Source organism: the organism of the source record quoted next, unplaced genomic scaffold (assembly GCF_019419815.1).
Source record: "Pyrus x bretschneideri cultivar Hongxiangsu unplaced genomic scaffold, Pyrus_bretschneideri_v1 Contig101, whole genome shotgun sequence".
Taxonomy (NCBI): domain Eukaryota; kingdom Viridiplantae; phylum Streptophyta; class Magnoliopsida; order Rosales; family Rosaceae; genus Pyrus; species Pyrus x bretschneideri.
The window spans coordinates 383029-455117 of record NW_025999393.1 but is presented as its reverse complement, the minus strand read 5'-3'; positions in this window follow the sequence as shown (position 1 = coordinate 455117).

The window sequence follows — 72089 nt, the reverse complement described above, 5'->3', positions numbered from 1 at the left end:
ATACTTGGCCAAACGCTGGATGACCCAGGAAAAAGGTGCCTCTGGAGGAAAGACGAAAACCTTTGACGGTCACTTTGAATCCGACCTTCAGACTCTTGCAGTTCATCAAGCTTCCTCTTCATGCCCGACGAATAGTTATTTGCAAGCACATGCAAACTTCTATTCTCATACTTAAGCTGCTGGATCTCCTGCTTGAGACTTTCCACCTCTGCTATCAATGATTCCACCTGACGGGAGCGGGCAAGCAGGCGTTGGCCCATGTTGGACACAGAACTCGCACACTGAACACTAAGTGCGAGGGACTCTTGAACGGCCAACTCATCGGACCGTCCTGACAGCAGCCTACTATCTTTTGGAGTGAGGAGGTTCCTAGCTACTATTGTAGCTGTTGTGGCGTCCTGCATCACGGAGTCTTCACCTGTGAGAGGACCGTTAGAAGAAAAGAAAGAAGGGCGCCATACGTTACCTTGACGCGGCGCGCCCGTATCACTACTAAGGCTCAATTCCAAGCTAAGGTTCGATGAGTTTGCCATTTTTCAAAAGTGTTCAAAGAGAAGGGATGGAGTTAAATTTCAATTATAGGGCCGGAGTCGATTTTCAAGAATGGGAAATCTTCAGAGTGTGTTTGTTGTTGTGATTGATAGCTCTATAAAAAGCCAAGGCGACGCATCCACCGATTTAAAAAGCCAGAATTTCCGGCGTAATTTAGGCAACGCTTTCTCGGCTTTTCAGACAACACGTGGAGGCCATCACCGCAACTACACATCTTTAGCCGACAAGCGCAAAGTTCGGCGACGCTTTCTCTGCTTTTCAGAAAACGCGTGCAGCTTTGTCAAAAGGAGCCGCATCCGCACTACTACGTGTCGTTCAGAAATCGAAGTGGCGCCTGCTCAGAAATCGAAGCGGCGCCTGCTCAGAAATCGAAGCGGCGCCTGCTCAGAAATCGAAGAGGCGTCGTTCTAATATCGAAGAGACATTTGTCGACAAGGGTAAAAGAACAGTACCACCACTTGATATTATCTCTATATATGTCGACCTTCGTCTTTTATGGCAAGGCAAACCTGAAGAAAATGCCCAACTCTCTCTCACCTCTGAGGGCGCACTTCCAACAAAGCCTCTTGAAATACTCAATTTCTTCTTCCCCAAAGATGATACCAGATGCCTGGAGTACAGATGACCCAGGAGGAAACGGCGGATTGAAGTATGCTGATTCATTCACCGCTTCTTCAAAAGCAAAGGTATCTCATATCATCAAGGTCAAAAGCAAAAGTATCTCATATCATGCTCTTTCCCTGTCTTTTTCTTTGTCCTTGTTCTTACTCGCATGGCAAAGTAAAAGAAGCAATCAGCCGGCACTTGGAGTCAGTCTTCCGATCTGGAGCCAACTGCCTGGAATCTATTCCTGATTGCTTACCTAGCGTTGCTCTCGAGTAGTCATCTTCAACGGTTGATACACTTCCAGAGAAGGGACCACTTCTGCAAAGGGGAGCGAGTAAGGCAAGTGAAAATGATACATTGAAGCATGTGGAGACAAACTTGGGTTGAGTTATCCTCCAACCCTTTTCAATACGAATTGGAAAGATTGAACAAAGAAACAGACCAAAGGAGTAAGCTCAGACCTTCGGGGGAGACCAAAAGAATCCTGCTGCCCAGATCAAGAGTAGCACAAAGGAAAATCAATGATGGGCGGCAACCAGTTCGAGAGTAAGCCTGTGGAATCATCAAGATCAAGCCTCAATGCAATCAACAAAGAGAAGATGGAATTTACACTCCATAACCAGATTTGCGTCCCTAAACTCTTCTCTTTGTTAATTACATTTTGCCATGTTTAGTATGTTTAAATGCTTTTTGTGTGTTTACTTATGTTTTGTGTGAATCTATGCTTAAAACATTGAGGACAATGTTTGATTTAAGTGTGGGGGGGGGGGGGGGTAACTAAGTATATTTAATGCAAATACGTGGGATTTTATCACCCATAACTTCAAATGTTGTTCCTTACTGTTTTAAGATGTTTTTAAGTTGTTTTAGAGTGTTTTAGTATGTTTGTTTTTATAACTCCGAAAATCACATAAAAATTTGAAAAAAAAAAAAAAAATGTTTTGAAAAGCTTAAAAAGAGTGTTTTGAGTTGTTTTTGTGTGTTTGTGTCTTAGGGAACCTTCCAACGTAATGACAAGGATTTGGTTTGTAATTGCATGACGGTTAAAAAGAGTTATAAGCATAGAGAAAAGTTTGATTTACTCTTGGTATATGCTTGGTTATGGTTATAATGTATGACTTCACAGGCAATCATAAAAGAAAAAAATTCGTTTTTGTAACATGCTTGAAGGAAGGAACTCAAACAAACGCTACAACCCTGAGAGACTTGAGCCTATAACGTTCTTTGGAGAGTATAATCTGTGATTTCTTGTTTTCTAAAGTCGTTGCATGATCTCATTATTCTTTGCTTGGTTACTACTTAGAAGGCGTTTCATCATATAGTTCCAAATGCTAGAACTCATGCCCATTTCATTCAAAGCATGTTATTGATTTGCATAACACATATTCAAGAAGAAGTTGTGTAGTGACCACCACCATAGCCAAATAAACTTACTTCCCATACTTCGTATATGTTGTAAGTTTTAACCCCGTTGAGCCTTGTTTAGCCTTTATTCTTTGTTTGCCCACATTTTCCTCACCTAGCCTAGTTTAGGACAATCCCCACCCTTGTTCTTAAAAGATAGTGAGCATGACTTAATTGAATTCCTTTTGAGTACATTATTAAAGAAAATAAGTGTGGGGGAGAGAATGTTTAAGTGTTTATGTTTTGAGATTCAAAAGAAAAGAAAAAGAAAAGAAAAAAAAAGAGAAAAGAAAGAAAGAAAAAAAAAAGAGCTTGAAAAAAAAAAAAAAAAAAAAAAAAAAAAGTTGAAAAGTATTGTTTGTTGAAGTAAGGGCCCAAAACAATAAATTAGGCCCTAAGAGTTGTTGAATCTCCCCCTTATGTCTAAAAGTTGATTTCTGCATACCAAGTGAATTCTAAGCCTTAATTTCATTACTTTGCTTGCTATTGTTTAAAGAACTTTTGTTTATCCCTACCTTTCCGTGTGAGCCAATACCCCAAGCCCCGTTACAACCCTTGACTTCTATCTTGAGTGTTGTGCATTTCAATTGTGGAGTTTGAATTTGGTATGAGCATATGGTGTCACTGGTTCTCGCGTCTAAGTAGTAGCATTCCATTCATGAGATCATATCTAAACATGCTTATTAACTCCAGAAATTGCGTTCTTTGTGATACATATATGTGAGTGTTCGTTTTCATGTTTACATCAATCTTCTCACATATACTTAGTGTAGGGTGTGTAGTCAGAAAATCTGAGTGAAATTGAGTGTATATCTTGTGAGGAATTGAGCAAATTCTCTAAGGCATGTTACTACATTCAAAATATGGTTTTAAATGCTTAATTGTGAAATAGTATGTGGTGATTATGATTAAGAATGTACTTAAGTGTGAAGATGACTAAAATCTGTGGGAATGATGATTTTTAACATGTCATGTGCATTGGAAATCCCTAAGACGATTGTTGGAAGGTTTAGGTTGTGTTTTACTTGTTTTGTTTCGTTTCGTTTTGTTTTGTTTTTCTTTCTGTTTTGCTAGAGGACTAGCAAAAGATAAGTGTGGGGGAGTTTGATAGGAGCATATTCATGCGACTTAAATGGCTTGTTCTCGTGCATTTACGTTATGTTTCTTTAGTTATTTTAGTCCTTTATGCTTCTTTTGTGTGTTTTCAGGTTCTAAGGGCAAGGTATGCAAAAGGATGCCTTTTGGAGCCTTTTGGAGCAAATTAGAGATTGGAATGGATATCATATGCTTGGAGCCAAGAGGATGGACGAAATTAAAGACTTGAAGTAGGAAAGTTAAATCCTAAAAGACCTCATGTTTAAGCATCATTGAAGACTCCTACGCATTTTAGAACACAAAAACAACATTCCTTGCAACCTTAGGACATTGTCGTGTGTTTCCTTGTGTCCCCCTTCCTTGCCATGCAAGGAAGGGCTTTGTTCCCTATTTTAAACACTTAAAGCATTCACTTATCATATCATTCACTTATCACTCACCACATATCATTCATTTATCACTTATCATATCATTCACTTATCACTCACCACATATCATTCATTTATCACTTAACATATCATTCATTTATCACTTATCACTTCCACTCACTTATCACTTATCAAACCATTCACTTATCACTTCCATTCACTTATCACTTATCACTTCCACTCACTTATCACTTATCAAACCATTCACTTATCACTTCCATTCACTCATCACTTATCACTTCCATTCACTTATCACTCACCACATATCATTCATTTATCACTTAACATATCATTCACTTATCACTTATCATACTCATAATCATCTACACATTTCAACCATTTAAACATATGCATTTCAACTCACATGCACACCCACCTCTTTCCACCTAATCCACATGCATTCACACACATGCACATCATTCATTCTTCTTCCTAGCCGTGCATCCCCTTAGCCATTTCCAACCACATTCTTCCACTTCCCACTTCATCATTACACCACCTAATCCACATGCACTCCCATCCATTTCATCATTGCATTCATCACCAAAGAACCAACAACACAGCCGTGCATTACTCATCAATTCCAGCCACATTCCACATGTTTTCACAACCTAATTCACATGCACATTCAGCCACCTTTCTCCCAAAAAACAGTGCACATGTATTCATTATTCATTCACTTTGCATTCCCTTTGCAATTACACCCCACATGTCCATTTAATCATTCAACCACATTCCCATTAACCACAAAACAAATCACACAACACTACCCAATGCCGTGCATCCCCTTCCATTTTCTGCACCTTTCCTCCTTGCAATTCCACATGCATTCATCATCATAACCTAGCTATCATTCCACTCCTACCCATGCCATGCATAACCCACCTTCATCCCTTTAATTCCACATGTTTTCACAACCTAATTCACATGCACAATCAGCCACTCACATGCATTCACACACACTTCACACAAACAACAAGTCTAATCCGTGCATTTCCCTTGCCATTTCCAGGTTGTCTAATTCATCATTTTCAGCCACATATCCATCCACATGCACCCTTTAATCATTCAACCATAAAGCCACATGCAATCTCATTCATCCACCACACATTGCACATGTTTTCACAAGCTTTAACCAACAACAAAACCATCACACAACCTGCCATCATTCACAAAACTGTCTTTGCCGTGGCATTCATTCTCCTTTCCAGCTTTCCTAGCTGTTTTCCACCACATTCCTACACATGCATGCTTAAACAAACAGCCCTATGTTCCCTCCACTACTCCTATAAATACCCTAGCATTCATTCATTCAATGGAATCTCATTCACAACACAACACACCACACAAATACACATCCATTGCCGTGCATATCCTTCCAATCTGTGCAGTTTTTATCCTCCATTTCAGCCACTATCCAACCACTTCCCATCCCTCCAAAACACTTCACATAATCCCCAAAGCTCACCTTAGACCTTGTGCCACAACAACGAGGAAGAGAAGAGTGCTTAAACGTTCATACAATTCAAGTTTGAGTTGTTGGAATGTTTAGGTGTTTCTTTGATTTCAATGTTTGAATTCAATTTTCTTTGTTTTGTAATGGAAGAGAAGAGTGCCTAAACGTTCATACAATTCAAGTGTGAGTTGTTGGAATGTTTAGTTGTTTCTTTGATTTCAAGGTTATGAGGAACTAAATCCCCCTTTAGCTAGGGGGTGATTCAAAATACATGTTTATGCTTACAATTTGAATTGATTACTTTTGGTTGGAATTTCATAAGTTGTGGATTCAATTCGTTTAACTGTTTGATTGATAACTTATTTATGTATGTTCATTGAGATTGCAAGCTTAATTTTCATGCATGAATATGACGCTAGAATATAAGTGAGTTTCACCTAATCGTTATGAACTTATATTCACAAGTAGTGGAGGTTGCTTATAAACAATCGCGTTAAACGAATTCTTGGCTTAAGTTTCATGCGTATTCCATAGTAACGAATGCCTCGTCAACACTTATAATTTTCATTGAACTTAATGATCTTCGTTGAATGTCTCTATCATGCGTATTCCATAGTTAGGGACTTTGATTAAGAATAATTTGGTTGTAATGCGTATTCCATTCAATCCAACGAATTTAGGGAAATCTGAAAGTTAATCTAAGCGGACCTAATTAACTTGGAGCATTGAGTTTCACAACTTATCGAAAGACCAACTGAGAATCAATATTGTATGCAAGTGTAACATGTGTGGAGAAGAACCCCTTGGCTATTCCATCATCCATATTTTCATCACATTCATATTTACATTTTGCCTTTAATTATATTCTGTCTTTTTAATTTAATATCGTCCAAACACATTTCCCCCATATTTCGTTGAGTCTTAATCATTCGTATTTGTTTTATTTTTGTTTCTTTAAGCTTTTGGAGTCATAAACACTTGCAAATTCGTCTAAATCAAGTTCTAGCTTCTATTTGAGTCAATTTGATTGTTTTAAGCAGTTTGAGCCTTTCAAAGCCATTCTGAGTCATAGTAGTCTTGTTAAGAGTATTTACATTTAGTTTTTGTGTTTTCAAGTCAATTCAAATTAGATTAGCACCCCTAGTTAATCCCCGGTTAGAACGATCCCTACTTACATCATTACTACAATTGTTAAAAATAGGGTTTAGTTTGTGTGCGTATAATCTACGTATCACGTTTGTTTGAGTTCCTTCCTTCAAGCATGTTACAAAAACAAATTTTTCTTTTATGATTGCATGTGAAGTCATACATTATAACCATAACCAAGCATATACCAAGAGTAAATCAAACTTTCTCTATGTTAATAACTCTTTTTAACCTTCATGCAATTACAAACCAAATCCTTATCATTGTGTTGGAAGGTACCCTAAGACACAAACACACAAAAACGACTCAAAACACTCTTTTTAGGCTTTTCAAAACATGTTTTTCAAATTTTTATGTGATTTTCGGAGTTTTTAAAAAAACAAAACATACTAAAACACTCTAAAACAACTAAAAAAAACACCTTAAAACAGCAAGGAACAATATTTGAAGTAATGGGTGATAAAATCCCACGAATTTGCATTAAATATACTTAGTTACCCCCCCACACTTAAATCAAACATTGTCCTCAATGTTTTAAGCATAGATTCACACAAAACATAAGTAAACACACAAAAAGCAACTAAACATACTAAACATGGCAGAATGTAACTTAACAAAGAGAAGAGTTTAGGGACGCAAATTTGGTTATGGAGTGTAAATTCCCTCTTCTCCTTGGTGATTGCATTGAGGCTTTGATCTTTGTGATTCCACAGGCTTACTCTTGAACTGGTTTCTGCCCATCGTTGATTTTCCTTTGTGCTACTTCTTGAACTGGGCAGCAGGATTCTTTTGGTCTTCCCCGAAGGTCTGAGCTTCCTCCTTTTATCTGTTTCTTTGTTCAATCTTTCCAATTCGTATTGAAGAGGGTTAGAGGATAGCTCAGCATATGCAGTTGTTGCTTGTCTCCACATGCTTCAATGTATCATTTTCACTTGCCTTACTTGCTCCGTTGAAGATGACTACTCGAAAGCAACGCTAGGTAAGCAACCAGGAATAGATTCCAGGCAGTCGGCTCCAGATCGAAAGACTGACTCCAAGTGCCGGCTGATTGCTTCTTTCACTTTGCCATGCGAGTAAGAACAAGGACAAAGAAAAAGACAGGGAAAGAGCATGATATGAGATACTTTTGCTTTTGACCTTTATGATATGAGATACCTTTGCTTTTGAAGAAGCGGTGAATGAATCAACACATGTATTTGTTGTGCTGTTTCCTCCTGGGTCATCTGTACTCCAGGCATCTGGTATCATCTTTGGGGAAGAAGAAAAAAATGAGTATTTCAAAAGGCTTTGCTGGGAGTGCACCCTCAGAGGTGAGGAAGAGTTGGGCATTTTCTTCAGATTTGCCTTGCCATAAAAAATGAAGGTCGACATATATAGAGATAATATCAAGTGGTGGTACTGTTCTTTTACCCTCGTCAACAAACGTTTTGATCCCGCAAATCCGGCTTTTTGAAATAGTGGCGCCTCTTCGATCTTTGAAAACGCCTCTTCGATTTCTGAGCAGACGCCCCTCCGATTTCTGAACGACACGTAGTAGTGCGGATGCGGCTCCTTTTGACAAAGCTGCACGCATTTCTGAAAAGCAGAGAAAGCGTCACCGAACTTTGCGCTTGTTGGCTAAAGATGTGTAGTTGCGATGATGGCCTCCACGTGTTTTCTGAAAAGAAGAAATCTTTTGACAAAGTTGAACACATCCTTTGAAAAGCCGAGAAAGCGTCGCCTAAATTACGCCGGAAATTCCGGTTTTTTTTTAATCGGTGGACGCGTCGCCATGGCTTCTTATAGAGGTATCGATCACCGCCAACATACACACTCTGAAGATCACCCATTCTTGAAAATCGTCTCCGGCCCTTTGAAAATTTACTCCATCCACCCCTTCTCTTTGAACACTTTTGAAAAAATGGCAAACTCATCGAACCTTAGCTTAGATTTGAGTCTCAGCAGCGATCCGATTGCGCCCCGTCAAGGTAATGTATGGCGCCCTTCTTTTTTATCTTCTAACGGTCTTCTTACAGGTGAAGACTCCGTGATGCAGGACGCCACAACAGCTACAATAGTAGCTAGGAACCTCCTCACTCCAAAAGATAGTAGGCTGCTGTCAGGATGGTCCGATGAGTTGGCCGTTCAAGAGTCCCTCGCACTTAGTGTTCAGTGTGCAAGCTCTGTGTCCAACATGGGCCAACGCCTGCTTGCCTGCTCCCGTCAGGTGGAATCATTGATGGCAGAGGTGGAAAGTCTTAAGCAAGAGGTCCAGCAGCTTAAGTACGAGAATAGAAGTTTGCATGTGCTTGCAAATAACTATTCGTCAGGCATGAAGAGGAAGCTTGATGAGCTGCAAGAATCTGAGGGTCGAATTCAAAGTGACCGTCAAAGGCTTGCGGCTTATCTCCAGAGGCACCTTTTTCCTGGGTCTTCCAGCGTTTGGCCAAGTATTGAGGCCTGGAATGCTCTAGCTCCGATGCCTTCTGCTCCGATGACTTCCGCCCCTATGCCTCCCGCTTCTATGCCTTCTGCTTTGACGCCTCGTAGTGGGGCTTCACGTAAACATCCTTTGTGAAGGCTCCATCTTTCTCCATGTTTAGTATCTTTTTTTATTTTATTTTTTATTTTTTTATTATTTTTTTTTATTTTTTTATTTTTTATAATCAAATCGGAGATCAATGGACAACTTTATTTTATTCAGTGTATTGGGTTGCCTCCCAAGTAGCGCTTGCTTTAACGTCTTGCAGCCGGACGGTACCTCCGTTTAAGCTTGACTAGGTTCCACGGCATGGAGGGGTACCTCCTCCACGACATGCTCCTCAAACATCTCGTAATAGGGCTTCAATCGATGCCCATTCACTTTGAATTCTTGCTGCGTCCTTGAACTTTTGATTTGCACTGCACCATGAGGGGAAAACATTAGTGACAATAAAAGGACCAACCCATTTGGAACGCAACTTACCCGGAAACAACCGAAGGCGAGAATTGAACAACAACACTTTCTGCCCAATAGAGAACGTCTTGGCACGAATCATCTTGTCATGAAATGCCTTTGTTTTCTCCTTGTAAATCCGGGCATTCTCATATGCTTCATTTCGGATTTCATCAAGCTCACACAATTGAAGCTTCCTATGTAAACCTGCGGCATCAAGGTCCATATTGAACGTTTTGACGGCCCAATGTGCACGATGCTCTAGTTCGACGGGAAGATGGCATGGCTTCCCATAGATGAGCCGAAAAGGTGACATCCCAATGGGGGTTTTGTAGGCAGTGCGATACGCCCACAATGCATCGTTTAAGCGCAAACTCCAATCCTTCCTTGTAGGCCCCACGGTCTTCTCAAGAATCTGCTTGATTTCCCTATTCGAAACCTCGGCTTGCCCGCTCGTTTGAGGATGATAAGGTGTGGCCACCTTATGTGTGACATTGTATTTCTTGAGCAACGCCTCGATGGTTCGATTACAAAAATGGGAACCTCCATCACTGATTAGCACTCGTGGCATTCCAAACCTTGCAAAAATGTTAGTTTTCACAAAATCTGCAACCACTCGAGAATCATTAGTTCGGGTGGCTTTTGCTTCCACCCATTTCGACACATAGTCCACAGCAAGCAATATATAAAGAAACCCATGTGACGAAGGAAAGGGACCCATAAAATCAATACCCCAAACATCAAAGATTTCAACACTAAAAATGGGGGTTTGCGGCATTTGCTGTTTAGGACCAATATTGCCCGTTCTTTGGCATCTATCACAAGACATGTGATAGGAGCATATTCATGCGACTTAAATGGCTTGTTCTCGTGCATTTACGTTATGTTTCTCTAGTTATTTTAGTCCTTTATGCTTCTTTTGTGTGTTTTCAGGTTCTAAGGACAAAGTGCATTTTGGAGCCTTTTGGAGCATTTTTGGGCCAAGAATGGATAGCTTATGCTTGGAGCCAAAGTGTTGGACAAAATTGAAGCTTTGTGTGCACTTTAGAACATAAAACAAAGGGCCTAGCCCAAGCAAACAAAGCCTTAGAACCAGAAATTCCCATGCCAACACATAAACAAAGCCCTTTGCCATGCATCACATGCATTTTCATCACATTCACACACATGCACTCCCATTTCACATCCACTTCACCCTTTGCCGTGACTTCACATTGCATTTCCAGCATGCATTCACATGCATTTTCAGCTACATACTCACCCACATACACTTTAATCATTCAACACATGCATTCACACACCAACAACCATTTTGTGCCGTGCGTTTCATCACCTTTCAGCTTTCCCTTTCAATTCCAGCATGCATCACATACAAAACAGCACCATTCATTCTATGCGTGCATTTCATTACCTTTCAGCTTTCCCTTCATTTCCAGCTCTAACTCTTCATCATTGCAACCACAAAACACCTTAAACAAACAGCCATATACATCTCCACTCCTCCTATAAATACCCTTGCATTCATTCACTCCCCATTCAATTCACATCTCTCCATTTCTCACACCACAACACAAAACACACACCATCTTCACATCCTGAAATTCCCTTCCTTGCCGTGGGTTCTTTTTATTTTCTATCTTCCTCATCCATTTCCATAATCCCCCAAACCACTCATCCCCCAAAAACTCACCTTAGACCTTGTGCTACAACAACGAAGAAGAGAAGAGTGCCTAAACGTTCATACAATTCAAGTTTGAGTTGTTGGAATGTTTAGGTGTTTCTTTGATTTCAATGTTTAAATTCAATTTTCTTTGTTTTGTAATGGAAGAGAAGAGTGCCTAAACGTTCATACAATTCAGTTTGAGTTGTTGGAATGTTTAGGTGTTTCTTTGATTTCAAAGTTATGAGGAACTAAACCCCCTTTAGCTAGGGGGTGATTCGAAACTATGTTTATATTTGCAATTTGAATTGATTACGTTTGGTTGGAATTTCATAAGTTGTGGATTCAATTCGTTTAACTGTTTGATTGATAATTTATTTATGTATGTTCATTGAGATTGCAAGCTTAATTTTCATGCATAAATATGACGCTAGAATATAAGTCAATTTCACCTAATCGCTATGAACTTATATTCACAAGTAGTGGAGGTTGCTTATAAACAATCGCGTTAAACGAATTCTTGGCATAAGTTTCATGCGTATTCCATAGTAACGAATGCCTCGTCGATGTTTATGATTTCCGTTGAACTTAATGATCTTTGTTGAATGTCTCTATCATGCGTATTCCATAGTTAGGGACTTTGATTAAGAATAATTTGGTTGTAATGCGTATTCCATTCAATCCAACGAATTTAGGGAAATCTGAAAGTTAATCTAAGCGGATCTAATTAACTTGGAGCATTGAGTTTCACAACTTATCGAAAGACCAACTGAGAATCAATTTTGTTTGCAAGTGTAACATGTGTGGAGAAGAACCCCTTGGCTATTCCATCATCCATATTTTTATCACATTCATATTTACATTTTGCCTTTAATTATATTCTGTCTTTTTAATTTAATATCGTCCAACCACAATTCCCCCCCCCCTATTTTGTTAAGTCTTAATCATTCGTATTTGTTTTATTTTTGTATCTTTAAGCTTGTGGAGTCATAAACAATTGCAAATTTGTCTAAATCAAGTTCTAGCTTCTATTTGAGTCAATTTGATTGTTTTAGACAATTTGAGTTTTTCAAAGCCTTTCTGAGTCATAGTAGTCTTGTTAAGAGTATTTTAATTTAGTTTTTATGTTTTTAAGTCAATTTAGAAGGTTTTAGCAAGCCCTCCTAATCCCCGGTCTAGAACGATCCCCCACTTATCCATTCTACTACAATTGTCAAACGAGGGTTTAATTTGAGTGTCAAGTAAATCTCGCACCAAATTTTGGCGCCGTTGCCGGGGATTAGCAACTTTGCTAATCCTTTGTCTTTATTTTTATATTTTTTTAGTTTTTCGTGCATTCTTATTTCAGATTCTTAGTTTGTTTGTTTCCTTGTTTTTTAGGTACTGTGTATGACTCGTCGCTCTCGGCCTATTATAGAGAACATCTCCGACTTTGACGGTGATTTTGAACGCACTTTGAGGAGAACGAGGAGTCAACAAGAGCCACCACAACCTCCACCACAACCTGGGCTTGAAGAAGATGAAGTAGGTGTAGAAGAAAAGCCCACGGATCAGATTTTTGAAGAAGAACAAGCCATGGCAGCAGATAATAGAACCATCAATTAGCTTTCGGCCTCGGGTTTGGATAATGCATTGCCTCTTTGTATCCAATACCCCACGGCTGCAGAGGGGAAGACTGAGGAATTTGAACTCAAATCCAGTTTGTTACACCATATTCCGAAGTTCCATGGCTTGTCTATGGAAGACCCCAACAAACACTTGAAGGAGTTCGAGGTGGTTTGTTCGAGCATGACCCCTGTCAATGTGGATGGGAGTATACTGAAGATGAAGGCCTTTCCATTTTCACTTATGGACAAGGCCAAAGATTGGCTCTACGAACTAGCCCCGGGAACTGTGACTTCGTGGGAGAGTATGAAGCGTGCTTTCTTGGAGAAATTCTTCCCTACTTCGAGAGTGATTCTCCTACGGAAGAAAATTAGTGGTATTCAACAAAATCATGGTGAGACATTCCCGGCTTATTATGAGCGCTTCAAGGGCCTTGTAGCTTCATGTCCTCAACATCAAATGAAGGAGGAACTTCTCCTTCAATATTTCTATGAGGGCCTCCTTCCTATCGAACGTCAAATGCTTGATGCATCAGCGGGAGGAGCATTGGTGGACAAAACACCAAGGGATGCCAAGATTCTCATAGCCAACCGAGCGCTCAACGCTCAACAATATGAAGGAGTGGGCCAAAGGGAAGCCCCACGGCAACAAAGTGTAAATGAGGTGAGTGCTATTTCTGAAATTCAATCACAACTTGCTAATCTTAATTCTCTTGTTTCTCAGGTTGTGATTGGTCCAAAAGCACAAGAACACCAAGTTTGTGGCGTGTGCTCAATTCAAGGGCATCCATCCGACAAGTGCCCTCAACTAATCGAGAATGGTGGGTGGGAATCTGCCAATGCAATTGGTTTCCAAGGACAAAATCAAAACAACCCATACTCGAACACTTACAATGCCGGATGGAGGGACCATCCAAACTTCAAATGGAGGGAGCCACAACAAGCTGCCCAACAAGGAGGATTTAGGCCAAACCCCCCTGGTTTTTATTCCAAGCCGTATGCACCCCAACAACCTCAACAACCTTCGGCATCATCTCATTCAGGTACGTCCTTGGAAAGTGATCAAGCTATGCAATTACTAACCTCTATTTCGCAGGGGTTGCAAAATCAAAACAACCGGATAGCAAATAACGAGAAGGAGATGACGGATATGAAGAAACAAATAGGGCAGATTTCTGAGTTCCTTGGACAGATTAGAGAGCAAGGAAAGCTTCCTAGCTCAACCACAGTCAATCCAAAGGGAGGATTCGAATCCGCCAAGGCCATCACCCTAAGGGGTGGAAAAGAAGTTGGGACCGAGCCAAACAATCCCAAATCTGCCCAGAAAGTAGATGAAGAGACGACACAACCTGAGGCAGATCACCCTAACTCGGCCAAATCAGGTAATTTAAGTTCAAATTCATGTACTTCACGTCCTAATCTGCCCAATGTACCTTTTCCTCGCAGGTTCATGCAAGAAAAAAAGGAAGAAAGCGAGAAGGACATTCTTGAAACGTTCCAGAAGGTGCAAGTGAACATACCGCTTCTCGATGCAATCAAACAGGTTCCAAAGTATGCTAAATTCCTCAAGGACCTATGCAATACAAAGAGAAGAAGGGCAAACAAAGAGGTAGTGAAGGTAAGCGAGAATGTGTCCGCTGTTTTGCAACGTAAACTGCCTACCAAGTGCAAAGACCCCGGTAGTTTCACGATTCCTTGTGTGATTGGACATAATCGTTTTGAACATGCCATGCTTGATTTAGGTGCATCCATAAATGTCATGCCTTATTCTATTTATGCATCTATGAATTTGGGTGAATTAAAACAAGATGGTGTAATTATACAATTGGCCGATCGTTCTAACGCGTATCCAAAAGGAGTTTTGGAAGATGTGCTTGTGCAGGTGAACCATTTAATTTTTCCAGCTGATTTCTACGTCCTAGACATGGATGATTCAGCCCATTCTACATCTTTGCCGATTCTCCTTGGTAGGCCATTCATGAAGACGGCCCGAACGAAGATTGATGTATACAAAGGCACCTTGACAATGGAATTCGATGGGGAAGTGATTGATTTTAATATTTCTGAAACTATGAGATATCCCGTTGATGACCATTCTTGTTTTTCCATTGATGTTATCGATTCTTTGGCGCAGGTATACCTTGAAGAATTGAACAAGGACGCCCTGGAAACAACCATCACTAAGGCCATAGAGCGCAAAAATGAAGGATTTGGGCCAATGCAAGGCCACGGCAATGAGGAGGAATTCTTTGCAATGGGTTCTAGTGAAGAAATAATTGAGGTTGTGGCAGCCCTTGAGTCATTGCCACAACAATATGGTAAGGTTCCACTCTCACTTTCAAATTCAGTTTCCACTAAGATGCTACCTTCTGTTGTTCAGGCACCATCGCTTGAACTTAAGCCGTTGCCGGACCATTTGAAGTATGTGTTTTTGGGAGAAGGGGAAACATTGCCCGTCATCATTTCATCAAGTCTCACGGCAATGGAGGAGGAGAAGCTTGTGAGGGTGCTGCGAGAGCACAAAACGGCCATAGGGTGGACTTTGGCCGACATTAAAGGAATAAGCCCTACCACATGCATGCACCGTATACTTCTTGAGGAGGGGGCTAAACCAACTCGAGAGGCTCAACGCCGTCTCAACCCTCCGATGATGGAAGTGGTGAAGAAGGAAATAATCAAGCTTTTGGATTGCGGAGTGATCTACCCTATCTCCGATAGCCGTTGGGTCTCTCCAGTTCAAGTCGTTCCCAAGAAGTCCGGAGTAACTGTTATCAAGAATGATGAGAATGAGCTCGTGCCTACACGCATTCAGACTGGATGGCGAGTATGTATCGATTACCAGAAGCTAAATGCCATGACTAGGAAAGATCAATTTCCTTTGCCATTCATCGACCAGATGGTCGAAAGGTTAGCCGGTCATGCTTTTTACTGTTTTCTTGATGGATACTCTGGATATAACCAAATTGTGATAGCCCCGGATGATCAAGAGAAGACCACATTCACATGTCCCTTTGGAACATTTGCTTATCGTCGCATGCCATTTGGCTTATGCAACGCACCGGCCACTTTCCAAAGGTGTATGGTAAGTATATTTTCCGATTTTGTTGAAAAGATCATTGAGGTTTTCATGGATGATTTCAGTGTATTTGGGAGTTCATTTGATAATTGCTTGGATAATCTGACCTTAATTTTGAAACGATGTGTTGAAACTAACCTTGTCTTGAATTGGGAGAAATGTCACTTTATGGTGAAACAAGGTATAGTTTTAGGACATATTGTTTCAGAAAAAGGAATTGCAGTAGATAAATCGAAAATAGACCTTGTACGTCACTTACCCTCTCCTACTTCGATTAGAGAGGTACGTTCGTTTCTTGGCCGTGCAGGGTTCTATAGGCGTTTTATCAAGGACTTCTCCAAGATGTCCAACCCTCTTTGCCGATTGCTTCAAAAAGATGTGCCATTCAAGTTTGATGAAGAGTGTAATTCGGCATTTAACCAACTCAAGGAGAAGCTAGTCTCGGCCCCCATTATTGTACCTCCAGATTGGAGCCTTCCGTTCGAGCTCATGTGCGATGCATCCGACTATGCATTAGGAGCTGTTCTAGGACAAAGAAGAGACAAGCGGCCGCATGTCATATACTATGCCTCTCGGACTCTCAATGATGCCCAATTGAACTACTCCACGACGGAAAAAGAACTTCTAGCTGTGGTTTTTGCTTTAGATAAATTCCGTTCATATTTAATTGGTACTAAAGTAATCGTTTATTCTGATCATGCAGCTTTGAGGTACTTGCTCACGAAAAAGGAAGCAAAGCCGAGGCTTATCCGTTGGATTCTTCTTCTTCAAGAATTTGATATTGAAATCCGGGATAAGAAAGGAAGCGAGAATGTAGTGGCTGACCATTTAAGCCGAATGATCCACGAGGAACATGAACATGCCGTACCTATCCCTGAAACTTTTCCCGATGAGCAGCTGCTATCCATTGAGGTAAGTGAACCATGGTATGCAGATTTAGTGAATTACTTGGTGGCTAAACAAATTCCAAATGAACTAAACAAGCACCAACGTGATAAGCTTAAAAATGATGCACGTTTCTATGTTTGGGATGACCCTTATTTGTGGAAGTATTGCTCAGATCAAATTGTACGTAGATGTGTGCATGATTCTGAATTTCACTCAATTCTAAGCTTTTGTCACACATATGCATGTGGTGGTCATTTTGGCACACAACGCACTGCCCTCAAGGTTCTAGAGTGTGGTTTTTATTGGCCGACTATATTTAGGGATGCTAGAACCTTTTGTATGTCTTGTGATCGTTGCCAACGAATGGGTAACATAGGTACCAAGGACCAAATGCCGCAAACCCCTGTCTTTAATGTTGAAATTTTTGATGTTTGGGGCATTGATTTCATGGGCCCTTTCCCTCCATCTTATGGTTTCACTTATATCTTGCTAGCTGTTGATTATGTTTCTAAATGGGTGGAAGCAAAAGCCACCCGTACTAACGATTCTAAGGTGGTTGCAGATTTCGTGAAAACTAACATTCTTGCTAGGTTTGGAATGCCGAGAGTAATCATAAGTGATGGAGGGTCATACTTTTGCAATCGGACCATTGAGGCGTTGCTAAGAAAGTACCATGTCAACCATAAGGTCTCCACACCTTACCATCCTCAAAAAAATGGCCAAGGCGAGGTGTCTAACCGAGAAATCAAACAAATTTTGGAGAAGACCGTTGGACCAACAAGGAGGGATTGGAGCTTACGTTTAGATGATGCACTGTGGGCATATCGTACGGCATACAAAACACCCATTGGGATGTCACCTTTTCGGCTCGTCTATGGTAAGCCATGTCATTTGCCCGTAGAGTTAGAGCACAAGGCACATTGGGCCGTGAAGACTTTCAACATGGACATAGATGCAGCGGGAGTTCATAGGAAGCTCCAATTGAATGAACTTGAGGAGATTCGGAATGAAGCCTATGAGAATGCCCGGATGTACAAAGCCAAAACCAAAGCATTCCATGATAAAATGATTCGAACCAAGACCTTCACAGTTGGGCAGAAAGTGTTACTTTTCAACTCTCGCCTACGGTTGTTTCCTGGTAAGTTGCGTTCTAAATGGATTGGCCCGTTTGTTGTTACTAATGTTTTCCCTCATGGTGCAGTGCAAATCAAAAGTTCAAGGACGCAGCAAGAATTCAAAGTGAATGGGCATCGATTGAAGCCCTATTACGAGATGTTTGAGGAGCATGTCGTGGAGGAGGTACCCCTCCATGCCGTGGAACCTAGTCAAGCTTAAACGGAGGTACCGTCCGGCTGCAAGACGTAAAAGAAAGCGCTTCGTGGGAGGCAACCCATGCATCCGAATAGAGAAGAACTTGGAAACCCCTTTAAGAGACTTATTTTTATTCCTTTCTTTTTCTTTACTGCCTTTACTTTGCTTTCTTTCTCGTATTTGTTTATTTGCTTGCTCTGTTGTGACTTTCTGCTTAAAACATTGAGGACAAAGTTTGATTTAAGTGTGGGGGGATAAACAATTTGTATTTGCATGAATTTCGTGGGATTTATTCACCTTTCACTTAGAATGTTGTTTCTTGCTGTTTTAAGCGTTTTTAGAGTGTTTTATAGTGTCTTGGTATAAAACTCCGAAAATTAAAAAATAAATAAAAAATAAAAAATAAAAATTCTTTTGAAAAACCCAAAAATATGTGTTTTTAGAGTCATTTGAGTCATTTTGGTGTTTGTTTGTGTCTTAGCGCTACTTGGGAGGCAACCCATGCATTCAACAAAGGAAGACTTAGAAAGCACTCCAGATCCAGATTTCTAAAAAAAACTCTTCTCTTTGTTGCTATTTCGTTTCTGCCTTGTTAGGTTGTTTAGTTGTTATTGTTTGTTTGTTTATTAATTGTGTGAGTCTATGATTGTAACATTGAGAAAATGTTTGATTTATTAATAGGCACTGCTAAACAAAGAAAGATGGTGCTTCACAAAGGTTGTTTGCTTGAGGCCCCACTACGTGGCTTTACTCTTGAAGCGGAAGGCGTAGGAACAGAAGGCATCGGAGCGGAAGGCGTAGGAGCAGAAGGCATCGGAGCGGGAGGCATCGAAGATAGAGCATTCCAGGCCTCAATACTTGGCCAAGCGCTGGATGAGCCAGGAAAAAGGTGCCTCTGGAGGAAAGACGAAAACCTTTGACGGTCACTGTGAATCCGACCTTCAGACTCTTGCAGCTCATCAAGCTTCCTCTTCATGCCCGTCGAATAGTTGTTTGCAAGCACGTGCAAACTTCTATTCTCATACTTCAGCTGCTGGATCTCCTGCTTGAGACTTTCCACCTCTGCCATCAATGATTCCACCTGACGGGAGCGGGCAAGCAGGCGTTGGCCCATATTGGACACAGAACTCGCACACTGAACACTAAGTGCGAGGGACTCTTGAACGGCCAACTCATCGGACCGTCCTGACAGCAGCCTACTATCTTTCGGAGTGAGGAGGTTCCTAGCTACTATTGTAGCTGTTGTGGCGTCCTGCATCACGGAGTCTTCACCTGTGAGAGGACCGTTAGAAGAAAAGAAAGAAGGGCGCCATACGTTACCTTGACGCGGCGCGCCCGTATCACTGCTAAGGCTCAATTCCAAGCTAAGGTTCGATGAGTTTGCCATTTTTCAAAAGTGTTCAAAGAGAAGGGATGGAGTTAAATTTCAAAGGGCCGGAGTCGATTTTCAAGAATGGGAATTCTTCAGAGTGTGTGTGTTGGGGTAATTGATAGCTCTATAAAAAGCCATGGCGACGCGTCCACCGATTCAAAGAGCCAGATTTTCCGGCGTAATTTAGGCGACGCTTTCTCGGCTTTTCAGAAGACGCGTTCAACTTTGTCAAAAGATATCTGACAAAGCTGAAAACACGTGGAGGCCATCATCGCAACTACACCTCTTTAGCCGACAAGTGCAAAGTTCGGCGACGCCTTCTCTGCTTTTCAGAAAACGCGTGCAGCTTTGTCAAAAGGAGCCGCATCCGCACTACTACGTGTCGTTCAGAAATCGAAGGGGCGCCTGCTTAGAAATCGAAGAGGCGTCGTTCAGATATCGAAGAGACATTTGTCGACAAGGGTAAAAACACAGTACCACCACTTGATATTTTCTCTATATATGTCGACCTTCGTCTTTTATGGCAAGGCAAACCTGAAGAGAATGCCCAACTCTCCCTCACCTCTGAGGGCGCACTCCCAACAAAGCCTTTGGAAATACTCAATTCTTTCTTCTTCCCCAAAAATGATACCAGATGCCTGGAGTACATATGACCCAGGAGGAAACAGCACAACAAATACATGTGCTGATTCATTCACCGCTTCTTCAAAAGCAAAGGTATCTCATATCATCAAGGTCAAAAGCAAAAGTATCTCATATCATGCTCTTTCCCTGTCTTTTTCTTTGTCCTTGTTCTTACTCGCATGGCAAAGTAAAAGAAGCAATCAGCCGGCACTTGGAGTCAGTCTTCCGATCTGGAGCCAACTGCCTGGGATCTATTCCTGATTGCTTACCTAGCGTTGCTCTCGAGTAGTCATCTTCAACGGTTGATACACTTCCGGAGAAGGGACCACTTCTGCAAAGGGGAGCGAGTAAGGCAAGTGAAAATGATACATTGAAGCATGTGGAGACAAACATAGGCTGAGTTATCCTCCAACCCTTTTCAATACGAATTGGAAAGATTGAACAAAGAAACAGACCAAAGGGGTAAGCTCAGACCTTCGAGGGAGACCAAAAGAACCATCCTGCTGCCCAGTTCAAGAAGTAGCACAAAGGAAAATCAACGGTGGGCAGAAACCAGTTCAAGAGTAAGCCTGTGGAATCACAAAGATCAAAGCCTCAATGCAATTACCAAGGAGAAGATGGAATTTACACTCTATAACCAGATTTGCGTCTCTAAACTCTTCTCTTTGTTAATTACATTCTGCCATGTTTAGTATGTTTAAATGCTTTTGTGTGTTTACTTATGCTTTGTTTAAATCTATGCTTAAAACATTGAGGACAATGTTTGATTTAACTGTGGGGGGGGTAACTAATGTTGTTAATGCAAATTCGTGGGATTTTATCACCCATTACTTCAAATGTTGTTCCTTGCTGTTTTAAGATGTTTTTAAGTTGTTTTAGAGTGTTTTAGTATGTTTTGTTTTTATAACTCCGAAAATACCATAAAAATTTGAAAAAAATTGTTTTGAAAAGCCTAAAAAGAGTGTTTTGAGTCGTTTTTGTGTGTTTGTGTCTTAGGGTACCTTCCAACACAATGATAAGGATTTGGTTTGTAATTGCATGACTGTTTAAAAGAGTTATGAACATAGAGAAAAGTTTGATTTACTCTTGGTATATGCTTGGTTATGGTTATAATGTATGACTTCACATGTAATCATAAAAGAAAAATTCGTTTTTGTAACATGCTTGAAGGAAGGAACTCAAACAAACGCTACATCCCTGTGAGACTCGAGCCATTACTTTCTTTGGAGAGCTATTTTCTGTGATTCTTTGTTTTTTTTAAAGTTGTTGCATGATCTCATTATTCCTTGCTTGGTTGCTACTTAGAATGCAATTGTATCATGATAGAACTAAATGCTAGAACTTATATCCGTTTCATTCAAAGCATGACATTGAATTGCATAATATATATCAAGATGAAGTTGTTGCCACCATAACCAAATAGCCTTACTTCCCATATTTCGTATATATTAGTTTTAACCCCGTTGAGCCTCGTTTAGCTTATTTTCTTTGCTAACCACATCACCCCTTACCTAACCTAGAGTAGGACTTTCCTATACCCTTGTTCTTGAAGTATAGTGAGCATGACTTAAATGAATTCCTTTTGATTAATATGTTGCAGAAAATAAGTATGGGGGAAGGGATTTTTGTGTGTATGTATATGCCTAAGTCTTAAAGGAGGCACGGGAAAAAGAAAAAAAAAATGTGAGAAAAAGAAGAAGAAAAGAAAGAAAAAGAGTGAAAATAAGTGAGAATGGACTCACAAGTGTGATTGTTGAAGAAAGGGCCCAAAAAGTTTGAATATGGCCCTAAGTTTTGTGTGACTTCCCCTTGGGTGTTCAAAGTTGACTTCTGCGTTCTAAAGGGAATTCTAAGTGCCTAATTCAATACTTTGCTCACTATTGCCTAAAGAACATTTGTTTTCCCTATCCTTTCTTTGTTAGCCAAACACCTTTAGCCCCGTTTCAACCCTTATGCTTCTATCTTGATCGTTATGTGTTCAATAATGTGGAGTTTGGAATTGATATGAGCTTATGGAATCACTGGTTCTCGTTCTAAGTAGTAGCATTCCATTCATGAGATCATATATATACATGTTAATAATTCCATAAAATGCTTTCCTTGTTATAACATATGTGAGTGTTCGTCTACATGTTTACATCAATCTTCTCACATATACCTAGTGTAGGGTGTGTAGTCAGAAAATCTGTGTGAAAAACGAGTGCATATCTTGTAAGGATTTGAGCAAATTCTCTAAGGCATGTTACAACATTCAAAACATAGTTTTAAATGCTTAATTGTGAAATAATATGTGGTGACTATGAGTAAGAATGTACTTAAGTGTGAAGATGACAAAAATCTATGGGACTAATGATTTTTAACGTGTCATGTGCATTGGAAATCCCTAAGACGGTTGTTGGAAGGTTTAGGTTGTGTTTTACTTGTTTTGTTTCGTTTGGTTTTGTTTTGTTTTTCTTTCTGTTTTGCTCGAAGACTAGCAAAAGATAAGTGTGGGGGTATTTGATAGGAGCATATTCATGCGACTTAAATGGCTTGTTCTCGTGCATTTACGTTATGTTTCTCTAGTTATTTTAGTCCTTTATGCTTCTTTTGTGTGTTTTCAAGTTCTAAGGACAAAGTGCATTTTGGAGCCTTTTGGAGCATTTTTGGGCCAAGAATGGATAGCTTATGCTTGGAGCCAAAGTGTTGGACAAAATTGAAGCTTTGTGTGCACTTTAGAACATAAAACAAAGGGCCTAGCCCAAGCAAACAAAGCCTTAGAACCAGAAATTCCCATGCCAACACATAAACAAAGCCCTTTGCCATGCATCACATGCATTTTCATCACATTCACACACATGCACTCCCATTTCACATCCACTTCACCCTTTGCCGTGACTTCACATTGCATTTCCAGCATGCATTCACATGCATTTTCAGCTACATACTCACCCACATACACTTTAATCATTCAACACATGCATTCACACACCAACAACCATTTTGTGCCGTGCATTTCATCACCTTTCCAGCTTTCCCTTTCAATTCCAGCATGCATTCACATACAAAAACAGCACCATTCATTCTATGCCGTGCATTTCATCACCTTTCCAGCTTTCCCTTTCAATTCCAGCATGCATTCACATACAAAAACAGCACCATTCATTCTATGCCGTGCATTTCATTTACCTTTCCAGCTTTCCCTTTCATTTCCAGCTCTAACTCTTCATTATTGCAGCCACAAACACCTTAAACAAACAGCCATATACATCTCCACTCCTCCTATAAATACCCTTGCATTCATTCACTCCCCATTCAATTCACATCTCTCCATTTCTCACACCACAACACAAACACACACCATCTTCACATCCTGAAATTCCCTTCCTTGCCGTGGGTTTCTTTTTATTTTCTATCTTTCCTCATCCATTTCCATAATCCCCCAAACCACTCATCCCCCAAAAACTCACCTTAGACCTTGTGCTACAACAACGAAGAAGAGAAGAGTGCCTAAACGTTCATACAATTCAAGTTTGAGTTGTTGGAATGTTTAGGTGTTTCTTTGATTTCAATGTTTAAATTCAATTTTCTTTGTTTTGTAATGGAAGAGAAGAGTGCCTAAACGTTCATACAATTCAGTTTGAGTTGTTGGAATGTTTAGGTGTTTCTTTGATTTCAAAGTTATGAGGAACTAAACCCCCTTTAGCTAGGGGGTGATTCGAAACTATGTTTATATTTGCAATTTGAATTGATTACGTTTGGTTGGAATTTCATAAGTTATGGATTCAATTCGTTTAACTGTTTGATTGATAATTTATTTATGTATGTTCATTGAGATTGCAAGCTTAATTTTCATGCATAAATATGACGCTAGAATATAAGTCAATTTCACCTAATCGCTATGAACTTATATTCACAAGTAGTGGAGGTTGCTTATAAACAATCGCGTTAAACGAATTCTTGGCATAAGTTTCATGCGTATTCCATAGTAACGAATGCCTCGTCGATGTTTATGATTTCCGTTGAACTTAATGATCTTTGTTGAATGTCTCTATCATGCGTATTCCATAGTTAGGGACTTTGATTAAGAATAATTTGGTTGTAATGCGTATTCCATTCAATCCAACGAATTTAGGGAAATCTGAAAGTTAATCTAAGCGGATCTAATTAACTTGGAGCATTGAGTTTCACAACTTATCGAAAGACCAACTGAGAATCAATTTTGTTTGCAAGTGTAACATGTGTGGAGAAGAACCCCTTGGCTATTCCATCATCCATATTTTTATCACATTCATATTTACATTTTGCCTTTAATTATATTCTGTCTTTTTAATTTAATATCGTCCAACCACAATTCCCCCCCCCCCTATTTTGTTAAGTCTTAATCATTCGTATTTGTTTTATTTTTGTATCTTTAAGCTTGTTGAGTCATAAACAATTGCAAATTCGTCTAAATCAAGTTCTAGCTTCTATTTGAGTCAATTTGATTGTTTTAGACAATTTGAGTTTTTCAAAGCCTTTCTGAGTCATAGTAGTCTTGTTAAGAGTATTTTAATTTAGTTTTTATGTTTTTAAGTCAATTTAGAAGGTTTTAGCAAGCCCTCCTAATCCCCGGTCTAGAACGATCCCTCACTTATCCATTCTACTACAATTGTCAAACGAGGGTTTAATTTGAGTGTCAAGTAAATCTCGCACCAACATGCAAAATGTTCTAGCATCCCTAAATATGGTAGGCCAATAGAAACCACATTCTAACACCTTAAGTGCTGTTCTTTGTGTGCCAAAGTGTCCCCCACAAGCATAAGTGTGACAAAAGGTTAGAATAGCATTAAACTCAGAATCGTGAACACACCTACGTATAACTTGGTCAGGGCAATATTTCCATAAATACGGGTCATCCCACACATAAAACCGTGCCTCTTTCTTCAATTTATCACATTGGTGTTTAAGTAATTCACTAGGAACATGTTTAGACACCAAATAATTCACCAAATCAGCATACCACGGTTCACTTACCTTGACGGACATCAGTTGCTCATCTGGGAATGTCTCTATGATAGGCACGGCATCCTCCTCATGCACCATACGGCTCAAGTGGTCAGCCACCACGTTTTCACTTCCCTTCTTATCCCGGATTTCGATATCGAACTCTTGGAGAAGAAGCATCCAACGAATGAGTCGTGGTTTGGCCTCCTTCTTGGTGAACAAATACTTCAATGCTGCATGGTCAGTATAAATAATAACTTTAGTACCAAGCAAATAAGAATGAAATTTATCTAAAGCAAATACAACAACAAGAAGTTCTTTTTCAGTGGTAGAATAATTCAATTGTGCATCATTTAAAGTCCGAGAGGCATAATAGATAACATACGGCCTCTTTTCCTTCCTTTGCCCCAAAACAGCTCCTAATGCATAATCGGAAGCATCGCACATAAGCTCAAAAGGAAGGCTCCAATCCGGTTGAACTATGATAGGGGCCGAAGTTAGTGTTTCTTTGAGGTGATTGAACGCCTTCTCACACTCCTCGTTGAAGTCAAACGCCACATCTTTCTGGAGCAGACGACAAAGAGGGTTTGAGATCTTGGAGAAGTCCTTGATAAATCGCCTATAAAATCCTGCATGACCAAGAAACGAACGAACCTCTCGAACCGAAGTAGGAGAAGGTAAGTAGCGTATAAGATCTATTTTCGATTTATCCACTTCAATTCCTCTTTCTGAAACAATATGCCCTAGAACTATGCCTTGTCTAACCATAAAGTGACATTTTTCCCAATTAAGCACAAGGTTAGTTTCTACACATCATTTCAAAATCATTGTGAGATTTTCCAAACAACCATCAAATGAATCACCAAACACACTGAAATCATCCATAAATACCTCAATAATCTTTTCCACAAAATCTGAAAAGATACTTACCATACACCTTTGAAACGTGGTCGGAGCATTGCATAAACCAAAAGGCATGCGACGATAAGCAAAAGTACCAAAGGGGCATGTGAAAGTTGTCTTTTCTTGGTCATCCGGCACTATGACAATCTGATTATATCCAGAATAACCATCAAGGAAACAATAAAAAGAATGACCGGCTAACCTTTCAAGCATTTGATCAATGAACGGCAAAGGGAAGTGGTCCTTCCTTGTGGTGGCGTTGAGCTTCCTATAATCAATGCACACTCGCCAACCTGTTTGGATACGGGTTGGCACAAGCTCATTCTCAGCATTCTTCACCACTGTCACTCCGGACTTCTTTGGAACACATTGCACCGGTGACACCCAACGACTATCAGAGATCGGATAAATCACTCCACAATCAAGAAGTTTGATAATCTCCTTTTTCACAACTTCCATCATTGGAGGGTTGAGACGGCGCTGAACCTCTCGAGTTGGTTTAGCCCCCTCCTCTAGAAGTATGCGATGCATGCACGTAGTCGGGCTAATTCCCCTAATATCGGCCAAAGTCCATCCAATGGCCGTCTTGTGCTCTTTCAACACTCGGATCAACTTCTCCTCCTCTATGGCCGTGAGTGATGAGGAGACAATGACGGGCAATGTCTCGTTGTCTCCCAAGAAGACGTACTTTAAATGATCGGGCAACGGTTTAAGCTCAAGTACGGGTGCCTGAATCACTGAGGGTAACAACTTATTAGTGGAAACTGAAATTGAAATTGGGTTAGAAGGCTTACCAAAGTGTTTTGGCAATGACTCAAGTGCAGCGACCATCTCGGCCTCATCTTCACTTCTAGGCACGGCAAAACCAGATTTTTGCCCAATTCCTTGTGCAATTGTTGTTTCAAGTGTATCCCTCTCCAAAGAATCGAGAAATTCCTGCGCCAAATCATCAATTATATCAATAGAAAAGCAAGAATGATCGTCCTTAGGAAATTTAATACTTTCAGAAAGATTGAAATCAATGACTTCCCTATCAAATTCCATTGTTAAAGAGCCTTTAAACACGTCTATCTTAGTTCGGCCATTCATTTGATGGGCAAGGATGGAGCATGGGTGGTTTCCTCCATTTCAAGGACATAGAAATCCGCCGGGAAGATCAAATTATTCACCTGCACTAAGACATCTTCCAATACGCCCTTTGGATAGGCATTAGATCTATCGGCCAACTGAATAATCACACCATCATTTTTCAATTCACCAAGGTTCATTGAAGCATAAATAGAGTATGGCATGACGTTAATTGAAGCTCCTAAGTCTAACATAGCATGTTCGAACTTAGTTTGACCAATAATACAAGGGATTGTAAAGCTACCTGGATCTTTGCACTTTGGTGGTAACTTTCTTTGTAAAACAGCGGAAACGTTCTCACTTACCCTTACTACCTCTTTATGTGACGCCCTCTTCCTTGTAGTGCACAATTCCTTCAAGAACTTAGCGTATTTGGGCACTTGCTTTATGGCATCTAGGAGCGGGATATTGACTTGAACATTCCTAAACGTCTCAAGAATGTCCTTCTCATGCTCCTCCTTCTTTGTTTGCCTAAACCTGCCAGGAAAGGGCACGTTTAGTGGAATAGAACTTGACAAAGTCGAATTTGGACTTACCTTAGGCGTGTTGGACGGTTTTGGCACAATAGGGGGTTGCGGCAAAGTTTCTTTCACCCTTGCCGTGGCCTTCTTTGCTTGTTCCTCCTCTTCTTGCAGCAACATGTCCTCTTCTTGACTTGTTTTGGATGGCCTTGAGGTGGTTCCGACCTCCTTACCACTTCTCAACATGATTGCTTTGGCAGATTCAAACCCTCCCTTTGGATTGACAATGGTTGAGCTAGGGAGCTTGCCTTTGTCTCGGAATTGTCCTACAAACTCCGCAATCTGCCCAATTTGTTTCTCCAAGTGATCCACCCTTTTGTCTTGGTTTTGCATGGCTTTGGTTTGATTTTCTTGCCCCTGAGACAAATTGGTAAGTAATTTAACAAGTGTTTCATTTTCCAACGACGTACCTTGATTGTTTTGGGCAGGTTGTGCTTGGTTTGGATTGGGGCCGAATGGCTTGGTGTAGAACCCCTGGGGTTGTTGAGGCTCCCTCCACTTGAAGTTTGGATGGTCTCTCCAACCCGGATTGTATGTATTGGAATATGGATCATTCCTTGGTTGATTTTGGCTTGGAAATCCAATGGCGTTTGCACTCTCCCACCCACCATTCTCAATCAATTGAGGGCACTTTTCCAAAGGATGACCTTGAATAGAACATACGCCACATACAATCGGTCCTTGTATCTTCATTCCTTCGGCCATCTGAGACATAATAGAAGTAAGATTAGCTAACTGAGATTGAATATCGGATTGAGAACTTACCTCATTCAAGTGTTGCCGTGGGAGGTCCCTTTGCCCAAGTCCTTCATATTGTTGTGCATTTAGAGCACGGTTTGCAATTAGGGTCTTGGCTGCCATAGGTGTTTTGTCCACCAATGCACCTCCCGCCGAAGCATCGAGCATTTGCCTTTCAATGGGAAGAAGGCCCTCATAGAAGTATTGAAGGAGAAGCTCCTCCTTCATTTGATGTTGAGGACATGATGCAACAAGGGCTTTAAAACGCTCGTAGTATGCCGGAAAAGATTCTCCTTGACTTTGTTGGATTCCGCTAATTTTCTTCCTCAAGAGAATGACTTTTGAAGTAGGGAAGAACTTCTCCAAGAAGGCTCTCTTCATGCTCTCCCAAGAAGTAATGGTCCCGGGTGCCAATTCATAAAGCCAATCCTTAGCCTTTTCCACAAGAGAGAATGGAAAAGCCTTCATCATCAGAATGTTCCCATCGACATTTATGGGTGTCATGCTCGAACAAACAACCTCGAACTCCTTGAGATGCTTGTTGGGATCTTCCATGGAAAGCCCATGGTACTTCGGAATGTGGTGCAACAAGCTTGACTTCAATTCGAATTCATCGGTCTTGCCTTGGGCAGTCGCGGGGTATTGAATGCAAAGAGGGGCTGCATTGGCCAAACCTGAGGCAGAAAGCTCTTTAATGGTTCGATTGTCCACGGCCATGGTTGGTACTTCCTCTTTAACCCAATCCGTGGCATCCTCTTCTACTTCAGGTTCGGGACTAGGAGGATTAGACTCTTGCAATTTCTTGTTCCTTCTCAAAGTCCTCTCGAAATCACCGTCAAAGTCGGAGATATGCTCACGAACAGGTTGTGAGCTACGGGTCATAAACTAGTACCTACACACAAAAGTAAACAAGATAAGTAACCAACTTAATAGACTTGGCACAAGTAAGAAAACAAGTTGCCACACACGGCACAAAAAACACATACACACGGTGCAAAAAAAAAAAAAAAATTAAAACAAAACAGAAACTAAATAATTTAAACAAGACTCAAGACAAGGGATTAGCAACTTTGCCAATCCCCGGCAACGGCGCCAAAATTTGATGCGTGATTTATACGCACACAAATTAAACCCTATTTGTGACAATTGTAGTAATGATGTAAGTAGGGATCGTTCTAACCGGGGATTAACTAGGGGTGCTAATCTATTTTGAATTGATTTGAAAACACAAAAAAAACTAAATGTAAAGACTCTTAACAAGACTACTATGACTCAGAATAACTTTGAAATATTCAACTGCCTAAAACAATCAAATTGTCTTAAACATAAACTAGAACTTGATTTAGACGAATTTGGAAGTGTTTATGACTCCAAATGCTTAAAGACACAAAAATAAAACAAATACGAATGATTAAGACTCAACGAAATATGGGGGAAATGTGTTTGGACGATATTAAATTAAATGGACAGAATATAATTAAGGGCAAAATGTAAATATGAATGTGATGAAAATATGGATGATGGAATAGCCAAGGGGTTCTTCTCCACACATGTTACACTTGCATACAAGATTGATTTTCAGTTGGTCTTTCGATAAGTTATGAAACTCAACACCCCGGGTTAATTAGGTCCGCTTAAATTAACCGTCAAGTTCTCCTTAAGTTAATGAATTGGATGGGTTAGCGCAACGCAATTCACCACATTCTCCAAAAGTCCTTTACGTGAAAAGCACAATAAAGATACAATCAAAGATCATTAAGCATTATGAAAACTATAAGTGTTGACGAGGCATTCGTTACTATGGAATACGCATGAAACTAGTGCCAAGAATTCATTTAACGCGATTGTTTATAAGCAACCTCCACTACTTGTGAATATAAGTTTATAACGATTAGGTGAAATTCACTTATATTCTAGCGTCATATTTATGCATGAAAATTAAGCGTGCATTCTTAATAAACATTCATAAATAAGTTATCAATCAAACGGTTAAACAAATTGAATCCACAACTTATGAAATTCCAACGAAAGTTAATCAATTCATATTGCAAATATAAACATAGTTTCGAATCACCCCCTAGCTAAAGGGGGTTTAGTTCCTCATAACTTTGAAATCAAAGAAACACCTAAACATTCCAACAACTCAAACTTGAATTGTATGAACGTTTAGGCCCTCTTATCTTCCATTCCTCATACGTACAAAACAAAGAGAATTAAATTATAACTTTGAAATCAAAGAAACACCCAAATATTCCAACAACTCAAACTTGAATTGTATGAACGTTTAGGCACTCTTCTCTTCCTCTTCGTTGTGGCACAAGGTCTAAGGAGATGTTTAGGGCTTTAGGTGTATGTGGAATGGAGTGGGGAGTGGTTGGAGATGGAAGAATGGATTGATGGGGAAGGCACGGCACAAAAGGGAGTTTGTGTGTGTGAATGGATGATTTTCTGAAATGGAAGAGTTGGAGTGGGGAGTGAATGAATGACAAATGAATGAGAATGCAAGGGTTTTTATAGGAGGAATGGAGGTGTATATGGCTGTTTGTTTAGGATGCAAGTGGCTAATTAATGATGGAAAAACAGCTAGGAAAGCATGTGAAAGCTGGAATTGCATGTGAAGGTGTTGGAATGTGCTGGAATGGTGTGTGAAGGCACGGCATTGAGTGTTTTCTTGCTTATTTTCTGGCTACATGATGAAAGGTTAATGAATAATACATGTAGGTGGCTGCAATGATGAAGAATGAGAGCTGGAAATGAAAGGGAAAGCTGGAAAGGCATGTGAAGCTGCTGGAATTGCATGTGAAAGGCACGGCATAGGGATGAAATGAATGATTAAATGTGCATGGCTGGAATGATGAAGAATAAAGGATGCATGTGGGTTGAAAATGGCTGGAACAAAGGGGCAATAATGATGAAGAAAAGCTGGAAATGTTAGGGAATGTGCACGGCACAAGGTGAATGTGTTGGCAAGGCTTGTGGAATTGTGTGAAGTGTGTGTGGATGCATGTGAGTGGCTGATTTGTGGTGGTTTGCATGGCTTTGATGGATTGTTTGATTGGGCTAGAGGTTTTCCATGGCTCAAAGGATTTGTTTGATTGGGCTAGGCCCTTTGTTTTATGTCCCAAAGAGCATACAAGGCTTCAATTTCGTCCATCCTCTTTGCTCCATGATTAAGCTATCCAATCCATGCCCAAAAATGCTCCAAATAGCCTCAAAATGCACTTTCTTGCTCCCTAAGCCCTTAGAACCTGAAAACACACAAAAGAAGCATAAAGGACTAAAATAACTAGAGAAACATAACGTAAATGCACGAGAACTAGCCATTTAAGTAGCATGAATATGCTCCTATCAGTTGGGTTTCACCAATTCAAGTAGTGCCAAAGAAATCCGGAGTGACGGTGGTGAAAAATGCTGAGAATGAGCTTGTGCCAGCATGCATCCAAACGGGTTGGAGAGTTTACATCGATTATAGGAAGCTCAACGCCACCACAAGGAAGGACCACTACCCTTTGCCGTTCATTAATCAAATGCTTGAAAGGTTAGCCGGTCATTCTTTTTATTGTTTTCTTGATGGATATTCGGGATATAATCAAATTGTCATAGCTCCGGATGACCTAGAAAATACCTCTTTCACGTGCCCTTTTGGTACTTTTGCTTATCGTCGCATGCCATTCGGTTTATGCAATGCACCGGCCACCTTTCAAAGATGCATGGTAAGTATATTTTCAGATTTTGTGGAGAAAATAATTGAAGTTTTTATGGATGATTTTAGTGTATTTGGAGATTCGTTTGACGATTGCTTACATAATCTCACTTTAATCTTAGAGCGATGCATTGAAACTAACCTTGTTTTAAATTGGGAAAAATGTCATTTCATGGTAAAACAAGGCATAGTTTTAGGGCATATAATTTCGGCCAAAGGGATTGAAGTTGATAAATCAAAAATAGATCTTGTACGCTACTTACCCTCTCCTACTTCGGTTAGAGAGGTTCGTTCTTTTCTTGGACATGTAGGATTCTATAGGCGATTCATCAAGGACTTTTCAAAAATCTCCAACCCCCTTTGCCGACTTCTCCAAAAGGATGTGCCATTTAAGTTCGATGACGAGTGTGAGAAGGCCTTCAAACACCTCAAGGAAATGCTCACTTCGGCCCCCATCATTATTCCACCAGATTGGAGCCTTCATTTTGAGCTTATGTGTGATGCCTCGGATTATGCATTAGGAGCCGTTTTAGGCCAAAGGAAGAACAAGCAGCCACATGTCATCTATTATGCATCCCGGACCTTGAATGATGCCCAATTGAACTACTCCACAACGGAAAAAGAACTTCTTGCTGTTGTTTTTGCATTATGAGCCTTCCTTTCGTTCTTATTTACTTGGTACTAAAGTTATCATTTACACTGATCATGCAGCGTTGAAGTACTTACTCACCAAAAAGGAGGCTAAACCAAGGCTTATTCATTGGATGCTTCTACTTCAAGAGTTCGATATCGAAATCCGGGACAAGAAAGGAAGTGAAAATGTGGTGGCTGACCACTTGAGCCGCATGGTACATGAAGAAGAAGCCGTACCTATCCCAGAGACATTCCCAGATGAGCAATTGATGTCCGTCGAGGTAAGTGAGCCATGGTATGCCGATTTAGTGAATTATTTGGTGTCTAAACAAATTCCAAGCAACCTAAATAAACACCAACGTGATAAACTTAAAAGGGAGGCTCGGTTTTATGTGTGGGATGATCCTTATTTGTGGAAATATTGCGCGGATCAAATCATTCGTAGGTGTGTGCATGAATCAGAGTTTAATTCAATTTTAACGTTTTGTCACACTTATGCATGTGGAGGTCATTTTGGCACTCAAAGGACGGCACGTAAAGTACCTGAATGTGGTTTTTATTGGCCTACTATATTTAAAGATGCAAGAACTTTTTACATAACATGTGATTGATGCCAAAGAACCGGAAATATAGGTCCAAAGGGCCAAATGCTGCAGACACCTATCCATGGTGTCGAAATTGTTGATGTTTGGGGTATTGATTTTATGGGTCCTTTGCCTTCATCTCATGGTTTCCTTTATATTTTTCTTGCGGTTGATTATGTGTCGAAATGGGTGGAAGCAAAAGCCACCCGTATTAATGATTCCAAAGTGGTTGCAGATTTTGTCAAAACTAACATATTTGCTAGATTTGGAATGCCAAGAGTTCTTATAAGTGATGGAGGATCACATTTTTGCAATCGAACCATTGAAGCTTTGCTCAAGAGATATAACGTCACACATAAGGTGGCAACACCTTACCATCCTCAAACAAGTGGGCAAGCCGAGGTTTCTAATCGGGAAATCAAGAAAATTTTGGAGAAGACCGTTGGGCCAAACCGGAAGGATTGGAGCTTGCGTTTGAATGATGCATTATGGGCATATCGTACGGCCTACAAAACACCAATTTGAATGTCCCCATTTCGGCTCATCTATGGGAAACCATGTCATCTTCCCGTTGAGTTGGAGCACAAAGCACATTGGGTCGTCAAAACATTCAACATGGACATTGATGCCGCTGGAATCCATAGGAAGCTTCAACTGAACGAGCTTGAGGGGATAAGGCATGAAGCATACGAGAATGCGTTGATTTACAAGGAGAAGTCAAAGGCATTCCATGACAAGATGATTCGTAGCAAGACATTTGTTCTAGGGCAGAAAATGCTACTCTTCAATTCCTGCATTTGCTTGTTTCCAGGTAAGTTACGTTCTAAGTGGATTGGCCCGTTTGTTGTTATTAATGTATTTCCTTATGGTGCAGTCCAAATTCAAAGCTTAAAGACCGGCCAAGAGTTCAAAGTCAATGGACATCGTTTGAAGCCATACTACTATGAGAACTTTGAAGAGCATGTCGTGGATGATGAAAGCTTCCATGCCGTGGGTCCAATTGAAGTTTAAGAGGAAGGATCGTCCGGCTGGAAGACGTTAAAGCAAGCGCTACTTGGGAGGCAACCCAAGCAAATAAAGAACTAGGAAGCTCCACCACTCCATAACCAGATTTGCGTTCCTAAACCCTACTCTTTATTGCTTTTACTTTGCCATGATTGTCGTGTTTGTTAGTTGTGTTATGTGTTTGTTTGTTTGTGAGTCTATACTTAAAACATTGAGGACAATGTTTGGTTTAAGTGTTGGGGGGGGGGGTTGTCACATCTCGGCCCGGGGCGGACCCCTTCCCGGGCCCGCTCCACCACCGTAGCACGATATTGTCCGCTTTGGGCTTACCATTCCCTCACGATTTTGTTTTTGGGAACTCACGAGCAACTTCCCAGTGGGTCACCCATCATGGGATTGCTCAAGCCTCATTCTCGCTTAACTTCGGAGTTCCTACGGAACCCGAAACCAGTGAGCTCCCAAAAGGCCTCGTGCTAGGTAAGGATGGGAATATACATATAAGGATCACTCCCCTGGGTGATGTGGGATGTCATAGGGGTAAACAAAGTGCTTTTCATAAAAATTCGTGGGATTTTATCATCTATCATTTCTAAAGTTGTTTTTACCTGTTTTTAAGTGTTTTTAGTGTGTTTTGAAGTGTTTTTATGTGTCTTAAACAGAAAATCAGAAAATTTGAAAAAAAATCGAAAAAGAGTGTTTTAAAAACCCAAAAAGAGTTGTTTTTAGAGTTGTTTTGTTTTTGTGTTTGTGTCTTAGGGTATCTTCCAACACAATGATGAGGATTTGGTTTTTAATTGCATGACTATTAAAGAAAGTTACAAACATGGATGGAAGTTTGATATGCTCTTTGGTTTATGCTTGGTTATAGTTGACATGTACGAATTCACATGTAATCACAAAATAAAAAAAATCAATTTTTGTAACATGCTTGAAGGAAGAAACTCAAACTAACGCTACAACCCTGAGAGATTTGAGCCTAAACATTCTTTGGAGAGTTATTAATCTTGATTTCTTGTTTTCTAAAGTCGTTGCGTGATCTCATCATTCTTTGCTTGGTTGCTACTTAGAATGCATTTCATCACTATAGTTCCAAATACTAGAACTCATGCCCATTTCATTCAAAGCATAAAATTGATTAGCATAACAAATAATAAGATGAAGTTGGTTAGTTTAAACCCAGAGCCAAAAAGCCTTACCCCTTTACATATGTATTGTAGGTTTAACCCACTTTGAGCCTTATTTAGCCTATTTTCTTTGTTAACCACATAATCCTTACCTAGCCTAGATTAGGACTATCCAACCCTTATTCTTAAAGGATAGTAAAGCATGACTTAGAGGGAATTCCTTTCGATCTAAAAGTTGCAGAAAAACAAGTGTGGGGGAAGGGTTTTTCGTAGGAATTTATGAAGTAGTATGTTTGTGTGCCAAAGAAAAGAATAGGGCACGGAAAAAAAAAAAACGTGAAAAAGAAGAAAGAGAAGAGAAAGAAAGAAAGAAAGAAAAAAAGAGTTGAAAATAAGTGAGAATGAACTCACAAGTGTTGATTGTTGAAGAAAGGGTCCAAAAGTTTGAATTTGACCCTAAGCTTTGTGTGAATCTTCCCTTGGTGTTCAAAGTTGATTTTTGCATTCAAAAGTGAATTCTAAGTGTTTATTTCATTACTTTGCTTACTATTGCTTTAAAGAACTTTTGTTTATCCTTACCTTTCTTTGTTAGCCAATACCTTAGCCCCATTACAAACCCTTTGACTTCAATCTTGGTTGTTATGTGTTTCAATATGTGGAGTTTAAAATTGGTTTGAGCACTTGGTATCCCTGAGTAGTGGCTTTCCATTCATGAGATCATATACATGTTAATAATTCCAGAAATTGCTTTCTTTGTTATGACATATGTGAGTATTAGTTTAGATGTTTACATCAATCCTCTCACATATACCTAGTGTAGGGAGTGTAGTCAGAAAATCTGTGTGAAAATAGAGTGTATCCAGTGAGGAATTGGGGGATTCTCTAAAGCATGTTACTACATTCAAAATCATGTTTTTATTGATTAAATGGGAGCTAGTGTATGGTAACTATGGTTAAGTATACGCTCGAGGGTAGGGATAACTAAAATCTATGTATGTGGTGTTCTTTAATGTGTCATGTTCATTGGAAATCCCTGAGGTACATGTTGGAAGGTCTAGAATGTGTTTTGTTTGTTTTGTTTATTTCGTTTTGCTCGAGGACTAGCAAAAGCTAAGTGTGGGGGAATTTGATAGGAGCATATTTATGCTACTTAGTTATGTTGTTTCCTTGCATTTAGGGAGTTAATTACTATTTATTTCAGTCTTTTAAGTTATTTTCGTATGTTGTTAGGTCCTAATGGCAAAATGAGCAACAAAAGGGCATTTTGGAGCTAAATGGAGCATTTTTGGGCATAGATTGGATAGCTTAACCATGGAGTAAAGAGGATGGACGAAATTGAAGTCAAGAAGGGCTAGGAAAGGCTACAAATCTGGTGGATGAAGTCCTAATTCAAAGAAGATAAGGAAATAGCAAGAAACAAGGAACCTTATCCAGCCTTATCTTATCCTATCCTAACCAACCTTATCCTTTCCTAACTCTATCATTATCCTATCCTATCCTATCCAAATTAGGTTGTGCCTTAAATCTAGCTAATTAGAAGGGATTAGGTGCATATTTAAACACTTAGAACAATTTCTAGAAGCTTATCAAATTATTTTGCCGAATAAACACCATTCCATATAGGTTTAGGAATTGCAATCCTTCTTCTACACCTATATCATGTGTCCTTGCCCCTTTAGATTTAGGAATCTGCCCTAAACCATTCCTTCCAGAAACCTTATCTCATCCCTACAAAGATGCCGCACCTAACCTTCTAGAATTCCCTAAATCCTAGCCGTACACTACCTATTCCATTTCCCATTTGGTTTCTGCCTTGAGTTAACCCTTTTTCAAAGGGATTGTGCAATCCTTTTCCTTCACTAAGTGTGCCTAATTAGCCTATATAAACAGCCCTATGCCGCACCATTCAATCATCCACTCACTCATTCATTCATTCATTCATACTTTCATCCATCAAACAGCACAATCCATTCTACACCACCCTAGTGCCGCAAGCAAGGAAGCAAGGAGAGGAGGACTTGTGCAATCTGCCATCCAAGGGAGTGCCGTGCATGCCATTGGAGTGTGGAGCGTTTTTCTTGGTTCTTTCTATCCTTAGTCTTAGTTCAATGTTTAAATTTAATTATCTTTGTTTTGCGAACATGAGGAACTAACTTCTTTTTAGTTAGAGGAGAATTTGAAGCCATGATTATATGTTTTATATGAATTGATTACGTCCGGTTATTATTTCTTAAGGCATGAATGTGATTTGCTTATCTAAGTTATTAAAACTGGTTTATGTATGTGGGTTGGGGGTTAACACTTAATTTGCATGCATAAACATGATGCTAGAGTATGGGGAAGGGGGGGGGGTTTCACGTAATTGTTATTCACTTATTATTCACAAGTAGTGGAGGTTGCTAGTCACAATCGCGTTAAGTAAATCCTTGGTATGAGTCTCATGTGTTTCATAGTGATGAATACCTTGTCAATGCTTATAGTTTTCACAAAACTTAATGACTTTTGATATGGATCTTTGTTATGCATCTCATATAAAGAACTTGAAAAAGATAATTTGGTTGTAATGCGTTTTCATTCAATTCAATGAAATAAGGAAAACTTGAGGGTTAGTTGTGCGATGCAACTAATTTGGGGCGTTGTCATTCATAGTCTAAAGGAGTAATAACTGGACATTGGTTCGTATGCATATATCATGTGTGAAGAAGGACCCTCTAACTAGTCTTTCACCCATTTATTTTACTTAAATTCGTTTTTCAAAAGTGTTTTCTACAAAGTTTTTGTTTTGAGTCTAAAATTCGTCAAAAACAATCCCCATTTCACTTAGTCTTCATATTTGAGTCAAAACCTGTTTTCTTTTAGTCTTTTGAGTCAAGTCAAGTCCTATTTTCGTCCAAAACACTTATTGAGTCTAAAATTGAGTCTTTTTGATTATTGGTTGCTGTTTTAAGTATCTAAAGTTAGTTTTGAGTCTTAGTTATATAGATTAGCATCCCTTGTTAATCCCCGGTCTAGAACGATCCCTACTTACATATCCACTACAATTGTCACAAATAGGGTTTAATTTGTGTGTCAAGTTAATTTTCACATCAGTTTGTCGTGTTTGTTAGTTGTGTTATTGATAGGAGCATATTTATGCTACTTAGTTATGTTGTTTCCTTGCATTTAGTGAGTTAATTACTATTTATTTCAGTATTTTAAGTTATTTTCGTATGTTTTTAGGTCCTAATGGCAAAAGGAGCAAGAAAGGGCATTTTGGAGCTAAAAGGAGCACTTTTGGGCATGGATTGGATAGCTTAACCATGGAGTAAAGAGGATGGACGAAATTGAAGTCAAGAAGGGCTAGGAAAGGCTACAAATCTGGTGGAAGAAGTCCAAATGCAAAGAAGATAAGGAAGAAGCAAGAAATAAGGAACCTTATCCAACCTTATCTTATCCTATCCTAACAAACCTTATCCTTTCCTAACTCTAACATTACTCTATCTTATCCTATCCAAATTAGGTTGTGCCTTAAATCTAGCTAATTAGAAGGGATTAGGTGCATATTTAAACACTTAGAACAATTTCTAGAAGCTTATCCAATTGTTTTGCCGCATAAACACCATTCCATATAGGTTTAGGAATTGCAATCCTCCTTCTACACTTATATCATGTGTCCTTGGCCCTTTAGGTTTAGGAATCTGCCCTAAACCATTCCTTCTAGAAACCTTATCTCATCCCTACAAAGATGCTGCACCTAACCTTCTAAAATTCCCTAAATCCTAGCCGTACACTACCTATTCCATTTCCCATTTGGTTTCTGCCTTGAATTAACCCTTTTTCAATGGGATTGTGCAATCCTTTTCCTTCACTAAGTGTGCCTAATTAGCCTATATAAACAGCTCTATGCAGCACCATTCAATCATCCATTCACTCATTCATTCATTCATACTTTCATCCATCAAACACCACAATCCATTCTACACCACCCTAGTGCCGCAAGCAAGGAAGCAAGGAGAGGAGGACTTGTGCAATCTGCCATCCAAGGGAGTGCCGTGCATGCCATTGGAGTGTGGAGCGTTTTTCTTGGTTCTTTCTATCCTTAGCCTTAGTTCAATGTTTAAATTTAATTATCTTTGTTTTGCGAACATGAGGAACTAACATCTTTTTAGTTAGAGGAGAATTTGAAGCCATGATTATATGTTTTATATGAATTGATTACATCCGGTTATTATTTCTTAAGGCATGAATGTGATTTGCTTATCTAAGTTATTAAAACTGGTTTATGTATGTGGGTTGGGGGTTAACACTTAATTTGCATGCATAAACTTGATGCTAGAGTATAGGGGGGGTTTCACGTAATTGTTATTCACTTATATTCACAAGTAGTGGAGGTTGCTAGTCACAATCGCGTTAAGTAAATCCTTGGTATGAGTCTCATGTGTTTCATAGTGATGAATGCCTTGTCAATGCTTATAGTTTTCACAAAACTTAATGACTTTTGATATGTATCTTTGTTATGCATCTCATATAAAGAACTTGAAAAAGATAAAGAACTTGAAAAAGATAATTTGGTTGTAATGCGTTTTCATTCAATTCAATGAAATAAGGAAAACTTGAGGGTTAGTTGTGCGATGCAACTAATTTGGGGCGTTGTCATTCATAGTCTAAAGGAGTAATAACTGGACATTGGTTCGTATGCATATATCATGTGTGGAGAAGGACCCTCTAACTAGTCTTTCACCCATTTATTTTACTTAAATTCGTTTTTCAAAAGTGTTTTCTACAAAGTTTTTGTTTTGAGTCTAAAATTCGTCAAAAACAATCCCCATTGCACTTAGTCTTCATATTTGAGTCAAAACCTGTTTTCTTTTAGTCTTTTGAGTCAAGTCAAGTCCTATTTTCGTCCAAAACACTTATTGAGTCTAAAATTGAGTCTTTTTTATTATTGGTTGCTGTTTTAAGTATCTAAAGTTAGTTTTGAGTCTATAGAGTCTAGTTTAGTGTTTTTCGAGTCTTATTTATATAGATTAGCATCCCTAGTTAATCCCCGGTCTAGAACAATCCCTACTTACATATCTACTACAATTGTCACAAATAGGGTTTAATTTGTGTGTCAAGTTAATTTTCACATCAGTTATTTGGTTGTTTGTTTGTGAGTCTATGCTTAAAACATTGAGGACAATGTTGTGGCGGCGGCGGCCGGGGGGGGGGGGGGGGGGGGGGGTAAACAAAGTGTTTTTCATGCAAATTCGTGGGGGGTTGGATGATCTCTCCAACCCGGATTGTATGTATTTGAGTATGGATCATTTCTTTACTGATTTTGGCCTTGATAACGTATGGCATTGGCGCTTTCCCATCCTCCATTCTCTATCAATTGAGGAATTTGATCATTGAGATGCCCTTGAATGGAGCACACTCCACAAATGGCCGTACCTTGCACTTTGGATCCATCGACCACCTGAGACACAAGCATAGTGAGATTAGCTAATTGAGATTGAATTTCAGAAATTGCACTTACCTCATTCACTTGTTGCCGTGGGGGGTCCCTTTGCCCAATTCCTTCATATTGTTGTGCATTTAGAGCACGGTTCGCAATTAGGGTCTTGGGTGCCATAGGAGTTTTGTCAACCAATGCACCTCCCACTGAAGCATCGAGAATTTGCCTTTCAATGGGAAGAAGGCCCTCATAGAAGTATTGAAGTAGAAGCTCCTCCTTCATTTGATGTTGAGGACATGATGCAACAAGGGCTTTAAAACGCTCATAGTACGCTGGAAAAGATTCTCCTTGACTTTGTTGGATTCCGCTAATTTTCTTCCTCAAGAGAATGACTCTTGAAGTAGGGAAGAACTTCTCTAAGAATGCTCTCTTCATGCTTTCCCAAGAAGTAATGGTCCCGGGTGCCAATTCATAAAGCCAATCCTTAGCCTTTTCCACAAGAGAGAATGGAAAAGCTTTCATCTTCAAAATATTCCCATCGACGTTAATGGGTGTCATGCTTGAGCATACAACTTCAAACTCCTTCAAATGCTTGTTTGGATCTTCCATGGACAGCCCATGGTACTTAGGAATATGATGCAGCAAGCTTGACTTCAATTCGAACACATCGGTCTTGCCTTGAGCCGCCCTAGGGTATTGAATGCATAATGGCATGGCATTATCTAATCCCGAGGCAGAAAGCTCTTTGATTGTTCGATTATCCGCAGCCATGACTTGTTCTTCTTCCTCCACTTCTTCTTCTTCTTCAGATTCGGCCTCAGAACTAGAACTAGGTGGATTAGGTTCTGGTTGCTTCCTCTTTCTTCTCAAAGTTCGTTCAAAATCGTCGTCAAACTCCAAGATATTCTCACGAACAGAATGAGAACTACGAGTCATACACTTGTACCTAGAACAAGGAAACAAAACAAATCAGCAACTCTCTGAGAAGGCATGGCACACAACCAAACACTAAGAAATAAGGCACGGCAAAAACAAAAAGAAAGAACAAATAAACACACGACACTCTTGACCTTAAGACACACTTTGACACGACACAAACACAAGGGATTAGCAAGTTTGCTAATCCCCGGCAACGGTGCCAAAATCTGATGTGAAAATTATGTTGACACACAAATTAAACCCTTTTTTTTGACAATTGTAGTATATATGCAAGTAGGGATCGTTCTAACTGGGGATTAACTAGGGATGCTAATCTACTCTAAACTGACTTAAAAACACAAAATTAAACTTTAAAACACTTACCTAGACCTATATGACTCAAAACAACTTAAAAAGACTCAAAACAGCCCAAAACACTCAAATAGACTCAAACTAGACTCTAAAGGCTGATTTGGACGAAATTTAACTAACTTAGACTCAAAACACTAACTTGGACAGATTCAAACACTTTTCTAACTAATCTAACACACTTAATAAAATGGGGAATTGATTTGGACGAAATTAATTAAAATGGACAGATTGTAAATTAAACAGATTAGGCACTAAACTAGGTGAATTGGATGGGAAAAAGGCTAGTTAGGGGGTTCTTCTCCACACATGCACATATGTAACATAAATTGATTTCCAGATTTTATCCCTTTTAAACCATGAATGACAATGCCCCAAATTAATTATGAAAAGCACAAATTAACTTTCAGATTTTCTTAGTTTCATTGAATTGGATGGAATACGCATCGACAATCAAATTATTCTTATCAAATTCCCTACATGAACTGCATAATAGAGATAAAATCAAAGATCATTAAGCTTTTTGAAAACCCTAAGCATTGACTAGGCATTCGTAACTATGAATTGCATGATACTCTTGCCTAGAATTTACTTAATACAATCATGACTAGTGATTTCCACTACTTATGAATATAAGGTCATAACGATTAGGTGAAATTTCCTTATATCCTAGCATCAAATTCATGTATGAAAACTAAGTATGCATCCTTAATCAACACACAAGAACAAGTTCTCAATAAATCAATTAAGTAAATCACATCCACAATTCAAGAAACAAAATCTGGAGGAAATCAATTCATATAAAACATATGCCCATGGTTTCGAATTCACCCCTAACTAAGAAAACTTAGTTACACATGTTCATAACAATTGAAAAGCAAATTAAAATAAACATGGAAACGAAACGAGGGAAGAAAGAACTCCCAAAGTCTCCAATGGATGCAGATTTCTTGCGGCACAAGGTCTCCTCCTCCCATGGAAGCCACGACACTCCTTCTTCTCCCTAGGGCTTGCGGCACAAAGTGTATTTCTGAATGGATTGTGTGTGGGTTGAATGAATGAATGATTTGAATGATGAATGGCTGCCTAGGGTGTCTCAGGGGTGCGGCAACTTTAAGTTATATATATATAGCATGGCAAAACCCTAGCAATCAGATTTAGGGTTAAACCTAGCCAATATAAGTGTTTAGGGCCCCTAGGTTGTGGCAAGGGTTTGGGAATTAAATCCTAGCCCAATCAATCTCAGATATGGACTTATACAATCCAAATCCAAGAGAAAGAGGGCCAAATAAAATCAGAATCCAATCAGAAATAGGTTTAAGAATTTTCGTCCAAAATTGGGTGTTCTAGAAACTAAGTGTCTTATGGCTGATTTTGGGTGTTCTAGAAGGCATAAAAGGGGGGGAAGGTGTGGCACCCTTTTAGGGTCAGATAGGGCTTCTAGAAATTAGGTTTTAAGGTCCACTTGCAGCTAGGATTAAGGTGGAACAAGATTAGGTTAGGATAAGATAGGATAAGGTTTCGATAAGATAAGGTTGGATAAGGTTTTGGATAATGTTTCCTCTTTTCTTGCACTTTCCTTATCTTCTTTGTCATGAACTTTCCTTTTCTAATTTGTAGCATGTTTCTAACCTCTTTTGACTCCAAATTCGTCCATCCATGTTGCTCCATATACAAGCTATCCAAAATAAGCCCAAAACTGCTCTAAAAGGCTCAAAATTGCCTTTTCTTGCCAACTTTGTCATTAGGACCTACAAACAAACGAAAATAGCATAAAACACTATAATAAGTTGTAATTAGCTCACTAAATGTAAGGAAATAACATAACTAAGTAGCATAAATATGCTCCTATCACTTGGACGTTTGTGCATTCAAGTTGGAGTGTTGGAACATTTTTAGGTGTAATCTATATTTTGTTTTCAATGTTTAATTCAATTTTCCTTTGTTATGTTGTGAACATGAGAGGTGATGTGATAAATAATAGCACTCAAATTAAACCCTCTTTTTAACAATTGTAGTATAGATATAAGTAGGGATCGTTCTAGGCTGAGGATTAGGAGAGATTGCTAATCTAATGAAAACTGACTCAAAGATACAAAAATATGCTGAAAAACACTTAAACAAACTCAAAGACTATTAACTAAACTTATATGACTCAAAACAAACTTAAAAGACTCAAAACAATACAAAACAATAAAAAAGACTCAATTTAAACTCTAGGACTCAATTTAGACGAAAATAGAATTGGTTTTGACTCAAAATACTTAAAAACACACTTTAGGACAGATTTGAAACAAGTAAGTAAAGGGGATTGGGTTTTGGACGAAATTAATGTAAAAGCAAGTGACTTAAAAACTTAAGTAGTTTTTGGACGAATTTGAGAAAAACAATGGATGGGTAAATAGCTAGAGGATACTTTTCCACACATGATACATTCAAACACAAATTGATTTCCGGTTGCTTTTTTGATAAACCATGAACCTCAACACCCCAGATTAACCGTGACATCACTAATTAACCCTCAGATTTTCCTTAAGTTATTGGATTGGATGACATCATACGACAACCCAAAGCATTCTTCAGAAGTTCCCTACATAACATCATAATAGAGATACAATCAAAGATCATTACGTTCAATGAAAATCATAAGTATTGACAAAGCACTTGTAACTATGACATCATGATACTCATGCTAGGAATTTACTTAACATGATTGTGAAAACAACCTTAACTACTTGTGAATATAAGTTTGTGACGATTATGTGAAACTCCCTTATATTCTAGCACCAAATTCAAGCATGCAAATTAAGTAGGCCTCCCTAATCAACATACAAGAATAAGTTATCCATCAAACGGTTAAGTAAATTGCATTCACAATTTATGAAATCACAACTGGACTTAATCAATTCATATCATAAATATAATCATGGTTTCAAAGCCTCCCCTAGCTAAAACGAGTTTAGCCTCTTATGTTCACAACAAAGCAAAGGAAAATTGAATTAAACATTGAAAACAAAAGATAGATGTGCTAAAAACGTTCCAACACTCCAACTTGAATGCACAAACATCCAAGGCTTCTTCTTCTCTTCTTCTTCCTTGCAAAGCTGCAGCACAAGTGTTATTGGGTGATTTTGGATGGATTTCTGGGTTGTGAATGGATTTAGGTTGGTAGGGTGGTGCGGCAAAGGTTGGGAATGGTGTATGGATTTTTGGGTGAAGGTATGGAAGTGTATGAATGGTGGAAGAAAGGTGGAAGGTTGTGGCAAAGGCTTAAGTGTTTGTGAAAGATGGTAGATTGTATGGATGAATGATTAGGGTCGAATAAGGGTGCGGCATTGGTATTTATTTGAGGCAAATAATCCTAAGGTTTCTTACATAGTTTAGGAAAGGATTCAATCATAAATCCATAAGGAAAAAGAGATATAAAATCAAAAATCAAAGGGAAAGGGGAAGGAAACTTAAGGCATTAAATTGTATAAAAGGGAATGTGATTTAATGCTGAAATTAGGCAAGGATTTGGGATAGAAAAGGTAAGTAAGGTGCGGCTGATAATGGGGTGAAAAGGAATGTGACTTTGTGACATAGAATAGGAAATAGGTACTTCCCTTGCACGGCAAGTAAGTGATGTGTGATGTGTGCCACGGCAAGGACCATAAGGGTGCAAGGAAGGCTTGGTTTGTGTCCTAAAATGCATAGGAGTCTTTAATATTGCTGAAACATAAGGTCTTTTTGGATTAGGAAAGGTTAAACCAAAATAGGAAACCTTGGCTTAACTTTCCTACTTCAAGTAAGAAACCTTCTTTGACTAGGATTCCTCTTTTGATTAGGAATCCTAACATCTTTAGGTCTTTAATTTCGTCCATTCATTTTGCTCCAAGCATATGCTATCCATTCCAAGTCCAATTTTGCTCCAAAATGCTCCAAAATGCACCTTTTTGCTTCCTTAGCCATATGAACCTAAAATCACACGAAAATAGTTTAAACTACTAAAATAACTATGAACTAACAACATAAATGTATGAAAACAAGCTAACTAAGTCGCCTAAATATGCTCCTATCAAATTCCCCCACACTTAGCTTTTGCTAGTCCTCGAGCAAAAAAAAAAAACAGAAACAACAAGAAGACAACCAAAACAACCTCTAAACCTTCCAACATGTACCTCAGGGATTTCCAACGAACATGACACATCAAAGAAAATCATTCCCACGGTTTTTGGCTTTCTTTACACTTTAGCAAACACTTAACCATAGTTACCACATACTAGTTCACATTTAATCAATTAAAACAACATTTTGAATGTAGTAACATGCCTTAGAGAATTCCCTCAATTCCTCACTAGAATACTCTCTATTTTAACACAGATTTTCTAACTACACACCCTACACTAGGTATATGTGAGAAGATTGATTTAAACATGAAGACTAACACTCACATATGTTATAACAAAGAAAGCATTTTCTGAAATTATGACAATGATATGTATATGATCTCATGAATGGAATGCTACTACTTAGAATGAGAACCAGTGATTCCATATGCTCGTACCAAGTTCAAACTCCACATATTGAACACATAACATCAAGATAGAAGTTGAGGGTTGTAACGGGGCTAGGGTATTGGCTAACAAAGAAGGGTAAAGGACAATTGTGATTTGTTAAGTTGTGATTGCAATTCAATTATCTGTTTTATTCAAAACTTGTTCTTGTATGTTGATTAAGGATGCATACTTAGTTTTCATGCATGAACTCGATGCTAGTTTATAAACGAGTTTCACCTAATCGTCACAAGTTTATAAACATGAGTAGTGAAGGTTGCTAGTCACAACCGCGTTAATTGAATTCTTGGCAAGAGTATCATGCATTCATAGTTATAATTGCCTCGTCAACACTTATGATTCTCATAGAGCATAATGATCTCTCACTGTATCTCTTCTATGCATTCATGTTGAGGACCGTTGGAGAATAATTTGAATTGTCGCATGCATCATCCAATTCAATGACATAAGGAAATCTGAGGGTTAATTAGTGCATCACGGTTAACTTGGGGTGTTGAGCATCATAGTTAGTGAAAAGCAATTGGAAAATCGATTCATATACAAATGTGTCATGTGTGGAGAATGGACCTCTAACTAATCCATCCATCATCTTGTTTCTAAAATTTCGTTTTACAATCTGCCTAGCTTTATAACTTGTTTTGTTATTTCAATTTTCGTCAAATCAAAACCCCCCTTTACTTTCTTGTTCTATAGTGTTTAGAATCTGTTTGGTTTGTGTTTTAAAGTGTTTTGAATCAACCCATAATCTTAAATTCGTCCAAAATTGTGTTTAGAGTCAGAAACTGCCTAGTTAGTGTTTTTAGGCAGTTTTGAGTCTTTTGAACTTGTTTCGAGTCCTTTGAGTCTTTGTGAATGTTTTTAACTTTGTTTTTATGTTTTTAAGTCAGTTTAGAGGTTTTAGCAAACCCTCCTAATCCCCGGTCCAGAACGATCCCTACTTGCATCCTAACTACAATTTGACAACAAGAGGGTTAATTTGTGTGCTTAACTATTTTCGCATCAAATTTTGCCGCCGTTGCCGGGGATTAGCAACTTTGCTAATCCCTCGTTATTTCTTTTTTTTTATTTATTTTTCGTTTGTTTTCTATCTTAGTTACTAATTTGTTTGTTTCATTGTTTGTTTAGGTACTAATGTATGACTCGAAGTTCCCAACCTATTGATAAGAATATTTTGGACTTTGACGACGATTTTGAGAGGACTTTGAGAAGACAAAAGAACCAGCAAGAGTCGAACCCACCTAGCCCTGAACCTGACCTTCAAGAACAAGTTTTAGAAGAGGAAGAAAGGGGCACGGCAGAGACTTTTGAGGAAGTACCCATCATGGCAGCTGACAATCGAACAATCAAGGAGCTTTCGGCTTCGGGAATGGACAATGCCGCACCTTTATGTATTCAATATCCCGTGGCAGCTCAAGGCAAGACCGAGGAGTTTGAATTGAAGTCTAGCTTGTTGCACCACGTCCCAAAGTTCCATGGGCTGTCCATGGAAGACCCTAACAAGCACTTGAAGGAATTTGAAGTGGTTTGTTCAAGCATGACCCCTGTCAATGTCGATGGTAGCATCTTAAAGATGAAGGCTTTTCCATTCTCTCTAATGGACAAAGCTAAAAATTGGTTATTTGAGCTAGCACCAGGGACAGTGACATCTTGGGAAAGTATGAAACGAGCGTTCTTGGAGAAATTTTTCCCCACTTCAAGAATCATTCTCCTGAGGAAACAAATCAGTGGCATACAACAAAAGCAAGGTGAATCCTTTCCTACTTATTATGAACGTTTTAAATCACTTGTTGCTTCTTGTCCACAACATCAAATGAAGGAAGAGTTGCTCCTTCAATATTTCTATGAAGGCCTTCTACCAATCGAACGTCAAATACTAGATGCCTCGGCGGGGGGGAGCTTTGGTAGATAAAACACCCATGGCAGCCAAGACACTCATTGCAACCCGTGCATTGAATGCACAACAATACGAAGGCATGGGACAAAGGGATAACCCACAGCCACAAGTTAATGAGGTAAGCTCTTCATCCGATATTCAATCTCAATTAGCTAATCTTACTTCTATTGTGTCTCAGATGGCCGAAGGTATGAGGATCCAAGGACCAATGGTGTGTGGAGTATGTTCTATCCAAGGACATGTTTCTGACAAGTGTTCTCAACTTATTGTGAATGGTGGATGGGAGACCGCGAATGCAATTGGATTTCAAAGCCAAAGTCAACCAAGAAACAATCCATATTCCAACACCTACAATCCCGGTTGGAGAGATCACCCAAACTTCAAGTGGAGGGAGCCACAACAACCCCAATCACAAGGAGGCTTTAGGCAACAACCCCCGGGCTTCTACAACAATCCATACGCACCCACACAAGCACCTCCACAATCTGCCCAAACAAGTTCAGGTAACACTTTAGACAATGATACACTTCTTAAATTACTAACTAACTTGTCTCAGGGGCAAGAAAATCAAGCCAGGGCAATGCAAAACAATGACAAAAGGGTGGATCAATTGGAGAAACAAATTGGGCAAATTGCGGAGTTTGTAGGGCAATTCTGAGACCAAGGCAAGCTCCCAAGCTCAACCATTCCAAACCCAAAGAGAGGGTTCGAAACGGCCAATGCAATCATCTTGAGAAGTGGAAAAGAAGTTGGGGCAGGTCCTAAACCATCCAAAACAAGTCCTAATGACGAAGGGAAGATGCAACATGAGGAAGAGGATGCAAGCAAGCCCACGGCAAGGGTACAAACACCCTTGCCGCAACTACCTAGGCACCCTAATGCATCCAACTCATCCAATTCGGCCACCAAGGGTAAGTTGGGTTCAAATTTGATTAATTCTAACCCCATTCCACCCAATGTTCCTTTTCCTCACAGATTTTTGCAAACAAAGAAGGAGGAACATGAGAAAGACATTTTTGAGACGTTTAGGAAGGTCCAAGTAAACATTCCTTTACTTGATGCCATTAAGCAAGTGCCCAGGTAGGCAAAGTTTTTAAAAGAGTTATGCACAACTAGGAAAAGAATTTCAAACAAAGAAGTTGTGAAAGTAAGTGAAAATGTATCCGCGGTTTTGCAACGAAAGTTACCTCCAAAATGTAAGGATCCAGGGAGCTTTACTATCCCATGCATAATTGGAAACACTAGATTTGAACAATGCATGTTAGATTTAGGTGCTTCTATTAATGTCATGCCATATTCCATTTATGCATCTATGAACCTTGGTGAGTTAAAACAAGATGGCGTTATAATTCAATTGGCCGAACGTTCTAATGTTTATCCCAAGGGAGTCCTTGAGGATGTTTTAGTGCAGGTCAATCATCTCATCTTTCCTGCAGATTTTTATGTCTTAGAAATGGAGGATTCGAGCCATGCTCCATCATTGCCAATCTTGCTAGGCCGTTCGTTCATGAAAACAGCCCAAACAAAGATTGATGTGGCCAAGGGAGCACTAACAATGGAGTTTGGTGGTGATATAATTAAATTCAATGTTTATGACTCTATTAAGAATCCTAACGATAGTCATTCTTGTTTTTTCGTAGATGTGCATAAGGACATAGGGCCGAAAGGATCCACACTTCTCACGAAGGATGTATCAAGAACCACCATTGGAGAAGAACTTGGAGTGATTGCCCTACAACCACCCAATAGGGCCGAAAGTAGCCATGGTGACATTGTTGATAGGGCTGCCGATTTTGAGCCTTCACCACAATATGTTTGTAAGTCTTCAATCCCAATTTCAATTCCCATTTCAATTAATAGGTTGTTACCTTCTTTGGTGCAGGTGCCCAACCGACTTAAAGGTGGTGGGAGCATTTACATGGACTTTTGAAACCAAAACACCACCATCAGGGAGGATCACTACCCCCTCCCATTCATTGAGCCATATTATGAAAGTGTTGAAGGGCATGTTGTGGAAGAGATTCCCTTGCATGCCGTGGGTTCCAAATTGGAGTGAAGATGTGCTTCGTCCGGCTGTACGACGTTAAAGCAAGCGCTATGTGGGAGGCAACCCATCCATTCAACAAAGGAAGCCCTAGGAATCCCCCAAATTCCAGATTTGCATTCCTCAAACCCTTCTCTTTGTTGTTGTTTCTATTCTGCCATGTTATGTTGTTTAGTTGCTGTTTGTGTGTTTACTTGTGTTTTATGTGAATTTATGATTAAAACATTGAGGACAATGTTTGATTTAAGTGTTGGGGGGGGGGGGTAACTAAGTATATTTGATGAAAATTCGTGGGATTTTATCACCCATAACTTCAAGTGTTGTTCCTTGCTGTTTTAAAGTGTTTTTAAGCTGTTTTGGAGTGTTTTAGTGTGTTTTGTGTTATAACTCCGAAAATCATATAAAAATTTGAAAAACATGTTTTGAAAAGCCTAAAAAGAATGTTTTGAGTTGTTTTTGTGTGTTTGTGTCTTAGGGTACCTTCCAACACAATGATGAGGATTTGGTTTTTAATTGCATGACTGTTAAAAAGAGTTATAAACATGGAGAAAAGTTTGATTTACTCTTGGTATATGCTTGGTTATGGTTATAATGTATGACTTCACATGCAATCATAAAAGAAAAATTAGTTTTTGTAACATGCTTGAAGGAAGGAACTCAAACAAATGCTACAACCTTGTGAGACTTGAGCCTAAACGTTATTTGGAGAGTTAAAATCTGTGCATTATTGTTTTCTAAAGTCGTTGCATGATCTCATTATTCTTTGCTTGGTTACTACTTAGAAGGCGTTTCATCATATAGTTCCAAATGCTAGAACTCATGCCCATTTCATTCGAAGCATGTTATTGATTTGCATAACACATATTCAAGAAGAAGTTGTGTAGTGACCACCACCAAAGCCAAATTGCCGTGTATCCTACTTCATTATATGTTTAAGTTAACCCCATTGAGCCTTTTAAGCTTACATTCTTTGTTAACCCACATTATCCTCACCTAGCCTAGATTAGGACCATCCATACCCTTATTCTTGAAGCATAGCAAAGCATGATTTGAATTGAACTCCTTTTGATTAATGTATGGCAGAAAACAAGTGTGGGGGAAGTATTTCTCATGTTAGTTAGTGTGCCATAGGCACAGGTGGAAAAGAAAAAAGAAAAAAAATTCGTGGAAAAAGAAAAAGAAAAGAAAAAGTTGTGAAAAGAAAGAAAAAAGAGTATGAAATCAATGAAAATAAGTTCACATGTTTATGGTAGTTGAAGAAAGGGTCCAAAATGTTGAATATGGCCCTGAGTGTTGCTTAGATCTTCCCTTTGTGTTAAAAGTTGATTTCTGTGTTTTAAAGTGAATTCTAAGTCTCAATTTCATTACTTTGCTTGCTATTGCTTCGAGAATGTTTGTTATCCCTATCCTTCCATTGTTAACCAATACCCCAAGCCCCATTACAACCCTTGACTTCAATCTTGAGTGTTATGTGTTTCAATTTGTGGAGTTTGAATTTGGTATGAGCATATGGTGTCACTGGTTCTCGCGTCTAAGTAGTAGCATTCCATTCATGAGATCATATCTAAACATGCTTATTAACTCCAGAAATTGCTTTCTTTGTGATACATATATGTGAGTGTTCGTTTTCATGTTTGCATCAATCTTCTCACATATAACTAGATTAGGGTGTGTAGTTAGAAAATCTGAGTGAAAATTGAGTGCATATCTTGTAAGGAATTGAGCAAATTCTCTAAGGCATGTTACTCCACTCAAAACATGGTTTTAAATGCTTAATTGTGAACTAGTATGTGGTGACTATGATTAAGTATGTGCTCAAGTGTAAAGATGACCAAAATCTGTGGGAATGATGATTTTTAACATGTCATGTGCATTGGAAATCCCTGAGGCAAATGTTGGAAGGTTTAGGTTGTGTTTTGCTCGTTTTGTCTAGTTTCGTGTTCATTTGTTTGTTTTGTTTTGCTCGAGGACTAGCAAAAGCTAAGTGTGGGGGAATTTGATAGGAGTATATTTATGCGACTTAATTGGCTTGTTCTCATGCATTTACGTTGTGTTTTCTTAGTTCTTTAAGTCTTTTAAGCCATTTTCGTATGTTTTCAGGTTCTAAGGGCTAAAGGAGCAAAGAAGTGCATTTTGGAGTCTTTTGGAGCACTTTTGGGCTAAAGATGGATAGCTTATGCTTGGAGCCAAAGTGTTGGACAAAATTGAAGACCAAGTGAGCCTAGAATCGAAGGAAGAAGGAGGAATCAAGAATTGGAAACCAGTTTCCATTATTGGGAGTTTCCGTTTGTGAAGGTGTCCATTTTTGAAGTTTCCAAATAATGTTGGTTGCCTAAATCACATGTTCTAGAAGCCCTAGACATGTCCTAAATTGTGCCGCACCTTACCTTCCTTTTCTCTCCCAAAATCTGCAAGATTATGTCACAATCCCTTTCTTAAAAGTCTTAGCCGCACCTATACATTCCTTTTCACTCAAAATCTGCAAGTTTAATTGCACTTTCCCCTTCTTTTCCTCCCTTTGTCGCAAGACTTAGCCCTTCTCCTTAATTCCTGATTCTTAGAATGGATTTGGGGAATTAAACACTTACTTATTTCCTATGCAAGCCTGATGCGAGATTTATACGCACACAAATTAAACCCTCTTTTTGACAATTGTAGTATAAGTATAAGTAGGGATCGTTCTGGACCGGGGATTAGGAGGGATTGTTAATCACTTGGATTTGACTTAAAAACGTAAAAACATAATATAAAACACTAAACTAGACTCAAAGAATGTAAAACTAAACTTTAAAACACTAAAACAAATCAAAATACTCAAAATGCTTTTAAAAACACAAACTAAAATGCTATACTAAACTCGAAGAATTCAAAACTAAAAATAAGAAAGATTAAGACTAAGACTTTAAACGAAATATGGGGGGATTGATTTTGGACGAATTTAAACTAAAATGGATAGATTGTAAAGAAAACAAATTGTAAATATGAAATTGACGGAAATGAATGGATGGTATGGCTAGCTAAGGGGTTCTTCTCCACACATGTTACACTTGCATAATAAAAAGATTTCCAATTGCATTTCAATAAATTATGAAACTCATCACCCCGGGTTAATTAGGTCCGCTTAAATTAACCGTCAAGTTTTCCTTAAGTTAATGAATTGGATGATTGCATACGACAACCCAAAGCATTCCCCACAAGTTCCCTACATGAATTGCATAATAGAGATACAAGCAAGAATCATTAAGTTCTTTGAAAACTATAAGTGTTGACGAGGCATTCGTTACTATGGAATACGCATGAAACTTATGCCAAGAATTCGTTTAACGCGATTGTTTATAAGCAACCTCCACTACTTGTGAATATAAGTTCATAACGATTAGGTGAAACTCACTTATATTCTAGCGTCATATTCATGAATGAAAATTAAGCGTGCACTCTCAATAAACATACATAAATAGGTTATCAATCAAATAGTTAAACAAATTGAATTCACAACTTATGAAACGCAATTAGAAGTAATCAAATCAAAATGCAAGCATAAACATTTATTTCGAATTACCCCCTAGCTAAAGGGGGATTAGTTCTTCATAACATTGAAATCAAAGAAACACCTAAACATTCCAACAACTCAAACTTGAATTGTATGAACATTTAGGCACTCTTCTCTTCCATTCCTTATACGTACAAAACAAAGAGAATTAAAATGAAACATTGAAATCAAAGAATCACCTAAACATTCCAACAACTCAAACTTGAATTGTATGAACGTTTAGGTCCTCTTCTCTTCCTCGTTGTTGTAGCATAAGGTCTAAGGATAGTTGGTTTGGGGGAATGGAAGTGTGGAATGGAGTGAGGAGTGATGGAAATGGAAAGATGGTTGGTGTTTGGATTAGTAGGGAGGGGGGACTCACGGCTAAGGAAAGAATGGGAGTGTTTGAGGGGTGTTGTGTTGTGAATGAGATGTTTTGAATGATGGGAATGCAAGGGTATTTATAGGAGGAGTGGAGATGTATATGGCTATTTGTTTAAGGTGTTTGTGTGGAGGAATGATGGAGAATTGCATGTGGAATGGCTGCAATGATGAAGAATGAAAGCTGGAAAATAAAAGGGAAAGCTGGAAATCTGAAAATGCAAATGGGAATCCTGAAATGCAAAGGTGGCCACGGTTTTGAGTGTGTTTTGTGTTGGAAATGCATGTGAATGCATGTGAATGTTGTTTGTGTGAAGTGTGTGTGGGTTAAAGAGTGAATGGTGGTGTAATGATGAAGTGTGATGGCTGAAAATGTCAAGGGAAATGCATGTGATTGCATGGCAAAGAATTTCAGGATGCATGTGTGTTGGTGTGTTGTGTGATTGTTTTGTGGTTTAAGTGGCTTAATTAAAGAATGGGAGTGCATGTGGCTTAGGTGGTGTAATGATGAAGTGGGAATTGAAAGAATGTGGTTGGAAAGTGGAAGGGAAGGCACGGCACAAAGGGGAAGTGTTGGAAATGCATGTGATGCATGCCAATGTTGTCTTTTGGTGCATGTGTGTGTTGAATGGTGTCCTTTAATTATGCACGGTTTAGGGCTGTTAAGGGGAGAGAAATGGGAGTGAATGTGGCTTAATGATGAAGGGGGAAAGCTTGGAAAGCATGTGGCAAGGTTGGTTGCATGATGATGATGCATGTGAGTTGAAATGCATATGTTTAAATGGTTGAAATGTGTAGATGATTATGAGTATGATAAGTGATAAGTGAATGATGTATTAAGTGATAAATGAATGATATGTTAAGTGATAAATGAATGATATGTGGCGAGTGATAAGTGAATGGAAGTGATAAGTGATAAGTGAATGGAATGTTGAGTGATAAATGAATGATATGTTGAGTGATAAGATAAGTGGTTATTGATATGTAGATGAATGAATGATATGATAAGTAATAAATGAATGATAAGTGGTTTATTGATATGTAGATGAATGAATGATATGATAAGTAATAAATGAATGATATGTGGTGATGATAAGATAAGTGTATGATATGATAAGTGGTGAATGAAGGAGTGGAATGTTGGAATGTTATGCACGACTAAGGATATAGGAAAGGTTTAAATATCCTAAAACTAAAGGGAACAAGGTTCCAACACTTTGGTCTTCAATTAGGTTTTCAATTTCGTCCAACACTTTGGCTCCAAGCATAAGCTTTCCATCCTTAGCCCAAAAGTGCTCCAAAAGTCTCCAAAATGCATCTTTTTGCTCCTTTAGCCCTTTCGACCTACAAACACACGAAAATAGCTTAAAGTACTAAAATAACTAAAGAAACATAACGTAAATGCACGAGAACAAGCCATTTAAGTCGCATGAATATGCTCCTATCAAAGCCTTGCCGTGCAAGGGAGATAGTTCTTTCCTATTTCCTTGCATTAAAACACATTCCTATTGTGTTTTATGCCATTGCCGCACCTATTAACCACTTTCCTTTAATTTTCTGATTTGATTTCCTATTTCTAGAAGCTTTTGACTTAATTTCTGTTTACCTAATTAACCTAGGGTTTTAATTCCTGAAATCCTATAAAGAAACATTCTTGTTGCAGCCACAAATGAATTGATTCATTCACCATTCACGCCAGAAAATCATCCCATCCCTCTAACACATCCATACTTCACCATTCTCCATATTTTCTGCCCAAAACCAACTCTTTGCCGTCCCCTACATCCTTCCCAACCCTAAATCCATCATTCTACATCATCCATAACCCCCTAAACTCACAATAACCTCTTGTGCCGCAGCAATTAGGAGAGGAAGGAGGCCTTGAACGTTTCATGCTTGCAGATTGGAGCGTTCTTAGGTGTACTTCGTTCTTGTTTTCAATGTTTACTTTGTTATTACTTTCTGAGTTTGCTGTAATCATGAGTGGCTAAAACCCTAATTAGTTAGGGGAAAGTTTGAAGCCATGAACATGTTTGAGATATGAATTGATTTCTTCCAATTGTGATTTGTTAAGTTGTGATTGCAATTCAATTATCTGTTTTATTCAAAACTTGTTCTTGTATGTTGATTAAGGATGCATACTTAGTTTTCATGCATGAACTCGATGCTAGTTTATAAATGAGTTTCACCTAATCGTCACAAGTTTATAAACATGAGTAGTGAAGGTTGCTAGTCACAACCGCGTTAATTGAATTCTTGGCAAGAGTATCATGCATTCATAGTTACAATTGCCTCGTCAACACTTATGATTCTCATAGAGCATAATGATCTCTCACTGTATCTTTTCTATGCATTCATGTTGAGGACCGTTGGAGAATAATTTGAATTGTCGCATGCATCATCCAATTCAATGACATAAGGAAATCTGAGGCTTAAATAGTGCATCACGGTTAACTTGGGGTGTTGAGCATCATAGTTAGTGAAAAGCAATTGGAAAATCGATTCATATACAAATGTGTCATGTGTGGAGAATGGACCTCTAACTAATCCATCCATGATCTTGTTTCCAAAATTTCGTTTTACAATCTGCCTAGCTTTATAACTTGTTTTGTTATTTCAATTTTCGTCAAATCAAAACCCCCCCTTTACTTTCTTGTTCTATAGTGTTTCGAATCTGTTTAGTTTGTGTTTTAAAGTGTTTTGAATCAACCCATAATCTTAAATTCGTCCAAAATTGTGTTTAGAGTCAGAAACTGCCTAGTTAATGTTTTTAGGCAGTTTTGAGTCTTTTGAACTTGTTTCGAGTCCTTTGAGTCTTTGTGAACGTTTTTAACTTTGTTTTTATGTTTTTAAGTCAGTTTAGAGGTTTTAGCAAGCCCTCCTAATCCCCGGTCCAGAACGATCCCTACTTGCATCCTTACTACAATTTCACAACAACAGGGTTAATTTGTGTGCTTAACTATTTTCGCATCAATGCATTCTAAGAAGCAACCAAACAAAGAATGATGATATCATGCAACGACTTTAGAAAACAAGAAATCACAGATTATACTCTCCAAAGAACGTTTTAGGCTCAAGTCTCTCAGGGATGTAGCTTTAGTTTGAGTTTCTTCCTTCAAGCATGTTAGAAAAACTGATTTTCTCTTTGTGATTACATGGGAATTCGTAAACTATAACCATAACCAAGCATAAACCAAAGCATAAATCAAACTTCCATCCATGTTTACAACATTCTTTAATAGTCATGCACTTAAAAAAGCAAATCCTCATCATTGTGTTGGAAGGTACCCTAAGACACAAACAAACACACAAAAACAACTTTAAAACAACTCTTTTTGGGTTTTTCACAACTATTTTGCAATTTGTTTTGTAAATTTTCGTAATTTCTGATCCAAACAATGAAAACACTTCAAAACACACTAAAAACACTTAAAAACAGTGAGAAACAACATTAGAAGTGATAGGAGATAAAATCCCACGAAAATCATGCAAAAACAACTTGTTTACCCCCCCACACTTAAATCAAACATTGTCCTCAATGTTTCAAACAAAGACTCACATTCTAACAACATAAACTGACTAGCATGCCGAAATAAAAACAATAAAGAGATAGAGAGCTAGGAACGCAAATCTGATTTGTTTGAATGAATTGCTGAATTGCCCAAATCCTCTCTAGTTGAATGCATGGGTTGCCTCCCAAGAAGCGCTTGCTTTAACGTCTTACAGCCAGACGAAGTTCTTCTTAGGCTCAAGTAGAGCCCACGGCATGGAGGGTGACATCCTCCACAATTTGCCCTTCAACACTTGCATAATATGGCTTCAAACAATGCCCATTCACCTTCAATTCTTGGCCATTCCTCAAGCTTTGGATTTGAACTGCACCATATGGAAAAACATGAGTCACAACAAAGGGGCCAATCCACTTAGAACGTAACTTACCAGGAAATAAACGAAGGCGAGAATTAAAAAGTAAAACTTTTTGCCCTGATGTGAAAATTAACTTGACACACAAATTAAACCCTATTTGTGACAATTGTAGTAAATATGTAAGTAGGGATCGTTCTAGACCGGGGATTAACTAGGGATGCTAATCTATATAAATAAGACTCAAAAACACTAAACTAGACTCTATAGACTCAAAACTAACTTTAGACACTTAAAACAGCAACCAATAATCAAAAAGACTCAATTTTAGACTCAATAAGTGTTTTGGACGAAAATAGGACTTGACTTGACTCAAAAGACTCAAGGAAAACAAGTTTTGACTCAAATATGAAGACTAAGTGAAATGGGGATTGTTTTTGACGAATATAGGACAGATTTGACACAACTAAATAAAGGGGATTGGGTTTTTGACGAATTTAAGATAAAAACAAGCAACTAAAAGACTTAAATAGGATTTGGACGAATTTGGGAAAAACGATGGATGATTAGATAGCTAGAGGATTCTCTTCCACACATGACACATTTGAATACAAATTGATTTCCAGTTGCTTTTTCGATAAACCATGAACCTCAACACCCCAGATTAACCGTGACATCACTAATTAACCCTCAGATTTTCCTTTAGTTATTGGATTGGATGACATCATACGACAACCCAAAGCATTCTTCAAAAGTTCCCTACATGACATCATAATAGAGATACAATCAAAGATCATTACGTTCTATGAAAATCATAAGTATTGACAAAGCACTTGCAACTATGACATCATGATACTCATGCTAGGAATTTACTTAACATGATTGTGAAAACAACCTTAACTACTTGTGAATATAAGTTTGTAACGATTATGTGAAACTCCCTTATATTCTAACACCAAATTCAAGCATGCAAATTAAGTGTGCACCCTTAATCCTCAAACAAGAATAAGTTATCCATCAAACGGTTAAGTAAATTGCATTCACAATTTATGAAATCACAACTGAAATTAATCAATTCATATTGTGATAAGTCACATTTTGCATACATTTATATCTTCCTTATTTGGCTTCTTTGTGATTGTTTTGGATTAAACTAGTTGCATTTTACATTATTTGGTGTTAGTGTGCAGCCAAGTGTGAATTTGGATCAATGGGAAGGCAAAATCATTGAAGTCAGCTATGTGGTTCCAACACCAAAACATGCATTCACATGCATGTCACAACCTTGGCCGTGTGTTCCCATATCATCCCATCATTTTATGCACTTCTAGCACCAAATCAGATTCCACACAATCATGCCGTGCACTCCCATGTGATTGCAAGTCAGATTATGCATCCCATTACCTTTCTCCATTTCATCTTTGCAGAAATCCACATGCATCTTGATTAAATATACCACATACCTGCAGATCATGTCCATTCCTTGCATCCTTTATTCCAGAAATTCACTCATTCCATCATTCCATGTCGTGTGCTTTCTTCACCTTTCCAGAATTTGTACAAACAATTCACCTTTGCAGATTCCACTCACTTGTTGCAGCAAGGACACATGCATTTTGATTAAACAAACCACACACTTGCAGACCCTGTCCATGCCGTGCGACCAACACCTCAGAAACCCATTCAATTCCAGCTCATTTGATGCTATTCCATCTCACTTGTGCAGATTTAGATCCAATCTGAATGTTGGAGCCACATTCCCTTCTATAAAACAAGTCACACTTCACACATCAAGGGGTTCGGCATTCATTCCATTTTTATTCACCCATAGCCGCTCCATTTCACCCTATTCTCTGTCCATTCTCTGCCCATTTGTTCTCCCCTTTGCAGAAAGCATACCAAGCGGATCTAATTCAGTTGCATCATACTTGGAGAACCAACCCCGAAGGCCACTCCTCAAGGACTTCAAAATCAGTTTTTGCTTCAAGGGTTTATTCTTCTTAATTCCATGTTCACTCATGTTATTTATTTTTATGTCAAATCTTTGTACACATGAAGTGTAACTAATCCTCCTCTAGGGATTCGATGTAACCTTGCAAAGTTTGCCATGTAATTAAGTTAGAATGCTCAGTTTGTCCATCTATTTCTTGTTTCATTCTCTGATTTATTTGTGACGTTGTGAGTTGATTTTAATGTTTGATCACCATTTGAATTAATCACAAAGTTGTGTAGCCAAGATTAAAACACACATCATGCATAATCTTGGTAGATATGTGAATGAATGAAGGGAATGTTTAGCAAACATCCTGCCGAGTTATTCCCTTTGGTTTTATGAAAGTTTCTTATGCATTACATACTCTTGATTATGAACCAAAGTTGCACATCTGATGCGTGATTTATACGCGCACAAATTAAACCCTCTTTTCGTCAAATTGTAGTATATGTATAAGTAGGGATCGTTCTGGACCGGGGATTAGGAGGGATTGTTAACCACTTGGATTTGACTCAAAAATGTAAAATAACAATATGAAACACTATACTAGACTCAAAGAATGCAAAACTAAACTTTAAAACACTAAGACAAACCAAAAGACTCAAAACAACACAAACACACTCAAATTTGCCTAAAAATCACTTTCTGGGCAGATTTGAGCACAAACACAAATTTGGACGAAATTAAGTAATAACTTGACTCAAGAACGTAAAAACACAATATAAAACACTAAACTAACTCAAAGAATGTAAAACTAAACACTTAAAACATTAAAACAAACCAAAAGACTCAAACATCACCCAAAACACTCAAAACTGCCTTAAAATCACTTTCTGGGCAGTTTTGAGCACTTTGGTGAATCTGGACGAAATTGGGAAATAAAATGAATCAAAACACTTAAAAGCACAAACTAAATTGATTTCTAACTAAATTGGACATTAAAGTAAAGGGGGATTTAGATTTATACGAAAATTGAAATAACAAAACAAGTTAATAAACTAAACAGATTGTAAAACGAATTTGATGGAATGGAATGAATGGATGATAGAATGGCTAAGGGGTTCATCTCCATACATGTTATACTTGCATAATAAAATGATTTCCAATTGCATTTCAATAAACCATGAAACTCAACACCCCGGGTTAACCGTGATGCACTAATTAACCTTCAAATCTTCCTAACGTTATTGAATTGGATGGGTTAGCGCATACAACAATTCAAAACATTCCCCACAAGTCCTCAACATGAATGCATAGAAGAGATACAAGCAAGAATCATTACGCTCTATGAAAATTATAAGTGTTGACGAGGCATTCGTTACTATGGATTGCATGAAACTTATGCCAAGAATTTGTTTAACGCGATTGTTTATAAGCAACCTCCACTACTTGTGAATATAAGTTCATAACGATTAGGTGAAACTTACTTATATTCTAGCATCATATTCATGCATGAAAATTAAGCGCGCATTCTCAATAAACATACATAAATAAGTTATCAATCAAACGGTTTAAACAAATTGAATCCACAACTTATGAAACGCAATTAGAAGTATTCAAATCAAAATGCAAGCATAAACATATATTCGAATCACCCCCTAACCAAGGGGGGTTTAGTTCCTCATGGTACAAAACAAAGAGAATCAAAGAAACACCTAAACATTCCAACAACTCAAACTTGAATTGTATGAACGTTTAGGCCCTCTTATCTTCCATTCCTCATTCGTACAAAACAAAGAGTATCGAAATTAAACGTTGAAATCAAAGAAACACCTAAACATTCCAACAACTCAAACTTGAATTGTATGAACGTTTAGGCACTCTTCTCTTCCTCTTCGTTGTAGCACAAGGTCTAAGGATAGTTTGATGGTGTGAATGGTTTGGGTAGTGGTGAAAATGGAAGGATGGTGTTTGGATTTGTAGGGGATACTCACGGCACAAAGGGGGGTTTATGGTCTACATTTCTGCAATGGATGAAGTGTATGAATGGAATGGATGGTGTTTGTGAAGGGCACGGCCCCAAGGGACCAATTTCTGTTGTGAATGAATTGTGTATGAATGAGAATGAATGAATGAGTATTTATAGGTGAAATGGGGGGAACATGACAGCTAGGAACTTGGTGGAAATCTGAAATGGTGATGGGAGATGCATGTGCTGTTTGTGCATGTGATTAAAGGGTGGAAATGCATGTGCTTTGACAGAAATGAAAGGGAAATGCACGGTTTTGGTTGATTTCTGGTGGTTGTGAGGTGGAAATCTAGGTGGAAATGCATGTGGATTAAAGCTATGTGAATGATTAAGGTGAATGTGCATGAGTGCATGTGAAATCTGCCAAGATGCATGTGTTATGAAGTGGATTTTCTGCAAAGCAAGGTGAATGTGCATGTGATTAAATTAAAAGATGGAATGCATGTGAATGTGATGGAAATCTGATTTATTTGAAGATGCATGTGCAATGAAGTGGAATGACAGCTAGGTTATGATGATGAATGCATGTGGCTGATTTAATTGAATAGGAAAGCATGTGAAATGTTTGTGGTGAGTGAATGTGCATGTGAATTAAAGCTAAAGTGATGATGATAAGTGATAAGTGATAAGTGATATGATATGTGGTTATGATGTGATAAGTGGTTATGATAAGTGATAAGTGATAAGTGATATGATAAAGTGATGATGATAAGTGATAAGTGATAAGTGATATGATATGTGGTTATGATAAGTAATGGGAACATGTGGGTTAATTAATGAAGGAAATGCATGTGCAATGACAATGTGTTAGAATGGATGTGTGTTATGCATGGCATGATTGGGATTAGGAAAGGTTTAAATGTCCTAAAACTAAAGAGAACAAGGTTCCAACACTTTGGCTCCAATTAGGTCTTCAATTTCGTCCAACACTTTGGCTCCAAGCATAAGCTATCCATCCTTAGCCCAAAAGTGCTCCAAAAATCTCCAAAATGCATCTTTTTGCTCCTTTAGCCCTTTGGACCTACAAACACACGAAAATAGCTTAAAGTACTAAAATAACTAAAGAAACATAACGTAAATGCACGAGAACAAGCCATTTAAGTCGCATGAATATGCTCCTATCAACATCACAATTAGGTTCATGATTATAGACATTTGATCAAATCCACACATCATATGGTTGATCATGTCCAAGTGAAACAAACTCAAGAAATAGGTAGATGAATGAGTACAATCTAGCTTAACAAACATGGACTTAGTTGAGCAATGGTGAAACCGAATCCCTAGTTTCATTTCCTTTGGAACCATCTCATTGTGTTAGTTATTGATTCATTTACTTGTGTTTACTTCATTTCTTTATGCTTTCAAGTAACAACAACAAATCTGCTTCATTTGATTAGTTTGATTCATTTCATAGAGTTCTTGCAAAACAAGTAATTACATAGGTCCAATTAGTCCCTGTGGATTCGACACCCTTGCTTATGCCATTATACTAAATATATTCAAGCATTAGGAAGGAAATATACATCAACATATTGCAAATATAATCATGGTTTCAAAGTCTCCCCTAGCTAAAACAAGTTTAGCTCCTCATGTTTACAACAAAACAAAGAGAATATAAATTAAACATTGAAAACAAAGATTGAATACACCTAGAAATGCTCCAACAATCCAAGCTTGAATGGCCAAAACGTCCAAGGCTTCTCCTCTCTTCTTTCTCCTTCTTCGTTGCGGCACAAGGGTGTTTGGGTATGAATTATGGTGATGGATGGTGGTAGAGGGTGGATGATGGCTGAATGAATGGGGAGAATGAGGAATAATTCGAATGGATGTGTATAGATGTCTAGAGTCTCCAATATGTGCGGCAGATTATGTATATATAGAGGGAGAAAGGTTAAGGCCTTAATTAATTAATTTGGGAAGGTTTTAAGACTCCAAATCCTCCAAGAAAAGGGTAACAAATCAGAATTCTAAGAGGAAAAGGGAAGGAAAGCTGCGGCATTGACTAGAATAAAGGGGGAAAAAAGATATATGGCTGATTTTGGAAGAAAAGGGTAAGGATATATGCGGCAAGGACTAGGATAGTGCAAGGGATCTTTGGTTTGTGCCCTAAAATACATAAGGAACCTTCAAAGTTGCTGGAACTGATGCGAAAATTAACTTAACACACAAATTAACCCTCTTTTGACAATTGTAGCATATAAGTAAGTAGGGATCGTTCTTACACCGGGGGTTAGGAGGGATTGCTAGATCGTTCTTACACCGGGGATAAGGAGGGATTGCTAAACACTTTAAACTGACTCAAATAAATAAAACTAACCTTTAAAACACTTAACTCAACTTAAAAAGACTCAAAACAAGTTCACAAGACTCAAAGTAAGCTAAAAACACTCAAAACTGCCTAAAAACACAAACTGGGCAGTTTTGAGCCTAAACACAAACTTTGACGAAAATTGGTTCTAACTTGACTCAAAACTCTTAAAAACACAATCTAAAACATATTTGAACCAATTAAACACTCTAAGACAATTGGGGATTTGGTTTTGGACGAAAATCAAACAAACAAAACAATAATGTAAACTAGGCAGATTTGGACGAAATTGATGGAATTAAGTGGATGGTGAGATAGCTAGGAGGTTTTTCTCCACACATGGCATACTTGCATACGAAACAATCTCCAGTTGCTTATTCAATGAATTATGAACCTCAACACCCCGAGTTAATTAGGTACGCTTAAATTAACTCTCAGATTTCCCTTAGGTTATTGAATTGAATGGAATTAGCGCATTGCAATCAAATTATTCCTTAAAAGTTCTCTATATGAAAGCGCATAATAGAAAAACAATCAAAGATCATTAGGTTCTATGGAAATCATAGGTGTTGATGAGGCATTCGTAACTATGAAAGCGCATGATACTCATGCCAAGAATTTACTTAACATAATTGTGACCAACAATCTTAACTACTCATGAATATAAGTTCCCAACGATTAGGTGAAGTTTCCTTATACCCTAGCATTAGGTTTATGCACGTAAATCAAGTGTGCACTCTCAATTCATATACATAAAAAAGTTTTAATTAAAACAGATAAGTAAATTGAATTCACCATTCATGAAATCACAACTGAAAGTAATCAAATCATCATGCAAATATAACCATGGTTTCGAAATTCCCCCTAGCCAAAAGGGGATTAGTTCCTCATGCTTGCAAAACAAAGATTATTGAATTTAAACATTGAAATCATAAGAAAGATTACACCTAAACGTTCAGCAATTCCAGGATGAATGGCATGCACGGCTAGGCTCCTCTTCCTCCTCCTTGTTGTGGCACAAGGTGTGTGTGGTGGATTTGGGGGTTTTGAATGGTGTGCTCTTGTTTAGAGGGATGAAAGATGGCTGATTATGGTGGTAGGGGTGCGGCAGATGTGTATGGAAGTGTATGGAGGTGTATGGAGGTTGAAGAATGGAGAGTAGGGGTTGCGGCAAGGTGTTTTCTGTATAGCATAAGGGGTGGTACGAATTTGTGGCTGAAAATATGTTTATATAGTCCTAGGGTTAATTAGATTAGGGTTACAGTTAGCAGATTTTATGGATTAGGGCCCTAGGGTTCGGCACAAGTGAGTTAAATCCACTTAGGAGAGGGTTTGGCCCAATTAGTTTCATAAAAGGATTTATATAACCCAAATCCACAATGAATAAGGCCTAATAAATCAGAATCCAAAAGGAAAAAGGTTTAGGAAATTCGTCCAAAATTGGGCCTTCTAGAAACTAGGTGTTTTGTGGCTGATTTTGGGTTTTCTAGAAGAGATAAAAGGGGGAAGGGTGCAGCACCCTTTTAGGGTCAGATAAGGCTTCTAGAAATTAGGTTTTTAGGTCCACTTGCAGCTAAGATTAAGGTGGAAGAAGATTAGCTTAGGATAAGGTTGGATAAGGTTATATAAGGTTTTGGATAATGTTTCCTCTTTTGAGCTGATTCCTTATCCTCTTTGTCTTGACTTTAATTTCTCCCTATTCTTATCAGATTCCTAGCCTTTTGAACTCCAAATTCGTCAATCCATCTTGGCCCATACATGTGCTATCCATTTAGTGCCCAAAACTACTCCAAAATGCACCAAAATGCACTTTCTTGGTACCTTAACCCTTTGGACCTACAAACACGAAAATGAGTTGAAATACTACATTAACTAAGAAATAATAACACAAATGCACAAGAATAAGCAAGCTAAGTCGCCTAAATATGCTCCTATCAGGAACTTAGGGATATTTAGGATTAGGAAAGGTTAAACCAAAATCGGAAACCTTGGCTTAACTTTCCTACTTTGATTAGGAATCCGTCTTTGATTAGGAATCCTTCTTTGATTAGGAATCCTACTTTGATTAGGAATCCATCTTTGATTAGGAATCCTTCTTTGATTAGGAATCCTTCTTTGATTAGGAATCCTACTTTGATTAGGAATCCTAACATCTTTAAGTCTTCAATTTCGTCCATTCCAAGCCCAATTTTGCTCCAAAATGCTCCAAAATGCACCTTTTTGCTTCCTTAGCCATATGAACCTAAAAACACACGAAAATAGCTTAAACTACTAAAATAACTATGAACTAACAACATAAATGTACGAAAACAAGCTAACTAAGTCGCCTAAATATGCTCCTATCACACCTGATTGGAGCCTTCCGTTCGAGCTCATGTGTGATGCATTCGACTATGCGTTAGGGGCTGTTTTAGGCCAAAGAAAGGACAAGAAGCCCCATGTTATCTACTACGCATCCCGGACATTGAATGATGCTCAATTAAACTATTCGACCACTGAAAAAGAACTTCTTGCCATTGTCTTTGCTTTAGATAAATTTCGATCATATTTACTTGGTACTAAGGTTATTATTTTCACTGATCATGCAGCTTTAAAGTATTTGTTCACCAAGAAAGAAGCCAAACCAAGGATAATTCAATGTATGCTGCTTCTTCAAGAGTTTGACATCGAAATTAAGGACAAAAAGGGGAGTGAAAATGTGGTGGCTGACCACCTAAACCGTATGGTACATGAGGAGGAGCCTTTACCTATTTCAGAAACATTCCCCGATGAGCAATTGCTATCCATGAAGGTAAGTGAGTTAAGTGTTTTAAAGGTTAGTTTTATTTATTTGAGTCAGGTTAAAGTGTTTAGCACTCCTAGTTAATCCCCGGTTAGAACGATCCCTACTTACATCATTACTACAATTGTCACAAATAGGGTTTAATTTGTGTGTCACATTCGTAACGCATCAAATTATTTGGTGCCTAAACAAGTTCCAAGCACTTTAAATAGAACCCAACGTGATAAATTGAAAAAAGATGCTAGATTTTATGTTTGGGATGATCCATACTTGTGGAAATATTGCTCGGATCAGATTATACGTAAGTGTGTGCATGACATGGAATTCACTTCTATTTTAACATTCTGTCACACTTATGCAGTGGGGGACACTTTGGGACACAACGCATAGCCCTTAAGGTTTTAGAATGTGGATTTTATTGGCCAACTTTATTTAAGGATGCTAGAACCTTTTGTATGTCTTGTGATCGTTGCCAAAGAATGGGTAACATAAGTGCAAAGGATCAAATGCCGCAAAATGTTATACTTCCTATTGAAATTTTTGATGTTTGGAGCATTGATTTTATGGGTCCTTTCCCTTCCTCACATGGGTTCCTTTATATCTTACTTGTTGTGGATTATGTGTCAAAATGGGTGGAAGCAAAAGCCACCCAAACTAATGATTCTCGAGTGGTTGCAGATTTCATTAGAAATAACCTATTTGCAAGGTTTGGAATGCCATGAGTAATCATAAGTGATGGAGGGTCTCACTTTTGCAATCAAACCATTGAGGCTTTGCTCAAGAAGTACAACGTCATGCATAAGGTATCAACACCTTATCATCCTCAAACCAATGGGCAAGCCGAGGTTTCAAATAGGGAGATCAAGCAAATTCTAGAGAAGACCGTTGGCCCAACAAGGAAGGATTGGAGCATACGTTTGGAGGATGCATTGTGGGCATATTGCACGGCATATAAGACACCCCTAGGCATGTCCCCATTTCGGCTCATTTATGGCAAACCATGCCATCTTCCCGTAGAATTGGAGCACAAGGCGCATTGGGCCGTCAAAACATTCAACATGGACATTGATGCCGCTAGAATTCATAGGAAGCTCCAATTGAATGAACTTGAAGAGATTAGGAATGAGGCTTATCAAAACGCTCGAATTTACAAGGAGAAGACAAAGGCTTTCCATGATAAGATGATTCGAGGCAAATCATTCTCCATACGGCAGAAAGTGCTACTCTTTAATTCCCGCATTCGCTTGTTCCTGGTAAGTTGCGTTCTAAGTGGGTTGGCCCGTTTGTTATTACTAATGTCTTTCCTTATGGTGCAGTCCAAGTTCAAAGCTTGAAAACAGGAGAAGAGTTCAAGGTGAATGGCCATCGGTTAAAGCCCTACTATAAGAATTTCGAGGAGCATGTTGTGGATGATGTACCCCTCCATGCTGTGGGTACTTATGAAGCTTAGCATGGCGTATTTGTCCGGCTGGAAGACGTTAAAGCAAGTGCTTCGTTGGAGGAAACCCATGCATTCAACAAGGAGAAGATGGAACTTCCACTTCAAACCCAGATTTGCGTTTCTAAACCCTTCTCTTTGCTGCTTTATGTTATCATGCTTAGTTGTTTGTTATTTGTTTGCTTTTGTGTGAAACATTGAGGACAATGTTTGATTTAAGTGTGGGGGGGGGGGGGGGGTAAACAAGTGTTTTTATGCAAATTAGTGGGATTCTATCACCTATCACTTCTAATGTTTTTTCTCACTGTTTTTATGTGTTTTTAGTGCATTTTGAGCTATTTTAGTGTGTTTTGAAGTAAAAATCCGAAAATTTGAAAAAGCCAAAAATAGTTGTTTTTGTGTGTTTGTTTGCGTCTTAGGGTACCTTCCAACACAGTGATGAGGATTTGGTTTTTAATGCATGACTGTTAAAGAGAGTTACCAACATGGATTGAAGTTTGATTTGCTCTTTGGTTTATGCTTGGTTGTAGTTATAGTTTACGAATTCACATGTAATCACAAAGGATAAAATCAGTTTTTGTAACATGCTTGAAGGAAGAAACTCAAACAAACGCTACATCCCTGAGAGACTTGAGCCTAAACGTTTATTTGGAGAGTTATTAATCTGTGCATTCTTGTTTTCTAAAGTCGTTGATAGGAGCATATTTATGCTACTTAGTTATGTTGTTTCCTTGCATTTAGTTAATTAATTACTATCTATTTTAGTCTTTTAAGCTATTTTCGTATGTTTTTAGGTCCTAATGGCAAAAGGAGCAAGAAAGTGCATTTTGAGGCTATTTGGAGCAGTTTTGGGCATGAATTGGATAGCTCAACTATGGAGCAACGTGGATGGACGACATTGAAGTCAAGAGAAGCTAGGAAAGGCTAAAAATCTGGAGAAAGAAGTCCAAATGCAAAGAAGATAAGGAAAGAGCAAGAAATAAGGATCCTTATCCAAATTTCCTTGTCTTATCCAAACCTTATCCAACCTTATCTTATCTTATCCTATCCTAATCTTTTCCTACCTTAATTCCAACTTCAAAGAGGACTCATTTTCACATTAAATCACCTAAATATCAAGTTCTAGAAGCCCTATTTTCGTGCATTAAGTTTATGTCACATGTAACCCTTCTAGAAGTTCTAGAATCTGCCACAAGGACCATTCCTTGTCCTCCTTGGAATCTAATTGAAAGTATCCTTGTTCTTTGGTGATTTGGAGTCCTAATTCCTCTCCTTTTCAGCCCAAATTCATGCCTCCCATTCACCCTATAAATACTTGATGCCACAACACTCAAAAACCACCACCCTCTACCACAAATTCACACCACACCATCCACCACACCTCAAGGGCCTAAATTCATGCAAATCCCCATTGTTGGCAGCAAGGAAGGAAGGAGGAGCCACCTGGAATGTTTCTAGGTGTATTCCATCTTTGTTTTTAATGTTTAAGTTTAGTTATCTTTGTTTTGCGAATATGTGGAACTAACTTCTTTTTAGTTAGAGGTGAATTCGAAGCTATGATTATATGTTTTATATGAATTGATTACGTCCAGTTATTGTTTCTTAAGGCATGAATGTGATTTGCTTATCTAAGTTATTAAAACTTGTTTATGTATGTGGGTTGGGGGTCGACACTTAATTTGCATGCATGAATTTGATGCTAGAGTATAAGGGGGTTTCACGTAAGAGTTATTCACTTATATTCACAAGTAGTGGAGTTTGCTAGTCACAATCGTGTGAAGTAAATCCTTGGTATGAGTCTCATGCGTTTCATAGTGATGAATGCCTTGTCAATGCTTATGATTTTCATAGAACTTAATGACTTTTGACATGTATCTCTATGATGCGTTTCATATAGGGAACTTGAGAAAGATAATTTGGTTTAGATGCGTATTCCATCTAATTCAATGAAATAAGGAAAATCTGATAGGAGCATATTCATGCGACTTAATTAGCTTGTTCTCGTGCATTTATGTTGTGTTTCCTTAGTTATTTTAGTGTTTAAAGTCACTTTTGTGTATTTTCAGATTAGAAGGCCAAAGTGTGCAAGAAGATGCAAATTGGAGTCTTTTGGAGCAAAAGAGGAATGAATGAGTTGAAGACTTGAAGAAACGATGAATTCCTACTCCAACGAGGATTCCTACTCCAACAAGGATTCCTACTTGAAGTAGGAAAGTTAACCCTAGGTTTCCCGTTTTGGTAACCTTCCCTAATCTTAAACGTCCGTATTTTCTAGCCACTTTGAAGGCCTTGTAGGCACTTTAGGACACAAAACAAAGGCCCTAGCCCACTTTCCAACCTTTGCCGTGGCCTTTCCCCTTCTCCCCTTCCCTTGCCGTGCAAGGGGGGCATTTTTGTCCCATTTTATGCACCTAAACCCTAACCCTTTTCTTGGCCGCACCTTTCCCTTTAATTTCTGAACTTAAACCTATTTCCCCTTCAAATAAAACCCTAGCCGCACCTATTAACCAATTTCCTTTTAATTTTCTAATTTAATTTCCTAATTCTAGAAGCCTTTGATTTGATTTTAATAAGCTAGGGTTTTATTTTCTGAAACCCTATATAAACTAAAGCTTAGCCGCACCCTAGGTGGAAAACTTTTCATTCATTCTCTCATCATTCAGCCACCATCAACCTAATTCCCTCTCTGCCACAGCCACCTCTCCATCTCCTCCATCCATTCCAGCCACTTCCTATCTCTGCCGCAGCCACTCCACCCTTCCAGCCACCATTCCCAACCTCCATACACCTTCCCACCTCCTTGCCGCACCACCTATCCCCATAAATCCATTCCCAACCCAGAAAATCATCCAAACTCACCCTAAAACCCTCTCTGCCGCAGCAAGAAGAAAGAAAGAAAAAGGAGCTTGAAACGTGCAGAAATTCAAAGTGGATTCGTTGGGCGTTCTAGGTGTAATCAATCTTTTGTTCTTTATGTTTAATTTCAATTTTGTTTCTCTTTCTGTGAACATGAGAGGCTAAATCCCTAATTAGCTAGGGGGTGATTCAAAACCATGTTTATGCTTGCAATATGAATTGATTACCTTTGGTTGGAATTTCATGAGTTGTGGATTCAATTTGTTTAACTGCTTGATTGATAACTTATTTGTGTATGTTTATTGAGAGTGCACGCTTAGTTTTCATGC